Source organism: Mangifera indica, chromosome 3 (genome assembly GCF_011075055.1).
Source record: "Mangifera indica cultivar Alphonso chromosome 3, CATAS_Mindica_2.1, whole genome shotgun sequence".
In the NCBI taxonomy this organism is placed as follows: Eukaryota; Viridiplantae; Streptophyta; class Magnoliopsida; order Sapindales; family Anacardiaceae; genus Mangifera; species Mangifera indica.
In genome coordinates, this window is record NC_058139.1 from 5,963,788 (window position 1) to 6,020,985 (window position 57,198).

Sequence of the window (57,198 nt, forward strand, 5' to 3'; positions counted from 1 at the left end):
TATCCATATTAAACAATATATTATTCATGATTATGGGGTTAAACCTGCACAAATCATGGGATTCAGTATTCTAATTTTCTCCTTAGACATAGCACTCAGGTATCATTCGTTTAACACAAATTATTTATTTTCCTTCTGTATTATACTCCCATGGCTGTATATAAACACCTTTTCTACTAATGAAATGACAATAAAATTCACCTTCTTTCTTTTTTAATAATCCATGTTATAATATGAGTTTACTTGTTAGGGATGTAAATAATGTTATTTTTTTCCCCAGAAAACATGTGCATAAAGACTTGCTTAATTGTGTTGGTGTTCTGCAGGAACTGGCCTTTTGAAGCTTCATGATGCTGTACAAACTTGTGAATATCATGATGTTCAGGTGATGTGGGAAATGCTGAGGAGATCAGAAAGAGAGTTAATAAATCATAATCCGAAGCAAAGGCAAACGACGTTTTTGGAGAATTTTTGTTTGGTCCATAGTTGAGCTTTTCATCCTTCTCAGGGAATCATGCCTGATATGAGACTCAAGTTGATACTGTAAGAAGAATAATAATAACAATGTGTTGCCCCAGCTGACATGGGCCCATGTTATTATAATCCAACAGCCGACATGGCATTGCAGTAGCATGCATAGAGCTGTTGCAGCTGTCTCCAAATCATTATAAGATTAAATACTATTCAGCTTTCATTTTTCCCTGTGGGGAGAAAAACTACTGTCAAATAACATTGGCATGTTTGTACATAAATGATATTTTCTCACAACCCAGAAACAATGGCATTCTCTTGTGGCTTTTACATAAATTCATCTTATTCCATAACTTATTCTTACCACAGAAATGGATAACTGTTGTATTACTAAGCTGCATAAGATTCAAGCTTCCTTTGCTTGACATATAGGCTGTTAGCTAAATCCATGTTGAACATGGACAACAAGACAAAATATGCTTTGCACTCTCTCCACAGGTTACTGTAATCTATTCCCAATGATCCTACTACTGATGAACTATACCTCAAATATCATCAAGATGTGACCATAAAAATAAAAATTTTTGATGTATTGAACAAATTACAGATGAAATGTTGAGCTACCATCTGCTATATTCCAACAATGACCCAAAAAATAATATTTAAACTAACCTAGAGATGAAGATAGCTACAAAAATCTCGATACATCCAAATTTATGCGTACTTTCTTTTTGAAGACATTGAGGAAGTATACATGTGTCAAATAGACCTCAATGTCTTTGTCATATGTCCTCTTTGTCCCAAAAATATGTATACTTATATCTTTAAAATCCTTTTAATTCTTTCCAGCCGAATCACCTACAAAGAAACCAAAGAGGCACTCCACAGGACGTGGCCTATTCTCCTTTACCAAAGCAATGTAAGTGCTCATAAAGAAAGGAACTACAATGGACTTGACTGGCCTACTTAGTTTTTTCTCTCCAGATAGTTTTATACAATACACTTAAGAGAATAACTAGTGTGTAAGAAAAGCAACTAATACTTTGCCTAGTCTTTAGCATGATACATCACAACAGAGGAGAAGGGACCAGTTTGGAAACCTTTGAATAAGATTACCTATATTGATTTCTCTAATGAGAAGGCCCAAGCAGTTATCTTGACTTCACAAGGCACTTCAGCCCCAACAAGTAGGGCTGGATTCGAACTGAGCTAGCTCAAACCCAAAACGAGCCGGCCTTAGCATAGCTTGGTTGAGCTCGAGCTATTCGTCAAATTTTCTAATTAAAATTTTTAATACAAAACGACGTCGTTTTGATTAATATGTTTTAAAACGACATCGTTTTAATAACCAAAAATGAACCGAACCGAACCGAACTGAATTCGAACCGGTCTTAGCTGAGCTCGGTCGAGCTCGAACTCGAGCCAACCATATCCAGCCCTACCAGCAAGAGTCTATGATATATGAATACTAAGAGTAAGACTATGCGTACCCATTTTAGTCATATAAATAGACATATACTTATATATGTTATTTTGTGATTACGTATTACTTTATCCTTAATTCAAAATCATCTAATCACATGATGACATGTATACCTGTTCATATATCAAAAGTGGGTATGCTTAATTTTGTTGATACTAATGTAAGTGCTGGAGATTGCATTAAATATGAAATCTTTATGATAAATTTAGCAGTGACTGAAGAAGGCGATGGTAAGTTTTCCCTCTTGGAAGAAACAAGAAAGTCTTCCTTATTAGTAATCTAGTACAGATCATTTGAGGTCCTTTTACAGCCGAAACTAGTTTTCCTAAAATTGAAAATCAAGTAGATGTTCCATAGGGATACTGTCCCAGTGATTTTATTCAATGTTTACTAATCCTAAGGAAGGCAGATAACAAAAAGTAAAAGTTCCAAAGATCGTAGGAATGCAAACAGTGACTAAATGAATATTGCACGTTCAAAATATATATTTGTCAGATTCCAACAGAAAACACCAAAGATATAAAGTCAATTCTAAGATAAGTAGCACGTTGGTTGACTAAAGAGTTCCAATTAAAATCATCAAGACTAGTCAGTTGGTGATAACTTGTCGATATTGAGATCCGAACCAGTTCCAAGTGTTGAAAACACGTACACACGGGAATTTTTACATTAGCAATTTCACCTTCCTATTATGCTAGACAACTTATTCCCCCAAAACTGTTCCTAGATTTACTGATCATTAGCTATAAGTTACAGAAAAAGATGAAAATATGCAGGAACTGAAACAAAACTAAAATACTGATACAACACAGCAACCAAACGTGGGTCTTCTTTCTTTCCCGTCCCTTTTGATTGGTTGCTGTCGAGTGCAGAATTCTGAACTGAAAGAGTGCAAGCTGTAAGAGAGAATACCCTGCTCTGATTTTCATTCTTGTATGGAGAAGATTTTTATCCTGATGGCGGAAAATTCATTCACAAATCCATGTAAGAGCAACCACTGCATCATTGGTACTCAAGCAAAGATGTTTCCTTTTGGAGACACTTTGGAGCGGTAAATATTAAATTAATAACATCTACAAGACATCAAACTTTAGTTTGAAACTTTATTCATTGAGTGAATGTGTGCAAATTTTCTCAAGGATCAATGGCCAGTCTTCTCCAAGCTGCTGTGGTTTCAGCCACATGGCAACCTTGAAATCGAGTGAAGATGTTAGGAGATCGTGTCTATGTTCAATCATTTCTTCCAAAGGCCTACTGTTACTTTGCATGTGAAAGTGATAACCTGGGAAGACACCACTTCGCTTTGCATGATTATGGTAATTGCTGATATTTTTTGGCATCAAGTCATGCCCACATCTGGCTCCTACCAGTTCAATGGAAGACCTGATCAACCTCTTCAAGTATATATCCAGTCCAATGTTCAAAAAGTTAGCACAGTCAACTGATACACCTTCAAGGCCTTCTGCTGCAGCAATGTTTTGCATGCGCTTCTTCAGTGTCTCAGTGTCAAGCAGTCCACCACTGTCATAGGAGCTAAAGCATCTACCACTGCTTGCTAAATGTGATGCCTTGCGGGCTCTACCCACACTAAATGAGCATAGTGGTAATCCAAGCGGTGCTTGAATAGGACTTCTAGTGGATAACTCTATTCCATCTCCAACTAATACTTCACCTTGCCCATTGCTATCTACAGATGGTAAACCATCAGCAGATACTTTTTCTTTGGCAGGGTGACAAAGCCCAATCTTCCCCTCATTGTTCATTTTCTTGGAGACAACCTGATGATTCTGCCACGGCTTCTGTATTTCATGAGAACCCAAATCTCCATTTTCCAAAACCACATTATTACCTGTAATTGTTGATTGCTGAGAAAATTCTACCTTTCCATCAGAACCAACAGAGACTCCTGATTGTGCCCCCCAAGGAGAAACATCCCTGTTTTGTTGATACCCATCACTGGTAAATCCAAGACCATCACCATATTGAGTCGATCCAGAAGGTGGAACTTTTGCATTACAAGCATTTTTCAATATTGAACGTATTAATTGATTATGAATCTTAACATTCTCTCTCCCAATAACCCTCAAACAGAGCTGATTGAACTCAACTTTGCTTAGCTTCAAACTCAACAACTTATCCAAATAAAAAAAATACAGCTTTGACCTATCTGGCCCAAGTCTCTTTACTAACTGAGCTTTCACCTCAACAAGATTGAGCCGTGAATGCAGCTGAGGCCGATGCATTTCTCACCACAAAGAACCCACATATAATCCTCACAAAACTACTAAATTTCACTTCCCAAAACCCCGACTAAATCAGATATTTTGGAGTTTTTCCTTTCAGGTCAAAAAACCAATCCCGCTCACATTCAAATTGTACATACACTAACTCTAACAAAACCCATCAATGCTGAAACCAAGCCCAAAAAAGCCAATCTTTTAAACAAAATTTCAACTTCCAATTCAACAGTGCCAACCCATATCCATATTTACAAACTGAACCAAACCCGTGTTTAAAAAAATAACCTCAATCTAAATCTAGCAAAAACCCTCTCTTCTTATTCAAATATCAAATCTAAAAGTAGAACGAAAAGTTTACGTGGATCACAATACGCCAAAAACTAACTCTTAAAGTTCAGGTTTTTGCAATCAAACATGAAAGTTTGAAACAAAAAAGATTCTAGAGAGAGAAAAATCGACGGGCTGACCTGTTTGGAGCTCAAGAAAGAGCAAGAAAATTTTCCAACTTGTAGCTTCTTCTTCTTCTTCTTGCATTAAGTTAAAGCTCCTTTTTTTTTCCTAGTTCTTCTTTCTCTCTCTAGAATTACGCTTGATTTTTTATATCATTTTGACGCTTAATTTCAGTGTTAAACAGAAGAATTATGGTGGGTTTTAATTGAATCAGAAGATTTTGAAGAAACAATAGGAACCCTTTTTCTTCATCTTCCTGTGATTCTCTCTCTCTCTCTCTCTCTCTCCGCCCCTTTTTACTTTTTATTTTTCATTTTCTGATATCGAATTTTTATGGGCTAAACCAACCAAAGTTACGAAATAGACCACAGGCCGGGCTTGCCTAGGTCCCCCTATCATCTCCCCTATAAATTCCATTTGTAAACACTATATATATTCAAAATAATAATTTCATTTAAACTAAATTTGATATTTTTATTCACTTCCTGTTGAAAATTTCATCAAAAATATTTATGATATGTATCATTATTTAATAAAAATAAATATATACAATTTATTAATATATTATTAACTTTATTGTAGTATATTTTTTATTGATGAAATATAAGTTTAAATTAATGATAATGTGTTTTGACATATTTATTTTTTAAATTAATTATGATTTTAAATAAGGACAAATTAGTAAAATTAAATAATAATAATAAGGGATATTAACTGGGGTTTTGTAATTATTCCTAAAATGTAAGGGATGACAAGCATATATATGTTAAAAAACAAAAGGGGTTATTAAAATTTACCATTTAATATCATGTGGATTAATTAAATAAATTAAAATAAGTTAAATATGGTTAAAGCAACCAGCAATTTTATAATTTTGTTTAGTTTATATAGGCCAACCGCATTAGATATAACATGAATTTTCTGGGCCTTTCATTTGACCTTCATGTTAATACAAGAATTAGCACTATATGAAATTTGAATTTATCTACTTTAAAAAACTAAAAATAATAAATAGAAAAAAAAAAAAGTTGAAAGAAAGAAATCCAGCAAAACAACAATTAACACAATTTTAGCTGAAATACAGATTGGAATTTCTAATTACATACAGGATCAGAATCATAATTTTTTTTTTTTTTTTCTCATGTCTATGTGCATCACCAGAGGTAAAATTCCCACCATTTCACAAAGAACAAAAAAATAGACAGGAAATTTTCTAAACCAAAGGCAACAATTTCAATTCAAATCATTTGAAAAAATGAAACCTAAATGCTTATAAATCTTCTCATCTTCGTTTCCTTCTTCAGCCGGCAGAAGGCCAAAACATTTACAACATACTTAAAGACCTCTTTCTTGAATGCCTCTTTTTGCACCTTCCCTTGGAACTCTGCCTTGAAAAAAAACCTGGCAAGAATCCGCTGACTGCAACAAGATGCACAATGCCAAACAAGTACCTATAATAATTTCAAGATTTCCAAACAAAAGTTATTTCGACCTTTGATATTAAGATTCCGTGAATGCATTCAGTACAGTCAGAATTGTATGAAGACATGTACCAAGTTCAAACCTCAAGATACGAGGTGCAACCTCATTTTCATAACAGTCATTTGCTTGAAACAATACGCATTCTACGAGTACGAGCAGGTTAATCATAAAATTTAGTGAAAAGTAAAGTACCTGTGAGGTGGAATGCGCCATAAAGACTCCCATACTCTAATCACTTAGGAGTACTTTTTGTGGATCAAGTTGGCCGCTACAGTAACTAGAAGGAACGGTAGAGATCTCCTGTCGGCCTTTCCACTCTTCACCAGGTTTCAGCACAATTGGCTTTTCAACACACGCAGCCTCTACACACAGCATATGCTTATACTCTTCATCACCAAAATCAGTCATTGCCTTTGCTTTCTTATCCCATGGGTTCCAGACGACTGCAGAGAAGAAACACACTAAAAACCACTAGAAGCAAATGGTGATTTTCATGCCATACCAATAAGCATGCTAATATTAACTTGTGAACCCATGCCAGCTTAATACGTATGCAACAAGCTTCAGACACTAAATTAGAACAAAAAGAAAGAATAGGAAAAGAATTATCTTCAATTAAATATGATGGAGTTCAACTAATGCATGGATGTTTGTTGGTCAAACAATCTTTAATTATGATAATGCAGATTGGAGGCATTACAAAAACATTCGTCATAAACTTCTGCATATCCTGCATAATTTATTAGCTCACCAGTGGTGTACACATTTCCCATTTAATAAGACATCATGAAAGTTGTATTAATAAGAAGAGCTATACAAAAGAGAATAAGCGGTCCACTAAAGAAGGACAAGGGTGAGAAACAAGAAAAAGCAAGCACCATTTTAAGCCAAGAGGAAATAACGAAGCAAAATTCATCAGGGATGGAAAAGCTATCTCTTCATCTTCCACCAGTCCAAAGGTTGGGTAGAACATAACACTAGAATCAATATCATCCACAACCAGACAGGCCTTCACATATTAACTTTGTGTGATAAATGGTCTCTTGACCCTTCCCAGCCATGGTTAAGTTACAGTTGTAGGAATACTACTCAGACACAAACACAGGGAAATTATAATTATGGTACCATATTAACTAACATTGCACTTATTTTTCTAACTGTGAAATATTTTTTTCCCCTCATTGTGATCTAACTTGCAAGCATACATAAATACAAGGAGAACTGAGAAACTGATGAACCATATATCCAGTGCTAACTCACCAGCATCTGGAAGTCCATCCTTTCGCAATACAAATGTACGCTTTCTCTCATGGTCCAGAATAGCAATTTTTGTAGGTGTACTCAGATATATCTTGTCTACCTTTACCAAAAGAAAAGGTATAGTAATTAATGAAAACAAAAACAAAAATGAGATCTACAAAGAAAGCACAGAATCACTATCAACCAGTTAGAGCAGACACTAACTTCTGATTCAAAAGTTATTGCATCCCCTTGTTCAGTAAATCGCTCTTTACCCTTCAAGTTGTCCAGATAATCCAGTGTCTCTAATCCTTCTACCCGCACTTCACTAAAAAAAATAGCACCATGGAATGTAGGTTGGCAAAGTATACATCATTAGTTGACAACTATCTACAAAGTTAGGTCCTTGCAACCATTGATTATGAAAATCTAGACATGTATATTTTAATAAAACCCAAAAATTACAAACTGAAATTCTAATGAACATATTTTTTTTACTAATAATATTATGGTCAATTAATAATCTTAATTATGACATCATTTCTTTTCCTTGGTAATCTGTACCAGTCTCTACCTACCACAGGTTCACTACTGCCCACCACTAACACACGGTTCTCTCCAATCTCCATATTGCCTAAGCTATCAATTTCAAAATCATTTCTGTTCCGAAAGATACTATCTGATCTATGATTATATATGTCTCAAGAGATACAATATTTTCTGGAGAAAAACATCCATCATAAATTGTGAAGTAAGAATAGACATAATATCCAGAAAAAGACAACACAAGCTTTGTCAGGAAACCTAAGAATTTTAATATGATTTAAATTAAAGCAATTGAGTTGATACAAATTTGTGCATGAGATGTAGATATCAAAGATCATAAATTCAAGAGTGAAAATTATATGACAAAAAGAATTAATACAAAAAATGTTAATGAAGATGGCGCCTAGAACCAAGTTACAATTCATAAAAGAACTTCACCCTATCTCAACTAAAGAATCATTGTCGCTTATGTTCATTCATAAGTCATACTGTCACAATTGTACATGAAAATTTAATATTTTAGTTGCTATAACAAAAACAAATTTTAATGAACAAACAGGTATCACAGGGGCATAAAAAAGGTGCAGAAATCTCATATATAGGTTCTTACTATTCATTTTAACAGGTACTAAACATTATTCGGCATGAAAAAAAGAGCACATTGCCCTCAAGTAACATTAATGAAATTATTAGGGAAATTACCAAATCTGTATACAAAGGATCAATTGGTAAAAGTGACATACTACATGGACAGAGAATTCATAATAAACTTAATTTAAGAATTCTCTATATTTTAACATTATGTTGTCAAAAAATAACTGCCACCTTACTGCTTTTGACAACTTCTACCAATATTTTGATTTCCCACAAAACTTACCAAATCATATATCATGATGTAAAAAAGAAAAGATGGACAATTTTTTTTACCATAAAGAAGGGACAGTAATTCATAATGCTAATAAAAGATCAAGACCATTGAAAAAACTTATCATTGCCAATTTCTGAAAAGTAAAACATATTGCAGAATATAAATGACAATTTCAACAAGTCTGCAGGATATTAAAACCAATTGAAAAAAAAATCAAAAGATAGGTAAAAAAGGCCATTAGAAAACCTGATATCTGAAACAGCAAAGTAGGTGTGATATGCAAATGTAAACGCAAATGATTTTCCATTAGTATTTGTATTTCGAATGCGAGAAGTCAACATCAAATCTCCTCCAGGTCCAAGAGTTATCCTTAGGCGAAACTCATATCTGAAAATAGTGGTCACATATCACATACCAACACTTTAATAAAAAAGCAGAATGTAAAAGTATAAAGATATAAGTGTATCTATAACGCACACATACACACTATGAAAATGTTTTTCAAGCTCTCAATTCACTCCATACCACAGTAGGTACTAATTCTGTGAAAACACACATTTTCCACAAGCAGGAATAGACAAACTTAATTCTTGGCATCACATAAATCAATTTAGAAAATTAAAAGATATACAAGGAGCCTAAGATAACCTTGCTATACATTCAAACTGAATTAACATGTAACAGTCAAATTTTCTTTATGCACCTGTGAGGCCAAATTTTCACATCCTCTTCAGAGTGCTTAAGGATTAAATCAATAAAGGCCCTGTTCGCGGTACTTGTAGGAAATGGTGGAGGATCATGATCAATGCTCCACATCCTGTTCCTCACAAATCCATGTTGCTCAAGAGAGCCATGGTTTCCAAACTGCATACAGAAAATTATGCATCAAAAGGAACAGAAAAAAAAGTGATTGGAAAAATAAATAAACAATTCTGTGATGCAGATACTTGAGGAAAGCAGATTGGAATGCCTCCACGAATAGCCTTTGGAAGTTTAAAAGTAGCCTGATGAAGATGAAAAATATGTTACAAAAGATAAACAACCAAAAAAACAAATTAAAAACCCAACAAAAATGTAAAATTCAGCAGATAAGTTTGCTAGCAATTGTTGCCAGTAATCATATACAGAACACCATCCTAATACATTTGGCCCACACTAAATTACATTGGTAAATAACCATTACAATAGATGTTCTTTTTCTTCTTTTTCCATGAGTAAGAATTGTTAGATACATGATGAATAGAATTAAGTGGAAGATTTTAAATTTTTAAATATTAAGATATATGGTGACTTAGGTATAAACCTTCTTAATGGACCATTATTCACTTTGGTAAAGTTTCTTTCGTAAGAACACATATTTCAAACTTTCTTATCAAAGCCACATCATCATTTGTAGCATTTGCCCATATATTATGTTTATTGTTACTTTTCCAGTTGAATGGCAACCTACAATGCTGGACATGATAGGGCATACAAATTAGAAGCCAAGCAGAAATATGCAAGTTAAGGCATGTTGACAAGCTATCTAATATAAATGAATGGATGTTCATATTAATCAAATAAAGGTAAAAGAGATGTAGAAGGGGAAAAATATTCAAATCTAATACTGTATCCCTTTTAGTCAATCCTACATGTTCTGTGGGTTGGATATTTAATGAACTATGCTGGTTATCCTATAATAAATTAAAATGATTAATAACAGAAAAATATTGTAATGTCACTAAATCAAGAGCTTTCATGCTTGCATATGTACATATTTATATATTATGATCACATAGGCAAATCTGCAGTGAGCATAGTGGCGATTCCTAATGTCTTAATTTAGTTAACCATTTCAAACCTTGTGTATAAGTAACTGTGATATCTGTGTCCAGAAAGAATATGTCATCACTAACACATCAGCAGCATGAGCATATGTATGCGCACATGACATCACAATGTATCTTGTAAATAATTTCTACCACATATTTTATTAAGAACTGAGACTAACCTTTAGTCTAACATCATTACCTTAACATTAGTGTATACAGAACAGGAACAAACAAAAATATTCCTTGTACCCACAGCTAGGGCATTATAACAAAGTCAATTTTATAATTTTAATTTGGTTGTTAAAACAAAGCAGGTACTACGTATATAAGTACCTTGCTACTAACAAAAAGCAGTTCTTCCCCATATTCATTCTTCCAAGATGTTACTTGTCCTCCATAGAGATATACCTGTATTTGACCAAACCAATGAAGAAAGGAAAAAAGGATGAGGAATAATGATAATAATAATCCAACCATAATCATTTGAATCAGTTTTTAACTTTCTCATTATAGGTAAAAAACAAGATGTCCTCAACAATAAATAATAATAAACCAACAAATAACATTTCTAAAGAGAGCTAATCATGATAAACCAATCAATTTTAAAGAAATTTATCAATTAAACAAAAGATGGTCAACATGAGCAACTTTTTTCATGCCAATCAATGTTCAACCAATCAATATAGTTATACATATATAGAGGGAACCAACACAGAAAACTAACATATTAAAGGAACATTTGGTTTTTCATCTGAACCAAGAATGTACCCAAATATATGAACAAGAAAGATAGGATTTTTTTTCTTAGCATATGAATGTAAGAAGGCGATATAATAAATTAGACATTCAGATAAAAAAATATATCAAAACAACTATTATGCTATTAAAAAATCCCAATTACAATTAATAGTAATTTCATGATGAAATGCTTTTATATTATCCATAAACCACAAAGAACAACCAAAATATACAGTCTGCAGAAACAGTAACAAAAAGGCTCAAAGCTCATGGGCATTAGTAATTTTAATTACAACAAATAATCAATTTTACATACATCATAACTGAACCACTTAAAGCTCATACACTTTGGTAACCTACATTACTCTCAGACTTATTTCTCTACATTTCACATCCACTACTTTCGTATCATCCATAAGTGGCAAAAAAATGATAGAAACAAACAGCTACTCAAACATCATACACAATAGTAATATATATTACTCCAACAACCTTAGACTTTGTTTTCTCCACATTTAACATTTACTTCTTTCACATCATCCATAGACCACACACAACTATTGAAGCAAACAGCCAAATCTACATATACCTAAACAAAACTCCTAAGACACCATGCATTTTAGCATTTTAACTAACTCTGGCAAACCTTGGAAATTATTTCTCCACATTTCCACATCCACCACCTTCACATCATCCATAAACGACAAACAACAATGAAACAAACATCCAATTCTATAACTAACGATTCAAAACAGCATAAACCACATACACATTTCTAAATCAAATCCCATCAACCATTACAGTTCATTGCCTCTACATTTTCACAATCACTACCTTCACATAATCGATAAAAATATACAAGACTATCAAAACAAACACCGAATTCATCAACTCGCATACAATTCGCTCAGATCTGTGGAAACGAATAAATCAAGATCATTGAAACAACTAAAATGAGAAAAGAAGAAAGAAAAAAAAGGATCGGCAATACCTCAGCAGATGAACCACGGACCTCGCGTAAAATGACTCTCTCGAGGCCGTTGACGCCCTTACAATGCTCGACGAAAAGCTTGTCGTCGCCGGAGGAGGTCGAGTGATCCATGGATCGGTCTTTTTCTGTGTCTTTGGATCGAACCGAATCCACCGGAACCGTGTGGGAGAATTTATAGGAGATTGAGGCTGCAAGAAAGTTTAATATTTTTTAAAAGATTTTTGGGGTCTACTAATTATGGATTCGACTTTCAGATAATCTTTACCTCTTTTTACGCTTTCTTTTTTTTTTTTTCTTTTATTATTATTTCTCAGGATAATTTTGCATGTTACCTTCTCTTTTATTATGATTATATTAATAAAGAACCAAATATCTCAGGATAATTACCAAAATATGCCCTGAGGGAAAATATTAATAAATAAATATTGTTATTATTCCCTCGCAAGAAAGTACATTTCTCTGGATATTCACTAAAACTTAACCCCCTAAGGTCTGGCTAATTTCATTTATTATGATTATATTAAAAAAATTGCAAAATACCCATCATAAGTAGATCTGACAAAACGAACGAGTTACTTACACGACTTGTGGATAACCTATCTAAAAAGGTTATGAGTTTTAGATTTTTTAATTTATTTCCGTTTTGACCAAACATAAACGAGTAATAAATTTTTACAAATATATCAAATTAATTATCAAGGATTGCACCTAATTATAATAGAGTTTCAAAATTTCATCCACACATATTATTTTGTGTATAATACCTTCATAAGTTTGATTACAACAAATGAATCTTGAATGAACACTTGACAAATTTTATATGGATAAGTGAAATTTTGTCTATGTGTGTATATACTACATATGAACAATCGTTCATCAAATGTTGACTTTTTCTTATGTTGACTTATTTAAAGAGGAATGAGACAATGTATAAATAACATCTCTTACTTATTAATGTCTTTATACAAATCGTGAATGGTTGCCCTAACCTCACATAATTCACAAAGGTGTACATAAAGTCAGCATCGGCATTAGCATAGTTTCCATGGAACATTGATAAAACCTTACAGGTAGATTCTAAAATTCCCCATAATTTTAGTGGTAGCATGTAATCTCATTGTAAGGAGGAATAATATTCTTTCCCCTTGGTTTTACAAACATCATACATCACCTCCAATTTTCAAAATTTGGCATCAAACTTAACCGTGAAAGCTCATTTTTAACAATTCATAATTTTAAATTGGGGTTCTGTCTCTATAATGTTAAATATACGTGAGGTAAATTCGTAAGATTGCCCTTTATCTCTATGTTTTAACACTTAAGGGAGGGGGGGGAACTGTTCTTCCACAATAAGTTGGGGGTGTAAAAAAACTAACCTTATTATCATTGTTATTATTTCGTTGGGTCTACTAAAATCTAAACCTAGATACTCAGTTTGAAAATTGAGTGAAAATCACATTTCACATGATCAAAACGTTGCTTTAAAGAATTTTAAAGTGATGTTTTTGGTCTTGTACAATTTACAGAGTCTTAATACACGTACAAAAAGCTCGTACCAACAAAGGCAACAAATCTTGTATTAATTTTGCACGTGGGTTTACTCTAAACAAGTAGTTTTAAACATGCCGCATAAATTGAAAAAAAAAAAAAGTCCTGCACATGAAAATGCGGTCCTTCAAAAGGGGGCTGGTTAGATTTGTTTTTGTGGTAAGTATTTTAAAAATAATTTGTTATACTAGCTTACTATATATTATCCATAAAATTTAAAACATTATGTTCGGCATAAATAATTAAATATTAACCAATATAAATAAATTAATTCATCATTTAGAAATAAAATAAATAATAGGATTATCAAATCATATATTAATATAATAATTTGTTTATACTTGCTTATACCCACCACTTAAACATATGATATTATTCAAACTTTAATAATTTATTAATCTAATTATTCTTATTTTGTGTAGTGTAATGTCACACTTATTGAATCCTATCAAAATTTGTTTATTCATGGTAGTGATACAATCTTCTAATTCTATTTATGATGATAATATTGAAGTAATTAACCTAGTTATTGGATCTCTTTTGATATCATTTATTATACAAGTGTAATTTTAATTGAATAATATTATATGTATTCATTTTAAATATATACATATTTATGTATATCATTATGTGATTGAATATTATTTTATCTAAAATAATAAAACTATGTGTATACCATTTTGAATATATCATTAAATATATAAATAATATATTATTATATGATTAAATAAGTTTAAATTTAATATAAAATAGTATGTAATCATACGATAACATATTATTCAATCTCATCAAAAAAAATATATATATGGTCAAATCCTATTGGGGCACAAGGTAGGGACGGCAGGTGCCCATCCCTGGGGCACATTTTCCGCTTTTGACTTAAAAAGCCATAATCCAGATCATTACCAGGATTGAAATGGTTAAAAAAGGAGCAATTTGCCATAAAATAATCCTGCAAAGTGGCCTGCATTATTGATAAAATGGTCAGGTTTGGTGAGGCGTTTAAAATTTTGCCTTCAAGTTGGAATTGTGCTCTCATTTTCGGCGGGAAGAAATTGATATTCTACCAACCAACTCTTTGGCCAATATTGTACCAAGTTCGAAGCCCTTGTTTGAGCTCATAAATCTCTTCCTCTCCCACTCTCACACTCACCATACAGATATGGATCTACAGATTCATCATTCACTACAGAGCTTCTGCAGATTCTTGGTTTAGTGAATCACCTCCTTTGCCTTACATTAGGCTTCCTGGTGATTCAGGACACTTCAAACTGCTGCCTGAGTATGCTTTCTCTTCAACTCCTACCAGTAGTTCACCAATTAGCTCCTGTTCCATTGCTTCCACAGGATCCCCATTGTCTCTTCGGTTTTGAAATGAAAAGGCATAGAACTTAGTTGTAACTATACGTTTCATGAAATACAACCTGATGTTTTGTGTTTTGTTTGGATGAATGACGGCGTGTACTGGCATAAGGATGGTGTTTGACTGCAACAGTGCGTGATCTTCATGTCTGACACAAATTATTCAAGATGCATGCAACAAATTTGAAGGCTTGAAACAGCATTTAACAAGAACAAAAGACTCAAACAAATCCCAGTTGACAATTCAGATAAAAATCTCCGAAATCAATTCTTTAAGTTCACCATTACATCAATGCACATCAGATCATACCCTTTAACTTCTTGTGCACCCTAACATAGAATCAGATGAACTCAGTAAAATAGTAACGGAATCAATATTTCGAAATCATGCTTAGCCAATTGCATCCTAGAAATGGCTAACAATCTTCAAATGTCAATCACGTGATGCTAATTGAAAGCAAATCAAACAATATTAAATGCATTGAATCTGATGCATGTTTTAGATAATCTAACTACAGAGTGCTTATACAATAGGCATATTCTTCCAGAACCATGCAAAGCTGTATTGAAAAGTTTTCAATAATAACACAATAGCCAAAAAAAAAAATAATTTTAACACAATGAAAATTGGAAAAAATTAACACAATCTGGTATGTCCTAGGTGTTGTACAATAACTTCTGAGGATAAGGTTGTCATAAAAATATTACATACCCATTTGATTTGTTCATAGCTCCTTGAGCACCTTGAATGTTCACAAAGATTATGAATCCAAAACCCTGATCATACTTGTCTTCTGATAAACAGAAACATAAACACAGCTCATTGCAGCAAAAGGAGGGAAAAGGCTCAAGAAAGGTAGGATTCCAGGTGTCCCTGAGAGGTCAGTGGTTCTTTAGTTCTCATTCTACCCGCATCTCAAAGCAATTTCACATTTCTCTGCCCCTGATCACAGTCCCAAAGGGAAACATGTTCCATAAACTGTACCAGAAGTAGTACTGCAATTTCTGATGCCGCTGACTTAACCATAAATTGCTTGGCTGGTGCATTAGTTCTTGTTAGGCAACAGCCTTGCTGTGCAACAGCCACCCATCTTACCTAAGTTCTAAAAACCAGGGTCATCCTAATATTACATCTTTTCCCAAGTAGAGACCCGGAGTCCATCAAAACACGAGAAGATCACATGGATAAAAAGGGTAAGAAAATTGACTGAAGTAAACATCATTTGAATAAGTATTAATGTTACAACAATGTCTATGAGTCCACAAGCAAAAGCTTCTTAAGAATAGATCTAATGACATTGTTTCTAAGAAATAATCAATGCCTACAGAAATTACACAACAAGATTGTAAGAGACTGCAAAGAAAGCAATAACTCCCACACCAAGAAACAAATAAGCCACAGCTTCCTAAAGTGTTGTAGGATCATTAATCACTCCCAAGAAATCGTCCTTTATGGTGCCAATGCAGAACTGCAAAAGATGTAAAACGATAAGTTAAGAAGCACATACAGATTGATCAATTATCTAATAGTGGTTATAAAAAGATCATGCTAAAACAACTACAGTTTAAAATATTAAAAGTATATTTGTATATCAAGCCAGATACAACAGGATCCTAACTAAATGTTACTTCAATTTCAAGTCAAATTTTCAGCATCAACCATTATGAATAACTTCAAAACATACAAATCTGAAACCATTTTGGACACTTCTATGGATGGTAAGCAGGGCCATTGTATTAGCCAAAGATACTTGCATCATTCTTTGTTCACAAATGTAACAAAGGGGCAAAGTTTAGTGAAATAGTTGACCATAAGCATTGATAGTGCATGCTCTTCAAATTGGTCTGTATAAATTGATATCCCCAGTTTACACAGAATGACACAATTGCTCTATAGATAGTTAACTCAAATCCCAACGTTGCATGAGCATGAAAATACATGGAAGTGACTTTAGAGTATAAATTTCATCAATCCATTAAAATTTACCACAAGTAAACCCTAAAAGAAGACATGCCCATGACCAGCCCTTGCATAAAGCATCTGGTCCCACCCATATACAGAGCATTAGAGAAAATCATAAAGCTATGCCAAAGAAAATTGAGTATATTTAAAGACTGAAAAGACTAAATATATAATTTCTCTGGAGAATTGGTCCTATTACAACAAGCCAGAGCATATGCTAGGTTTAAGTTTATTTTTGACAGAATCTAAATTCAAGATAATACATCCATATGGAGCAATGACCAGGTATGAGAAATACTGGCCAATATTTTGACTAATAAAGTAAGTATAAATGCTCACAATTTCAGTAGCATCTACTCTAGTCCCAATTATCTTTAACCGCACTTCACTGTCCTTTTGAATTTTGACCTACAAGAAGTACAAGGCATCATTTTAACTTTACAATTGTGAGACTAGAAGATTAACGGTATCATTCCTATGAGAAGTTAAAACCGAAGCTTACTGATCCATCAGAGGTTGTATAATTCGGCATATCTCCAGACTGGAACTCCATATCATCAGGTATCAACTAAACGTAAAATGGCATCCATAGAAGATGAATATAAAATCAATGAAGTTTAAGCCTTTATTAAATACATCAAAACGGTAAAACAAAAAGTAGAAGCTCAAAGAAATTAACAAAATATAAAGTAAAGTCAAATATCCAATTTCAATGTTTCCTCAAAGCTGAAACCACGCACGACCAAAGAAAACTTACATGATTTGAAACAAAAATTTGAACAGGTCCAGCTTCGGCGAAAAATCCCATCTATCAAATTTCCAAATATAATGAGAAAATACAAAATCTCCGAAAACTATTGCATATAATATAACAGATCACTAAACAAGCAACGAAATAGTATCATTACAGATATGAACCGACCTTGTTGACCATAGTCACAACAGCTTCTAATATTTCCCCTTTGAAGGGTCTGAACACAACACACTGATACTTCACTGGAAACGTCACAAATCCAGTCCCATCTCGAATGAGCCCTTTCCCAATGCTGTCTACACCCGTTATAGCCACCACAAATCCATGTCGACCACTATAGAAATTCCGAATAAAATTAGTGTCTTCTCTTTTCCCTTGATTGGTTAGGTCAAAACTGGGGAATCAAGTAAAAGGATTAGTTATAGCAAAGAATTTTACATAATATTAAACTTACCTACACGTGCCCTCTACATCTTTCATGAGTTTGGAGACGAGGTGCTCGCGAACGTTGCGGCCAAAGTGACGCGGATGCAGTTGCATGTTTCGCTCTAATACTATGTGGAAGAACATCTTTCACTTTGTGATTTGATCTGATTTCTAGTTCAATTTGAATAAAAAGGTATCTCTCCCAACAAAATTCCAGAACGTGAATAAACGGAGAAAGATTCTAACTTCGAGGGTATCTTGGAAACCCACGAAAAAACGATAGTTGCAAAGTTCGTCCAGTAACAGAAATTACCAGTAAAAAAAGCCCTAAAGATAAAGATGAGGAGGCTAATTGTTGGAGTGAGCACCAACCCAGACAGATAGTAATATTTATCAGGTTTGCTCGCCTCGTTTGGCAGCAGAAGTGGACTCGATTGGACTCAATGATCAAACCCGCGTTTGGTTGGAGGCGCAGGCACTCCTCAAGTTTATTTATAAAGCAAGATTTAAAGAATTTAGGTACATCAAATAATGAAAAATGCATTTAAAATAATATAGAGATATTAAATAGTGATTTCTGGTTAAACTGGTAATTATAATAAAAAATAAAAATAAATAAATAAAATCATCCAAAATAAAACTTATTAATCATTGTAAACGTATGAAAATATCGTATTGTATATAAATCAATTTTGAACAAAGTAAAAAAAAAAATTTAACTTAAAAATCGATAAAATTAATAAAATATTAAAATTTTTAAAAGGATAGTCAAATAATTAAGTGATGGGTTAAACTTTTTTAATGTATGCATCAAACTTTGACATAAGGAAGGTAATCAATATAAATAGACGCTAGGGGTTTTATTCTAATTTTTGTTTTTTGGGGAAACCCTTAAAAATGTTAATCCGAGGGTGTAGTGAAAAATGTAAAGGCTAAAAGTACAAAATCTAGTGTGCTAAAAACAAAAAATTACATAAACCCCCTAATTTTTATTATATAAACAAAAAATCAACCCTCTCTAATCAAGGATTAACAAAAATCGTTTGAAAATCCAAACAAAAATTATTTGAAAATCTAAGTGATTTTTGTCTGGACGTGTCATCATCCAGTCAAAGAGTCACTAATAGACACTTCATTTGAACAACCAATTGTCTAGATTTGTCTAATTCAAACGATGTCGTGGCTTAAGGAGAGATGATTGAACTTTTTTCTACATATTAGGGTTGAAGTATCATTGCCGGTGATAGGAGTAGGAAGGAAAAAAACCTTAAGTTTGGGAAGGAGAGGAGGAAAATGCTACTTTTTAAAGTTTAAAAACTTTAGGTAAAAGTGAAGTTGTTAGTTGTTAAATTTTAGAACATGAAATGTAATGAATTTTATGTTTTTTTTGGGTTAAATGATAGTTTTATTATTAACTTTAACATAATTTTATTTATAGATAAATATTTGAATTTTAAAAAATTAAAGAGGGTTATTTTGAAATTTCACTATACCAAAAGTGAAAACAAGTCTGTTGGCATATAATAAATTGTTAATATATTTTGATAACATAACTAATATTTAGATACTATTGGTTAGAATAATTTTTTATTATTAAAAATAAAAAATAAATATAAAAATTGATAATAAATATAAATTATTATTATTATATTATTTAAATATAATAAAAATTATTAAAATATTATTATATTTATTAATTAAAAATAAATAATTTTTTATTATCTGACCAAAATAAATAAGATAATTCATATAATAAAATATGCTAACTTAACCTTCATTACTCCAATCTAAACACCCCTTTTAAAGACACAACGACTTTAATAAAACAGAGTAAAACTAAAGAGTAATACTATATGTATCTATTTTAGATACATAAATATATACATACTTATATGTGTCATTATACGATTGGGTATTGTTTTATTTTTAATTCAAAATCATCCAATCACTTGATGACACATATAAATATGTACACATTTATGTATTCAAAGTGGGTATACATAATTTTATTAAAAACTAAAACTAACCGATAAAAATAAACCTTATAAAATTTTGTACCCAAGTATATATATATTTCCTCATACCTAAAATATTGATAATTATTAAACTGATCATAAAAAAGATGATATAATTTTCCAACAAATTCAAAATATCTAAGCAAAGATTTTATTTGAAAAGAACTACAAAACTTCGTAAGCAAAAAGGTTATACCATTATCCCTATCGCACCACCAACATAAGGAGAGCCCAAAAAACCGTCACCATAAAACTGGTTACACCAGGTGCTGCTCCTGAGGCAGACCCCTCTTCATAATCGTCCGCAGCCGGAGGACTGTCGTCGTCGGTGGGAGAACTTGCTTCCGGTGCCGATGAGTCATCCGGGGAGGGAGCTGGAGCATCCGAAGGTGACGTTTCTTCAGAAGGCGCCTCCACAGGCGATTCTTCATTGGCAGGTGCTTCGGCCTCAGGTGGCGGCGGAGCCCTTGTTGGAGCACTCAATGGCGCAAACGAAGGCGCTGTTGAATTTGAAGAGCCTATTACACTGCTTACTTGCAATACTGATAGATCATACGGTTGAGAATATACTGACTTCATTAAATTAGAGTTAAGAACCGAGTCCGGAGCACCCGGACCAAATGCGACGTCTCCAGAGCGCAAAACGGTGACGTTTATGAACCCTTCATTGTCTCCCCCAGCTTCGCCGCTGGTCTGGTAAAGTGTGGTAAGTAAGGTGGATTTTTTTAATCCCACGAGCTTTCTAATGCCGTAATAATCGAGAATGACGTGGAGGCTCAATTTTGCCTTGGCCTCGTCCTCGGACAAGTTGGATAGGTAGGAGGCGGCGCCATTGTCGACGGCGAGGACGGTGATGGTCTTGCGCCTGTTTATTTGGCCGGCAACTTTGTATTTAGATAATAGGTCATTGAAGGTGGAGAATTCTGAGTGCTCTTGGAGGATTTCTGTGATGTTGAAAGCATGCAAGGAAGAAATGAAGAGAAAAAAGAGAAGGAGAGTTAGAGTTGATGTTGAGTAAGAAGAAGAAGAAGAAGAAGACATGTTTAAGTTCGAAGAATAGTGATGGAGGAAAGACGAAGAAGAAGTGAATTTAAATGGAAATGAGTGGATTCAAATGGATTCCGCCATATTTGCAGTGGGTTTTAGCTTAGTGTTTTACATGGTTAAAATTTAGAGAGAAGACGATTGTTTTCATTTGACTGTTGACTTGATCATTTATATTTTCTAATATCATATTTATAATATAATGTTATACATAATTCAATTTTATTCTTACCATAAATTCATTTTCTGACCATTAAAATGCATCATCTTTCATCTGTCCCTTTTTTAGGCTTTTCCCTTCTTTCAGAGTGCACATGTCAATGCTCACTTTATTTTTTTGTAACTTGGATTGAACCTCCACTTGGAGTTATTAGTTAACCACCTTCAAAATCTCTTTTTAACTCTCATTTTTCAATTTTTAAACTCCGATTATATATACTTCTCTCATTTATCATGAAATATATGGATTAGAGAAATTGATGGTATTGATCAATAATAGCAATGTGTAATACAATTCTTGTGATATAAACGCAAGAGTTTGGTGGAAAGAGTAAGATTAAATCAAAGTGAAACTCATTAACAATAAATTTGAGTGCGATCTAGTGAATTTAGACTGACTTAACAATAAATAAGAGCAACAGAGTTAAAAAATTGTTCACAAAATTGAATACGTGATGATTATAAAAAAGTCTAAGCATACAATATCATAAAGTTGAAAGGTTGATTGGTGACAGTGAAAGAAGATAGTTCCATTAATAACTTTTTATAATATTATTAATTAGGGATGGATAATTTTTTTTTTAATTTTGAAGGATTATAATTTAATTTTAGCAATGACAGACAAATTTTTTGTCTTTCACCAATTTTCTTAAAAATAAAATTAACAAAATTTTTAAACAAATTTAGTATATAGACAAAATATGGATTTGTTTAAATTTAAAAGATGAAAAATAATCATCTCATCAAAGTTGGAGTGGGAAGTATCATTAACCTAAATGAGTCTAAACTATATTTGATTGAGAAAGCTTTTTATGGACACATTCAATTTGCCTAGAAATATTTGTCAAATCGCTGTATTGCTCAATACATTGTTGCTAACCGCTAATTCCGGAACTTCCTCAATTCCTAAATATAAACCTAATCGGTAAACCAACTTTGTGTTCGCAGAGGAGGCTAAAAGAGAGGTATAACTTGCATGGCCAAATTCATGATTAACTTATTTTTATTTAACTTTTTACCACACTTCCTTCTTTAGATTAAAAAATTGACACGTCAGTTAATATTGACATTTGTTGGGTATGACTGAGCTAATTAATTGCTCGGTGGGTGTGAGCAATTCTCTTCTTGCAAACAAAACAAGGACCTATTAACAGAGGCTTTAGCCCATGTTCGTATTAATGGAATTAGAATCCTCCCTCCAACCATTAGTCAATTTATATAACAGCGAATATTTAAACATACAATTTCATACAGCCGAGTTTGTATAGAATTTAGAGTCAAATCTATCCTCTCGGATGTAAGCTTACATTTAATGAAGTCTTTCAGGGTTTATATATAAAATAATGTGAATTCAAAATAGTAGTAAGAAAAAATGAAATTATCACTCGAAATTCCATGAAAAAAAAAAACAAAATAAAGAAAAAAAAAAAAAAAGGAGAATTCTTGTGCAACTACATTCAAACTAAACATTGAAAAAAGTTTGAATAAATGAGAGAAAAGAACACTAGTTTGTTTCATAGGCAAGCAAAAAAATAAGCCTTTTTAACATTAAGTTAGTACATATAGAAATTTACATGCTCAACTACACAAATATAAAAATCATGTACAATATAGATGTCATCGGCACATCTGCATCTGGCTGGAAAATTTCTATTTAATCAAATCTACAACTTCATACAAACCTATAATACAAAGAAATAACAGTGTGCTACTAATGCATCTTCGTATACTGTTTGTTTTCTTTTCATTTTAGTTTTGTTTAACGTTTAATTGTTTGATGTACACATCCATTTGAGCATGGGTCGGAAATCATATTACACCTGAAAACGATAGGTTAGAATGTATTATAATTCATAACCCAAATGAGAAAAAGCAAAGTATGCTAAAGATTAACCTGAGCATTTGCTGTTTTATATTTTTGGAGTTCATCTTGGGCACATATGAGCCTAATGTAAACAACCAAACCAAATCAAACCAATATCGTACGTGTTAGCATTTGAAAAACATCAATCATTTGTGTGCATGGATGTTTCATACATGTAGGTAGAATAAATTTTTACCTCCATTGCAACTCAGTTATTTCATGAAGCAACTCCTTCTCCCTATCATGCGATGCTTCTAGCTATAATAAAACAAAATCAAATTTTACTCACATACAATATCAATAAAAACTTGTTGGGAATATTGACACCAAATCTCAATTTGAAAAAATTGCATAAGATCAAGGATTGGTATAGTTATAAATCTAAGAAGACAAGGATGTTTAGCCAATGAATCTCATAATCATAAACATAAATTTATAAATTGAATGTACGTTTATATAGCAAATGGATTTAGTTTATCCAATTCCATGCGCACTCATCTTATTGCAAATAAAACAAGCATCAAATGTAACCTAGTAGGTTTTGACTGGCTTGGAATTTCCATCTCTATCATTAACTATATCATTAATTTAAAAATCTAGCAATTATGTCAAGGTAACACAAGTATAGCATAGTTATACACAAGATCGAACACATTTTTCGTTTTAGGTCTGATCATATTAAAATGTCCTATACTTAAGTTTGAAGTCTTTAATACAACTAAATTTAGTAAAGTTTATACTATAAAATTTGTACTCAATTATATATTTCACCATATTTGATATTTTATTTCATACATGTGTACTTAAAACCCATTTCTAACTCCCTGTGAATATGAAATTTTGGTTCTAGAATAAGTTCTCTTTCAAGGACCCACAATAATTACAGTTTACACAAAAATAGATGGAAGAACCAAGAGAGAGAGAGAGAGTCAACAAAACCAACAGATATATGTACTAAGCAAGACGGAAGAAAAGTGAGTCAACAAAGCCTAAAGACTCACTACATACCAAAGATCTTTCTATAGAAGCCATATTTATTGACGTTCCGCTTCCATCAACTGCACGATTAGCTGGGTAACAGAAAAACAAGATAATATGATCTCAGTTGAACAAAAATGAGCAAATCTAAGTTGTATGAATTGCTTGTACCTGTTGAGTCTCCAACTGAGATTTGCTTCATTAGATTTAGAATACTCTCCTGTTGAGAATAACATAAAAAAGGGAATAATAAACTTCAGTAATAATAAGAATTCATAAAAGATGAAAGACATAAGGCTAACCCATACCCTTTGAAGAAGATTTGTCTGCAGCAGAGAATGCAACACCAGGAAAAGAGAATTGCCCGAAAGACTTGGTTGCATAACATCAGGTGGTGCAGATAAAGTAGTTAATGCAGGATGTTGGGTAAGAACCTACAAAACCCATAAATTGCTGTAAGACAATAAAATAAACGTATAGGTACATAATATTTGAGGCATATCATGAAAGGAATAGTACACATTTAATGGCACGTGGTTCTGAGATATAATCAACAAATTCACATACACACACATCAGTAAAATTAAACAACCACACTCCATTGGGCTATTAAAGTTGAGAAAGTGTAAGTATTACATCTATGGTACTGAATATTATATAAAGTGGAAAAAAACCAATCCTTAGTTTGCTTCTTGCACATACAACTAGTCTCAATTTGAAGTAAACTGAAAAAAAAAGGCAAAATATTACGTTGATGATAATATATTACCACACATATACAAGTTGATTGTCACTCTAATGGTGAGAATTTAAGAGGAAACAAATTGCTACACCATATTGGAAGTCTTATAAAAATATAAATATATTCACCAAATCTCTGGTTTGTACTTTTTTTAGTATATTATTGGGCTCAATAGACATGTTATATTTTATCGTTAGGATTATCTTTGTGTCTAATAGAGTTTTTGTGTGTGTATATATATATATATACATGCACACAAAAAAAAAAAAAACACAAATAATTGCATCTCTTTTCGTAAAAACTTCACCACCCTACTTAGGGGGTGATCTAACACCTTAATTCTAATAAACTTTTTTAGTTATCTTATATCATAAATATAGTGTTATAATTTCCTTGTCCACAAGACTTGAATTAAAGTCTAGAATGTATTGAACAATCTCTTAAAAATTCTATTCAGTGGACAAGAACTAAGTACTTCAGCACAATGTGCTCTCAGTAGGTACCTGCATGCTGTGACTCTTTTGCAGTGAAGGAGTAGGTGCCACCTGAAAGAGAAGTTGAACTCATGTCCAAACTAAATAAGAGAAGTAAAATGAGGATCAGAATCTTAAGTACCATTTCCAAGTAAACATTCTCAGATGTAACTTTAAAGCGACCCCTTTGCTGAATAATTGGTGGTTTAGCTTTCTCATCGAGTTCATCACTGTTTGCTGCCATAGTAATACTTAAAATAAATAGGAAAATAGATTTTGGATTCAATTATTGATATCATATTAATCATATATCAATCAATTGAGAAAATATCTTATAAATCTTATGCCATTACAGTAAGTTAAATCGAAGCAAGAAACAAGCACTTGCCTGATGATTTAGACCCTTTTGAAGGAATTTCATGAAGTAAACCCTCTCCTGTTGTAGATGTTGCCATGCCGTTGCAGTATGAACTGTTTTGAGGCTGATTTTGTAACTTTTCACTGAAAATTCCATTAACATAAGTTCTCACTTATATAATCATACACTAGGAAAGATAAAAGAGGGGCAAAAAGAGGTGACTCAGTAGTCCTCTGATTGCAGCATAAAGTACAAGATCAACTCTCCCCCAATATCAATTAGCTAGAAAACAATGTTCTCTCGATTTTCATAGACGAAGATAAAAGAAGAAGCATAAAGTATTAGAAACCAAAGCCCAAAAACATGCCTACAAAAAAAACATTATATGTTATAGCAACAAAAATATTGAATGAATGAATTATGATATATATTTATTTATTTAATTATTATATAGTACAAATGCACTGCAGAACTAGTATTATGCTTGGTTAGAGTAGAGGAAAATATAAAAGAGAGAAGAAAGGAGATGGTACATGGGAAACCTTTGTTCTTTAATTGAATAGAAAAAAAGGTGGGAAGGATAAGATGGTGATCATTTTCCACGACTTTAACTTGGAAGATACAAATAAATTTACTTAGAACAACGCATATAATCCAATCAATTAGCTTGGACTTTTGTTTTAAGAACCATAATCAGGTTTAAGGGAAACTTAAGTTATCTGTTGTTCCATCTATTAGATGTTTCAAATTTATTTTGTCGCTTGACAAGAATATGATATATATTCAAGAAAACATATAGTGCAACTTTATTATTGTGTTAAACAATTTGACTCCTATAATATATCATATGTCTAGCAATTTATCAATTTTCGGATTTGGTTTGAATACCTTTATCTGAATGATGAAATATAAACAAATAACAAGCTATTCAAAAGATACACTACTTGCACTCTAAAACTGCCACATTGAACTTTTTACCCTTTGGTTTACCTTCTATCAGGTGTGATTATATTAACTTAACATTACGGTTTCGTAATCCTGGTAATTGAGCATTTAAGTTTTTAATATTAAATTTGAAAAAATAGAGTTTAATAAATACTTTTGAAAGTTTAGATCTTTTTTTAAAGGTTAGATTAACGGTCTGTTTTTGTTTTCACAAAAAGATGAACTTATCTCACTCAATTTCACAGAACATATATCATGATTTAAAACTGATAAGTTTAGCATAGAAGCATGATTTTCATTTGGTCAGTTTAAAATCACTTGTTAAATCACAAAAATGAAAGAAGGAAACACCATGGAAATTGGCGATTATTTTAGTCCATTAAAAAACAATTGCTTAGTCATTGATAGTAGCTATTAGAAATCTAGCTGCTCCCAATTAATGTAGTATGGAAAGACAATCATTAGCCTCTCTAGGAGAATAATTTTGACCGGGAAAATTTTTAAATAAATGTGGGATAAAGTGGCAAACCTCTCTTTGCAAACTGAAGAGACAATACTTTCTGTGATATTGACTGATGAACTCCCGTTTCTTTGCACATGAGGAACATCAGTACCCTCCAAATTCTTTACATGGATCTCTAAAGAAGGCTTTTCGTGCAGACTTTTTTGATTGTAATCATCAAGACAAGATGAGCTATTCAACATAGCATATTGTTCAAAAGGTGGACTACCATTACTGGAATCATCTTCAAATTTATCAAATCTAAAAATGGAAATGAAGCATTAGTTTGATCAATTAAACTTAAAAAAGCCTTAGCCTTAGAAATGGACTTAAAATTACAATGATATAAGGACATAATCATTTAAGTTTCATCTAGCACAAGTGTGCTCTTTGTATATGCTAGTCTTTTGTAGGTGAATCAAAAATTAAGAAGGGGCAAAAATGTGGATTGCTAATTTATTATTAGTACAACTGTAAAATGTCTAAGTTAAAAGACGTACTTGGAAATGACATTTGTTGAGTCACCTAACTGATGAAGATTCTGTATCAAATCATTGTTAACCTGTGAAATTCCAAATCATTTGTAACCGTTAAGACCTTAAAAGGATAAGTTAACCAAATTAAGAAATAAAAACAGAAGAGGCCTATCTCAAACTACAAAGCACTACAACCAAAGTATTGATATACCATCTCTGCAACTTGGCTCTCTGATTGTATCTCTTGCTTGTTGTCCAAGCAAGACAAAATACTCGAGCTCCCTGCTTGACTATTATCAGATACTGTGTCCTCATCTTGGATCTAATAGAAAGACGAATTATCAAATAATTCCAAAAGGATAACCACACAGCTGAAAAAGTTTCCATAAAGGAATGAAATACAACACTGTTATATACCAGGGACGTCTGAGCCTTCATATCTTCAAGGTTGAAGTTCCAACCACTGATCCCCCGTTTGTATTCATTCTACATACCAAAAAGAGCAAACAAAGTGAAGAGAGAGAATGCTACTTGCAAGTATTGAATTATATTGATAAAACAAATAGTCGAACTAGGATAAAACTTCAATCAAAATATGCAGCAAGATGGTCATCCATACAGTGACGTAGATGTACTCATTCCTAATTAATACTAAGTGAAACTTCAAAGAGAATATCCTACATTGGCCAATAAGTAAAAAAGAGAGGAAATTGAGTTCAGTTATTAAGACATGGATCAAAGGTAAACAGTTTGATAAATAATGACTCAATAATTCTAAAAAAAGATGAAGAGCAAATAAAAAAAAGGCTTTTAGTGGGTCAAAGAAACTTCTATAATATACCCTAAGATAAGATTACCAAAAAAGGTCAAAAAATGAAAACAAAGCAGAACATTTGAAATTATTTGGTTTCTTCCTTTACCAAAAACAACCCAAGCAATGCCTAGTTGCTGGAGAATGAGAAAGAGCAAAAGAAATATATTTATATCCACTTAATAACTACTTGAATAACTATATTTACCAAGGACTGATTCATAGACCACCATCTCAACTGTTAAACCTTCATACCTGTCCTAGTGTATTTATAGTGGGTATTATCACACATGCTAGGTGCACTTTCATCAATCAAAGAACCACAGTACCACATTTTCAATCATCCTAACATTACAAGACCACATAACATAGCATTCAGATATCCAAAAACACTCTCATTATCCAAAGTAACCACAATGTATGAATTTTTTAGGTGTGTCCGCACCACTTTTTATCATTACACAAGAATTTTCCAAGTAACTTTACTACTAGTTTTAACTGAAATATTTGAGACTTGTGATTCCATGGGAAAAGGTTAACAAAAAGGAACATTTCCTTTTATGAGATAGAGCATACAGACATACCAAATATAGCTTGCATGTTTCATTCAAGGATGATTTATTTATAAAACATAATCAATTCCAATTGGTTGCAGAGGCCTTCTTCACAATATGACTCAGGCATGAATACAAGCCTAGTTGTTTTAAAAACAATTAGCTCATCAGTCACCTAATAGATGATAAAACAACAAGGAGGAGCCTAAAAAGAGTCTCTCTTCTTTATCAAATATCAGAGCTGAAAAGAACAAGATATTATTTTCTTAGAAATGATGTTCTAACATTAAAACACAGTGAAAGCAGTTGCACCCATAACACATTTCACTAAAAAGAGCGAAAAGAGATCTAAATTATGACTCATGGCAACATAAAAAAGGATATGAAAATTATAAGATACTACACCAAAATGTGCCTAAAATCTGTGAAAATCTTGTGAGGGCTATGAAAATTTGTTATAAAATTTTCATTATTCACAAGCTAGTTGATTGTTTAACTTTCTTTGGTTCTTCTAATGGCAAACCAAAAACATCATAAAGAAATAAATATGTTTATATTATAACTGAACTAGCATAAACATCCATACTTGTATTCTCATGCATTTTGAAAGTTGTTTCCGGCAATATTTATAGCCAAATACAATAATCATGTTGTACGTCAACAAATCATAGGACTATATACAGGAAGATAATTGTCTATATCATTTCTCTTATCAGATTTATGGTTTGAAAAAGTTTCGTAAGTGTACAAATTTGGCATGTTCAACTAAATGAATGCAATAAGATCTTTGGAAGACAACTAATTAAAAGTAATAATCTCAAATATTAACCAAATGAAATTGTAGCAGCAGATAAAAATAAGTAGAAATAAGATTTATACCCTCGAAATCAAACTATTTGAGATTATTACTTTCTTTTGTAAATTATTTTGCCTTGTTTATCTTTCTTTTGTTGGCCTTCTAGTGAAAAAATTATCAAGTTTATTGCTCTTCACTGAAATTCTAACCTGTGATATTTCCTCCTTTTGCCCATCTGGCATTTTCTTCTGAGCAAGCATATCTTCTTCCTTTCTCTGTGTTCAAATTGAACTGTATATTAGAACTACATAAAACAAACAACTTGAGGTACAAAGACTGTGCCCTAAAGGTTGACCTACTAACCTTCAATGCCTCAATACGATCACCAAGCGCAGGCAACCCCTCCAAAAGTGTTCGTGCTATATAATCATTTGACCTTGCTTGCTTGAAAAAGGAATGCTTTATCAACTTCTTTGCAGAAGGCCTTTTTGAAGGATCTTTCACCAAGCAACTAGCAATCATCTGCTTAAAAGACTAGGGAAACAAGAAAAAAATATAAAAAAATTGACATTATTAAAACCAGAGAGCTAATGTTACATTTCTGAGAGCATACCTTAGAGAACTTCCTATCTCTTTCATAATCAAGGCTAGGAGGTGCATTTTGCAAGGTCATAAGCAGTACCTGGCAAAAATTAGAATTGCTTGAGGTTATTATAGTCTTAGTGTTCCACAAAAGAAATTCTAAAAACATTCACATATTTATAATGTATCACCTTCATTGGAGGATATTTTGAGAAAGGAGCATGGCCATGGGCAAGCTCTAATGCAGTTATACCAAATGACCAGATATCAGCCCTGTAGGGAAGTGTCAGACATACATCAGCATCATTCCATCTATTCAGTATGAAATGGAGTGATTCTTTTGAGAAAACAATAGACTGACTTAAAATCATAACCATGTAACTGCTCCATAACCTCAGGTGCCATCCTGCAAAACAGAGAAGAACCATGAAACACATAATAATAACAAAAAAGCTCCAAGTGACCAAATCTCTTAAAAGAAAGTTACAATATTAAATTACCATCTATACCACCATTCAAGATGTATATGGATTATTTAAAGTAATTTCTATTTCGGTAAGGTATAAATTAGCTGCATCTAAAACTCTAAGAGATTAACTAGAACTTGTTGAATGTGTTCGAGAATTTAGTGGTAAAAGCTTACCAGCAAGGTGTTCCTACAAAAGTATTCCTCATGCGCTGTCTATCACCAGAATCAAAAAGGCAAGCAGAAACACCAAAATCGCCAAGTTTGACTCCACTGCGTGCATCAATGAGAATATTCCCAGCCTATTGGAAACACAAAATAAGATAACGATAATAAATATTTGTAATTCTTATCAAAATAAAATAATAAATAAATGAAAAGAAAAGAAAAACACATTGCTTACGTGCATATAGAATACCATAGTTATCTATATCTAATCCACCTTAAGGGAGTCAACAGCATAATAATCAATTGAGCTTTTAAATGAACTAGTCCTGTTAACAATGCTGCAATTTATTAGAAATTATATACTCTGTGTTTGTATATTAGTGTTTCCTACAGGTAATGAGTTTGTCTGTGGACTTACTTAACCAAGAAATATGATTCTATAATATTACCGATTCTCATGCACTTTCTTGTAAAAGTCTGTTTATGAAATATAGGACACTCAAAATAATTTGAGAATCCAGTCATACCCTGTGCATTGCAATATTACAATCAGTTTCTCAAAATAATTAATCAGTTTCTAAAATTCCACCATAATCTGTATAAATCAGAGGAAAACATGTCAATAAATTGCACTTTTCTTGTAGGAATGCAGATATAGAAAATTCTTTTGGTGTAGAATGTGCCAACACATACACAACACATATCATAAATGTACTTATGTTTTTGACAAGTAATATAGAACACAAAGTCACTGAAATAAGGAGAACTGATATAAGATTAGCAAAACTAGAGGCTGTTTAATATTGTTCTGCAAAGATGTTTTGGAAAAGCAACTCAAAAGACAAAAACAGGATACTTGCATTTTCGATACCATAATTTGAGAATATGTCGGTCTTGTTTTTAAAAAAAAAAAAAACAATATTCTCAAAATAAAAATGAAAACATCCTTGGTAGAGTATTTTAATAATAAAAAATAGTTTTTATAAATAACAAAAATACCCTTTTAATGTTCTTATTGATTACATTTAAAATTACCTTTTATAAGTGATATATATATATATATATATATATATATATATATATATATATATATATATATATGTATATCAAAAGAAATATTTTCCTTTACCTATTTCTCTTTCTTTTAAAAGAGAACATGAAATTCGTTAATTTGTAAAAATGTTTTCGAAAAATTACCAAATAATCATGTTCTCTCCATTTTGAAAATGAAAGTGAAAATAATTTTCAAAATGCATCTGAACAGCCCCACAGCTACAGCATACCTTGAGCTGCCTCATACAGCAAGTAAGGGTAAATAAGATGACGGCATAAGCTGATACAAATATCATAAAGTTATAATATAAAATAAGTACTCACTTTGACATCTCGGTGTATGTGTCCATGATGATGAAGATACTCTAAACCCTTTAATACCTCACGGAGTATTGTTGCTATAACCGCCTCCTCAAATCCATTAGGATATGCAGCCTTCAGTATGTGAAGGCAAGATCCCCCAGCCATGTACGGCATAACAACCCACAGATTATGATCACTAACAAAGGAGCAGTGTGATTTAAGCACATTAGGATGGTCAACCAAGACCATTGTCTGTGCTTCACGAGAAATGGTGCTCTGGAAATAACAATAGAAAAATCACAAATGAAAGCTTCACAAGTATTAATCACACCACACCGTAAACACAGCAAGAACAATTTTAAAATTTTCACATCAACAGAGATAAATCATGTCTAATAACATTGAAGTTATTTGATAGTGATCCAAGACACTAAATTATATCCACATACTCTAGAAATGAACAATATCCCATCGAAAATAATGTTAAGTAAAACAGTTTTTCCCCAAGCAATTTCAAACTCTTAAGGAAATGAAACTCCTATTCATCAAATAGGCACTTTACATGTAAATTTATCACCTAAAATCGCAACGTTCTAGATAAGAGGCTTGGCAAACCTGCTGACAAGCGAAAACATGAAATTGTAGATTTCAAGAAATCATGAAAAGGTTTAACATATCATCACTTTCCTAACTTTCATTCAAGGATATTTTTTTTTTATTCCCTTATTCAATATGATAGATTCATATTCTTCCACCCAATTTAAATTTCAATAAATCCAATCAATATCAGCGAGACAGCCAATCACAAACGCCTCTCTTTGGAAAAAAGTAGCTAAAATTATCAGTTCCTTTCGAATAACTACTTTAAAATATATCCACCTATTATTACCAATATTGTGAAAACAAATCTTCACAGCTCAATCCAGCTAAAAATGTAGGCTATCTAGCTACTAATTCACATGAATTTCATGCACTGAGGTTGAATAAATTCTACAGTGTTCTTCTCTCCTCTTTACATTTCAAATCCATATTAAACTCTTGCACAAGAAAAATCCTAAATTACAGAATTCTGTAAACTTCTTACGCCAAAATTTTGTCTTCAAGTATATAACTTTCATTAGACTGTATTATAATTTATAGACTGTTGATTTCGCCAAATAATAAAATTTACACGTCTACATACTGAAGAAAATTCATAACTATTTATTTCTGGAATTAAATTTATCTGGTATAACATAACGCAATGAAATTGAATCATCAAAACAAAAAATTCATTGAAAAAAAGTTGATGAGAAGACGGAATAAAAGTTACCAGATCGCTGTTGTTACGTTCGAAATCAAGAATCTTGATAGCAACAGCCTCATTGAAAGGTATACAAAGAGCACGATGAACCACAGCGCTGACGCCATTACCGACCTCTTCATAGAGCGTGTAATGCTCCGCTCCAATCGGATACTGCCTCCTCTCAATCATAACTTAATTGACCTCGGAGTTCTAAATTTCGAAGCTCAAAATGTCAGGATTAAAATGGCAAAGAAGAGAGAATGAAAATGAATGTGAGAGGAAAGAGAAGGTAGAAGTAGAAAAGAAAAGAAAGAAAATATGAATAAATGTATATGAATGATGGGGAGGAGGTTTGTTGTCTCCGCTTTCCCGTGAAAGAAGAAAGAGAGAGAAAAAAGAAACGCGAGCCTATCGGATCGCCGCTCATATGGGAAGACGTTCGTATGCAGGAATCCCGCCAGTTGTGTTTGTTTCCCTGCACACTATATTCATACTTTCCTTAGAAATTAGAACTTGTACATGCACAAGATATAAAACACTTTTTTATGTTCATCTCAGGAAAAACTTACCATAAGTTTGATTAGATATTTAAAAAACTTTTCGATATAGAGCTACAAATAAGTCAAAATATTTGCAAAAATAATTTTCCTAAAAATTAATATAAAATCACTACGATAATTTCTTGTAACTTTTTAATCTATAAATAGTTTATCATAAAAACTTAAATAATAATCGCATCTTAAAGTCACGGATTAATTCAAGATTCACTGTAACAAGACATTTTTTAAAATTTACTTACGGAAATTGCGACTGAAATAGACATAAAAAGTAGGCCAAAACACTCATTCCCACCCAAGGTATACTTAAATTACTTCCACCCTCTAACTTTAAAAAAAATTTAAATACTCACCCATAAACTAAAATATATTAAATTTTTCAGTTAAAGTTAATGATGAAATCATCATTTAATAATAAAATTTAAAGTTTATATCATTTTACCCTCTTAATTTGAAAAACTAATAATTTCTCTCAAAATTAAGTTTTGAAAAATGACATTCCCCCCTACCAAGGGTTTTCAATTTTGTTAACAAATTTGTGACCAACAATAGCCGATCTCTCTCCCTCTGGTGCTCAATATCGGACTGATAATGTCTAGATTTGATATAATCCAAGTGAAATTCAAATAAAGAATCGAAACTCTTCGTTTAAATCTTCGTCATTCAGATGAAGTTGTCTTCATCTAGATGACGATTACGGTTCAGACGAGGTCGATCTCCTCATTTGGACTATCATCCTTGTCATCTAAATGAAATCGATTTTGTTTAGACGATGATTCAAACAAAGAGTTTCAATTCTTCATCTGAATTTTATTAAATCCAGACATAATTTGTCTGACATTAAACACTAGAGGGAGAGACAATTCTAAGAGGGAGAGAGATCGGTCATCGTTGACTGAAAATTCATTGACAAAATTAGAAATCTTAGATAGGAAAAAAATATTAATTTTTAAACTTACTTTTAGAGAAAAAATTAGTTTTATAAATTAAAAAAGTAAATTTATATAAAATTTTATTTTTAAATATTATTATTATTAAATAATAATTTTACTATTAATTCTAACTAAAAAATTTAATAAATTTTAATTTATAAGTAAATATTTAGATTTTTTAAAATTAAATAGTGAGATTCAGAGTTTCAGTATACCTTGGGTGGGAAAAAGTTTTTTGGCCTAAAAAGTAACCATTTCTTCTACGTTTCCCGTGACATAATGAAGCTAAATTAGAAAAAAGACTTGTCGTAACTCGTAGCGTACGCATTGGGCTTGCGACTCTGTACTGGCGTGGCTATTTTACTTTGGCGAAATCACAATTTCCCACTAAAACTTTGACGGAAAAATATTTCTTGTTTTAGGTTTGAAAAATAATTTATCATTCTGTCTGTTAATTAGCGGCGTAGGCACCGTAATTGCAGGCTGTCATCCTTCTTTTATAAACATTTTTCGCCAAAACCACCACAGCAGCCTGGGCATCGTTATTGCTGACAATGTTTAAGCTCACGCGATGGGCGGCGTTATTGACATCGTTATTGCCATTAACATGTCATCTCATCTGTACTCGAAATAAAACATAGGCCAAAGGGCCATTTTTCACTCAAAGTATCTTTAATCCTAAATTCTTATTTTTTAATTTTAAAAATTTTATTTATCTATTTATATATAGTTAAAATTAATAAAACTCTAATATTTTAAAATTTTATCTTTTTTCTCTCCTTAAACCTTAAAAACTAATCATTTCTCTCATAGGATAAGTTTTAAAAAATGTCAATCGACTATTTTTCACCCAAGGTTTGATGTTTTCTCAAATATCCCCCCTTTAACTATGAAAACATCAAACACTCACTCATAAGTAGTTAAAATTAACGGTGATAAGGGTAAAATCGTCATTTTTCTATAATATTAAAAAATAAACTAAAATATAATCTATTTTGGCCCCCTAAACTTTGAAAACTAAAATTTTTCCCCAGCCTAAGTTTTAAAAAATGGCAGTTTCACCCTAAGGTTTTGTTTTGAAATCTCCGACGACATTGCCGATGACCTCTCCCTCCCGAAGCATCCTCTCCTTCCAGCGATCTCTTTCCTCTCATTTGGAGGCCCGATCGGCGATGGAGACGCCTTCATCTTCGTCCCAAGGCGTCTCCGACGTCGATCAGACCTAAAAATGGGAGGAAAGAGATCGCCGGAAGGAGAGGATTCCTCGGGAGAGAGAGGCTATCGGCAATAGAGCCGGAGATGCCGTCGGAGATTTCAAAACGAAACCCTAAGGTGAAACTGTCATTTTTTTAAACTTAGACTAGGGAAAAAATTTAGTTTTTAAAGTTTTGGGAGACAAAAAGAGATAAAATTTTCAGGCAAAAAGAGATAAAATTTTCAGGCGTTAGGGTTCTATTAAATTTAACCTGTCATGGGTGGGTGTTTGGTATTTCCATATTTAAAAGAGGGATATTTGAGAAAACATCAAACCTTGGGTGGGAAATAGTCGTTTGGCCTTTAAAAAATAACATTCCTCCTTAGGATATAGTTTTCAACCCGTGATGCCATCATTGGCAACGAAGATTTCTGAATATATCATCATGCTCCAGTGGTTTCTCTCCTCTTCTTTGAAACATCAGCCGGCGTAAATCTAATTTGGAAAGACATAGATCGAGAGATGAAATTTTTCGTCTTCCCAAACGAAGACGAAGATCTTATATTTGTATGGGAATATGATCGTCTTCCTAAAAGAAAACGTTTGGAAAGACAAAGTGTTTAATCTCCCAACGAAGTTTTTTGTCTTTCAGAATCAGATTTGTGTCGACTAACGTTCCAGAGGAGAGGAGAGAGACCGTTGAAATATGGGGATGCATCGAAGAATCTTTGTCGCAGACAATAACATTGGAGATTGAAAACTAAACCCTAAAGAGAGAATGTCATTTTGTAAAACTTGACCTAGAGGATAAACTTTTAGTTTTTAGGGTTTTGAATAGAAAAAGAGATTAAATTTTAATTTATTTTTAATATTATAGATTAAATAATGATTTTATTTTTAAAACTAACATACTTAATCTTTTATGAATAGATGTTTACGATTTTTATAGTTAAAAAGTAAAAACTTAATATTAGAGGATACTTTACATGGGAATAAGTCCTTTCACCTAAAGCATAATCACCACAAGAAATCAGCGAATAGATTTACATAGAACAGAATTGAAAAACACCAAACAATGGAGGCTGAGGGTGCCTTTAGGTAGAGAAGAAGCATAAGTTGACTCAGTCTGTTGCCCCAATTAGTTAGTAAGAGTTCTTCTCGTTCGTGGGTTATTGGCAAATAAAGTGATTTGGTTAATAGTACTAATCTTCTTTTGAATTTCTCCAAATGAAATCGCTTGTTGTCAACAGCATATCTACTTAGTTACAGTATGAGTTCATTGGAGTTTTTAAGATTATGCAATCAATCCACCACTAATAGTTGAACAGTAAGTTTGGGTTTTGCTCTCAATGACACACTAATCAGGCTCATACATATTTTGGCTTTGTTAATTCAAGAACCGGCGTAGGTTCATCTATTCTTGCTTAAAAACCCAGCAGAGTAAGGTGTTGCGAGTAAAAATGGCACGTATAATTTTAAAGATTATAAGGAACAATCAAGGATTCAGTAAAATAAGTGATTTCGGAGATGGAAGCGTGAGGGACCAGGCTGATCCATGAATTGGCTTCCTCTCTTACATCTCACTTTGGTTCTTCTGTGCTTTCTATAGTTTGTATTGGACTAGGTTAAAGAAGTGAAAAAGAGTGTCAGGAAACGAGAGACTAAGTCACAAAAGATGAATGAAAATTAATTTTAAAAAATAAATCATAAAAAAATATAATTTTTTAAAACTTAGATTTAAATTTTTTTTAAAAATTAAGGTAAAGCATAACAATTATTCTCTTAAATTTAACAAAAATGGTAATATTTATTAATATGATATTATTAAGAGATAGGTAATGCACATTTTTTCATAACTAGTGAAAGGCGCAAATTATATTTCATTGACTTGGAATTAAATAGGGATATTAATTAAAATCGATAAAAAATTTTTTGCGTAAACTTTTTTAGGTAAATGTACAATGATTTCATTTTTATAGATAAATTTACTTTTAATTTCAAAAAAACCCTCTCTCAATTTATTGCATCACTCTCAACGATTTAAGTTATACTCGACCGTCTAAAATTTTTTTAACAGATTTGATAATTTTTTATTCAAACTATCACTAATTCACGTTCTAAGGGTTAAAAACACACTTAAAAAATGATAAATTTTTGTTTAAATTTCAAATACAGATAGTAACAAAAAAATAGCATAGATGAGAGATTGATACTGTAAGCGTAGGGTGCGTGCAGGGTGTGTGCAAGACAGGATACGTGGGTATGTGTAGGGTGTGTGAGTGCATGTAGGGTACGTGGATGCATACAAGATGCGTGCAGGGTGCCTAAAAAATTTAAATATATAAATATATATATATATTTATATATAATAACATAATATTTAAAAAATATAATAAATATATATAATAATATAGTATCTAAAAATTATAATAAATATATAAAATATAATATATATTTAAAAATTATTATTATTATTATTTATAATTTAAAAATTATTTTTATATATTATAATATTTAATATAATATATAAACATAATAATAAAAATAAATTTTAAATACATATTATATTATTATATATATTTATTATATTTTTTAAATATTATATTATTATATAATATTTAATATATATATATTTTTATATATTTATATTTTTTACACACTCATGCATTTTATACGTACGCATCCATGCACTCTACACGTATCCATGTACCTTGTACTTATCCTACTCACCCTATGTATCTTGCACGTACCCACATACCCTGTACGTATCTATACACTGTGATACACATGCGTAAGTTGTTGAAAATCACGTAATAAGTCAGAGAGAGTATTTTTAAAATTAAAAGTAAATTTGTTTATAAAAATAAAATCACTATACGTTTACCTAAAAAGATTTACGTGAAAAAAATTTTATCGATTTTAATCAATATCCAATTAAATGAGACATGTAATTTAATTTAATTTGAAGAAATATAATAAAATGACTTAATTTTGTTTAGCCAACTATATTGCTTAATGTGAAAAGCATAAATCCGAAAATATCAAGGTGAGATGTGCCAGCGTCAGTCGGGTCTGCAATAATCACTTTACATTTCATAACATGAGCTAGCATTTAAGCATAATTTTCAAAAGATTTTTTGGAGTTTTGAATAATACTGCAAAGATTATATATTACTTTTCATATTTATGATTTATCTCAGTCATATAATAAGCAAATCAAAATCACCCATTCAGATTGACTGCGAACTTTGGGGAGTTAATATACCATTGTCCTTTAGTTCTGCCCTCAAATCTTAAAGCTTTTTCTAGGGCTCTCTGTCAGTCCCGCTCTTCTTCACTCAAATTAAATCGCTGTCTTTTCGATCCATTCTTCTTCCCATTTGGCCGAAATGAAGCTCACTGTAAAGACTCTCAAGGGCAGCCATTTTGAGATTAAGGTTCAGCCTTCCGATACGGTACGTCGTCGTTTCACTATTAGTTTCTATTAATTATGTGAACTAGGATTGAGAAATTTATTCGTTAGTAGTGTTTAATCATCATTTCGTGATGAAACGACTTGTCAATTTTGGTATGTTGAATCAAAGGTTATGGCTGTGAAGAAGAACATAGAAGATGTACAAGGCAAAGACAATTATCCTTGTGGGCAACAGTTGTTAATTCACAATGGTAAAGTGTTGAAAGACGAGACAACTTTAGCTGATAACAAAGTCTCTGAAGATGGCTTTCTTGTTGTTATGCTTAGCAAGGTAATTTATTTATTTTTATGTATATTAAAGGGTTATAATACTTCTGTATTGGTCAGAAATGAAATTTTTATTGAAGAGTATACATTGTTGGCTCTGGTTTTGAAATGGGATAGAGCATTATGAAAAAGTCCTAAATTTAGAGAATTCAACTAAGACTAGACGCCCTTAATCAATTCATCACAACCTTGCATTTGTGAAGGATAATGAAGCAGACACATAGAATTTAGATGAAACAAAAACCCAAAGAGAAAATCAAAACTTGGCATATGATTGTGATACGTACCTGATAGTTTTCTGGCAAATTCTCTGCTGCTGCTGCAACTCCCTCTATAACTTCCATTGGTTCTGCAGCCTTCTCCTCAACCAGTATGCTCACAATCACCACCAGTAATTCCACCTCCACAAGGAAAGGAGAAAATAAGCTTTGAATCAACCAAACACATAACTCCAGCAGAAATCCAGGAAACACAATTTGCATCAAAAAGAAAAGAAATGCAACAATGGAACAGTAATAAAAGGAAACAAAACATTAGGTAAAGATAATGGATCTCAGGAGCTATATTACTCATTGACAATCATTACAACCATTCATTACAATTTCAATTCTCCATGAAAACTACTAATAGTGGGCTGTTTTTGGAGGCTAGTACTCTCCCAGTGAAAAGCACAAGCTCTCAATACTAAAATTCTAGACAATTCTCTGTTCTTTGCAACACGCTCTAGTTCCCTTTGTATTCATTACAACCGTAACTGTTTTTTCCACTTCTCTCCGCTCTTAATCAGCCATGTGTCATCCTTTTGAGCTGGTAACGTGGACATACTAGGACCACTTTTTCCCATTGCTGGATCTGGATGTCCTTTGAGTCTCTCCCCCTTGGGCCTGCATGAATAAACATTTGTAATTAGGCCTCTATCAGATAGCATTAATTTTAAAATTGTACAAATCTTGTTGCATTTGCAGTATAAAACATGATGCTATCAAGAAGTTAAATCATTTGACTATTTAACTAATAACGTTATGAACTTGGCATTATTACAGGATTGTTTTGTATTAAGTTTTCTCTAACAAATTTTTTTCAAGCATTATTCAAAAGAACTACCCGAAATAAGTGGAAATGCCTATCATTTTAATGTTGTGTGGCTAAAAAAAATGCAAAGAAAGGAGAATAAAGCAGAAGCACTGATGTAAAGTGTAGAGAAAAGTCTGTAACATAGTGATATCATTTTTTCCACCTATTTTGGAGTAGTGTCTTACTTTTATTAGAAAACTAGTTCTACAATTAATATGCTGGAACTAAAAATAGCTTAATCAGTCAAATCTCATATAAATATGCCCAAGTGAAATAGTAAAAGAGGTTTTAGGTTAAAAGCTATTTATGAATCATTGACATATGTCTTTTCATAGTAATATATGAAGACAAATGACCTTGAAATTTGTTTCTGGTATTGCCAGCCTATATCGGTCCTATTTGGGAATATATCTTACTTATAAGGCCTGAATGTCCTGATGTAGCCTTGTATGTTTAATTCTTTCATATTGCATATATAATGCCATTATTTCTATGTGTTTACTATTTTTTACAGAGTAAAACGTTAGGCTCAGCTGGGGCTTCATCTGCTCAGGTATTATGCTGCACATTCCTACTGCTTATTGGGCATCATCTATTTTTTTTTTTTTTTTCTGGCCTATATGAATACTATTTCCATTTTATAATGACAGTCTGCTTCCACCACTCCATCAACAACTGCACCAAGCTCCAATTCTAGTCCTGCACTGGAAACCTCTGCACAGGCACCGTAAGTTTTATTCTTTTCAATTTGGCGTTTAGATTTTTGCTGGATTCATCTTACGTATGTTGTAATAATATTATTTCAGGATTCCAAAGATTGCCACATCTGCTTCTGATGCAACAACGACTAAGTATGGGTTCTATCTCTTCAGTAGCATTAAACTATATATGTTAATATATGGTTATACATATTGGAGTTCATGAATAAATGAATCAATGGTGAATGTTGAAAATGGACAATTTTTTTTTCATGGTTAATAGGAAATTAACTATAAAGACCTGTATTTCCTTCTGAAAGTCACCCATTGATCTTTTGAATTTTTCAGCTTCCCCTTCATTGTCACCTGCAAAGCTCAATACACACACAAGCAAGACTACACTGCTACACATTTAATAGAAATGAATCACTATGATATCTGTATTGATATCCAGCATCCATTACAGCTTAATGAAATTCATCAACACAATAAAACAGTACACTCCATGTTCAATTCTATGCTTGACATTCAAGAGGTCAACTGTCTCCTTCTAACCTATACTTTTCCCAATATCTTCTTGATTCTCTTCACTCTCGTTTCCAGCCTTTTCCCTTGATTCTCTCCATAACCGTCCATCCTCTCCTTGCTTGCCACGTCCCCGTTCCATTACTCTGTGGTCCTGGTTGCTTGCTTTTGCTGTGTGGTTGCCACTTGTAAACTCCAGCCTTCTGCAACTAGTGTCAATCCTCCCTTTACCTTGCATTTGATTTCCTCTCATGCAGGATGCATAAACATGCAACCTAACATTAACCCAAGCAGCTAGCACTGACTCAATTATAGCTTCAGAAATTGAGCTCAAGCATTAGATCTCAATCCTACTGTCATGTGATTGGTGTGTTCTCCTTTTAACATTTAAAATATTAGATCCTTTCTTTTCAATCTGTTGCTGGTGGTAGATAGGATGGTAGCAGGTGTTTCCCTATCGGAGATAATCACAAAAATGCACTTATTGTATTTGCTAATACTTTTATGTAATTCTAGTAAATTAAGTTAGAGATTTTTCTCCACATTATCTCTTTGCTTTTTTAATAGTCTTTTCCATTGTTCCCTCTGGCCTCAACTAAACAATGTATTCTGCACAAATTAAGCGCTGGTTTTTTTTCTTTCTGTTTTTCTTCTTCATTTTCTAGTAAAATCTGATCAAAAGTTTCTTTCTTTCTTCTCTACAAATCTCAAGCATGATAGTTGGATAAGACATGTCATCTGTGGGGTGGGGTTTAGTTACCGCTACCCTTCCATCTGTACCCCTAAAACATGCTCTGGGAACAAAGTGATGTAGGATGTATGAGATGTCTATCCGTATGGAATCTAAATGTTTGATGAATGTGCTTTTGTTGGGTGTACTGATATGTTATATCTAAACTCTATTCATCTAAGTTAGAATTTTATTTTCCTTTGGTTTCTAGACTGCAGTTCGCAAATATAAGGTCATGGTGATTTTATATAAATTAAATGGTTGTGGTTGTACTTTAGGATAAATTATTTGATTAATACATCACTTGATGTTCAGAGGGAGATGAAAATGTGGACATTCTGGGCATACCTGTGCTAGAACAATATGTTTAAATAGGAAGACATTTTTGTCTGAGGAAGCTGTTGCTGAGAATTTTACCATTTGATAAATCTGCAATCTTTTTTCTGGTATAAGTTGTTTTGTTATTTCAGTTTAGTGATAAATTGTAAAAGTAGACTGTAGAAGGAACAGCTATATAATTGCTTAGAGTATGTTAAAAGAGTTTAAGGAAATGTGCTAAATAGTATTTTCATTAATTATTTGATCCTTATTATTTTCCTTTCTGCAAGCATGTTTTAAATAGAAAATATTCAATCAGTCTCCATATGATTGTTTAGGATATTTTAATTATATATAACATTTATACATGTTTGCTGCAGTGCAAACACTGATACCTATGGTCAAGCTGCTTCAACATTAGTTGCTGGAAATGATCTTGAGCAGACAATTCAAGAAATAATGGAAATGGGTGGTGGAACCTGGGACAAAGAAACTGTTACTCGTGCACTTCAAGCAGCTTATAATAACCCAGAGCGAGCAGTGGATTACTTATACTCTGTATGTATAACCTCCATAAATTCTTATATGTAAAGTTTTTGTGGTTTTATATCTTTTTGTTAATTTATAGATTATAAATATTGATATTGATCTACCTTCAGGGTATTCCTGAAATGGCTGAAGTTGCTGTGCCAGTGGCTCGGTTTCCAGAAAGTCAGGCAACTGAAACTGGTGCAGCAGGAGCTCCACCGGTCTCTGGAGCACCTAATTCCTCTCCCTTAAATATGTTTCCACAGGTAAACTTTTAGATTCTAGATGACTTTTATTGGTTGCTTACTCTTATTTAGAGGTTTAAAACAGTTTGTGTTGCATGGGCATATGTGAAGCCCAAGTACAACACACACATTTGCTATAAAGTATGAAAAGACTATGCATTGAAGCAGCATGCTACGGTTCCTCATTAAGTGTGAAATGCATTGTGGTTGCACAGGCCCAAATGAATTTGTTGAGACTTTGCATTAGGCACAAGCCCAAATAACATTAAAAATTTTGAAAACAAAATGTGAAGGTATCTTGTCTCTTTTGTATTCATATTTTAAAAGATACTTGCAACTTCAAAAGATGTTGCGCATCTTTTCTTCATCACAATTTGTATTTATTTATACAATCCTTTCAATTTCAAATTTGGCTTCCTCGTATTGACATTTTAGTAATTTGTTAGTTTTTCTTTTTCAATCTAGTTATGTTTCAGTTTTTGTTGTTTAGTGGTACTTAATGTTAACCTCATAGGAACACAATGAAATAAAAAATGAAAAGAATGTATTATGGTGCACTAAATGCAATTGTCTCAATTTGAAATACATAATAAAGGAGGCTTGGTCTTGGAAATTTGTGTCATGCCATTTGTGCAAGCCTTGGATTTTGATTCATGCCTGGCCAGGCCTGATTTGATGGGTCCATTGTTTGTCTTCTCTATGTTCATCGTAATTCAAGTAAACTGGAATATCTTTCAGGAGGCAATTTCAGGTGCTGCTGCTGCTGGACTTGGATCTTTGGACTTTCTTAGAAACAATCAACAGGTATGGTTCCTCATGTGATGTAAACTGCTGTTTCCCCACTATTTATTTTATTTATTGGATTCTATCCAAACACTGCATCAAAACGATAGAATGTGCTGAATTCAGTTTCATTTCGATCATTATTTTTTGAGTTGATATGTGTGGGCTTACATATTTTTTAATATGATTTTATTGGTGATGTGTAGTAGGATTAGCAGTGTTGAAAGCACTGTAATTGGTCGTGACTAGCATAATAAAATGACCATGATATAATTTATTCAAATTCTTTTTTTTTTTTTTGGTATATTTGATAATCATTTGGGTGCATACATCTTTTAGATATTTATTCGTTGATACACTTGGAAAGTGTAGGTTGTGGTTGGATTTCACTTAATATTTAGTGCATATGTTGAAGAATTACTTGATTATGTCCTAATATGGTTAATTGCTTAGTGAGACTTTTTCCTGCCACTTACTAATTGATTTCTGTTTGTTATTTGCATTTCAGTTTCAAGCTTTGCGTTCAATGGTGCAATCAAATCCACAGATTTTACAGGTCTGTACTTTTTTCTTTCTCTTCTCTTTTTGCTTTTTATCATTTAATATTAAATCTTCTTCATTACTTGGGAATCGGAGTTAAGAAGACTGCTGCATCTGTTACAGCCTATGCTTCAAGAGCTTGGAAAGCAAAACCCACAGCTTTTACGATCAATTCAAGAACACCAAGTAGAGTTCCTTCAGTTGATAAATGAACCTATTGATGGCTCTGAAGGGTGAGTGCTTTATTGGATATATTTATGGAGTAATACTATACGTACCCAACTTTAGGTATACAAATGAGCACATATTTATTTGTGTCATTACGTGATTAAATGTTATTTTATCTTTAATTCAAAATCACCTAATCATGTAATGACATACATCAAGTGTCTATCTATTTGTATACTTAAAGTGAATACGTATAGTTTTATTGATATTTATATTAGGCATATTGATGGAGAATCTATAATAAAGTTCTAGTACTAATTTAGAAAATAATATAGTTTAGGAATTAAAGTAATTTATTCCTGGTTTAGTTATGTTCTATATTTCCATCTAGAATTAAGGCTATTTAAGACTTTATCATTTGTTTAAGGTTTCTTGTACCTTGGCTACCTTTGGAAGTGAAAAAAACCCTTGTATTTCATAAACTTCTGAGATTTTCTTCTATTGTTTCTCTGATTTCTTCAATTTCCATCCCTTGTCCCCTAGCTTTGCTTGTGTGATCCCCACTATCACAGATAGAAAATTAAGGGGAGATAAATTAGAAGAAAAAGTAATGGAGAAAATGAGAGTGGAGAGGCATAGCATAAAGAGATAATCAATATTCAATCTTAAAAACACTTTGAGACCCTACATAACCAAACATACAATAAAATCTTTAAAATCTCCAATATAATAAACTTCATTAGAATATTAAACCTACTTATATTGACTAATAAAATATTAAAATTTCTTAAACATATTTTTAAATAATTACTTACTAAAACTTTATTATAGGTTTCCCATCATATGTTCTAGGAAAATTGATAATAAGACTTTTTTTGTTCCTCTATGGCAGCTTTTATGATTCCAAATTTGTTATGTAATGAGTATTCTCTTGATTTAATGCACCCTTTATTTTAGATTCTTGGGGCATATGTTTGAAAGAAGCTATGATAGAAATTTTTCTGAAATGCGTTAGCTACCAAACAATTTTAAGAGTTAAACGCCTAGAAGTCCAATGTATTTTTTTGTGTTGTGAAATATAATAGGCACGAAGGATCTACCCATCCTGTGTACTTCGCTATTGTTGATACTGGAGTTATAAGACACTCATAATTATGCATACAAATTTTTCTATTCAATCCAACTTTGCTTTATTTTTAGTTAGTTTGCAACCTTATCCATATGAATTTTGTTAAGTTATTTTTAATTTCATTAATTTATTTTAATATAACATCAGCTTTTATGGTTAGTAAATTTAGTGTTATTTTTTAATCACTATGCACTTAACTGAGTGGATTTTTGATTTGAAAGTTAAGTCGAGCTTGAGCTCTCTGGGATTTAATTTATGTTTTTTTGTGGAAAAACTCTTTTACCTGCTGTGAGGTGCATTAAGCATTTTAATTGCTTTTATATGTGAAGTTAAAAATAGTGTGACATATTGAATCTTCATTGGCTTTTTTCAGGGATATATTTGATCAGCCTGATCAAGAAATGCCTCATGCAATCAATGTCACCCCTGCTGAGCAGGAGGCTATCGATCGAGTATGTTGAGCTTTCTTGTGATAGATAGACAATTTCTTATAGCATTGAACATTCCCTGTTTGTTTTCACATCTAAACTAACTAGTTATATCTTTCCTACTTGCAGCTGGAAGCAATGGGGTTTGATAGAGCTTTAGTTATTGAGGCATTTTTGGCATGTGATCGTAATGAAGAATTGGCGGCCAACTACTTACTAGAAAATGGTGGAGATTTTGAGGATTGAATTCATGGTTCTATCAGCATCTTTACTTGGGTAGGTTATGGAGTGATCAAATTATTGGCTGTGATGATGAAAATATTGAAATTAATTTATAGTTTGGGTTTTAGATGGATATTTGACAGCTTCTTACTTGGTTAATTTGCGGAAGTGATTAATTTATGAATCATGGAAAATCAATTTTGAGAATTGTTTAATTTACTGTTATTTACTCTATAATTGTTTTACTGTCAGAAAGTTCATTCATTTGCACATGTGACTTCAAAAGTCAGATAACAGGTCTTATTTATTGGGTTTTAGAAGCTGTGAACCAGAATGCCACCAAGTGGAAACTTGGAGAGGACCTCGTCAATAGAAAATATGAGGTTTGCTAAGAATTCAAATGTATTTTTCATAATTATGAAATAATTATGAGCTTTGTTACTTGTGCATCGGTGCTTGCTTGTTGTAAAGAGGATTAGATTTAAATTGAGCCAAGCTCAAACTCAAATTCAATTTGAGTTGAGAGAAGATAAAAACTCCCCTTATAATTGTTCGAACTTGATTGGATACTAAAGTTGAACAAAAATTAATTAAAATAATATCATTTTCATATATATTAATCAAAATAATATCATTTTAGTTAATTTGTATTAAATTCTTTTATGTTTGCAAGCATATTGCGTCAAGCACACTTCAAACTAAAGCTCTTAAATATCTCTTGAAGTTATGGAGGCTTTCTGCTTTGGAGAAGGTAGACACCATTAATATAAAATATTCTCAGATGAATTCAAACAACAAATATCAGAAACAAAGCAGATACGCCATTCAGGAATTTAGCATGTTTCACAAGCACACTGGTGTCCGGGACTCAGAAAGCTGCATCACACATATAGACTAGTACTTTTGATGATAATTGTTCGTGAAGGTTTTATTTGTAGGGCTTAGAACTCCCTGTCTGGGAACAGAATTGGGGCAACAAGAGACCATATGTATAGAGCTGCGGTTGCCCACCCTGTTGCTACCCTAACCCAGACAGACGGCCAACCAACATCCACCAGCTTCCCACTTTCCCCTACTGAGGTAGACCACCCAGTCAGAAGCATTGCCGAATACATGCTTGCAAGAGAGAATATTATGTGGAAGAAGGCATATGAATATGAAACCGGCTTAGCCTTTTCCTTTTCTTCTGGCTCCTCATTTTTGCTGTCCATTGGAAGCAAAGGCTTTCCTGTACCATCAACGGAAAACCCAAATGTTATATGATTCAGATAAAAAAATATTTGCTCATTTGTTTTCAAAAGTTAAGAAAATGCCTATGTTGCTCATCTGAAAGTAATGAACACCATTCAGATAAGATAAAAAATCATGCACAGGTATTTGGAACACATTTCACATTGCATATGCACGTTACATTGAAAAATAGAATAAATAACCAGCAATAAGTATTTACACAATCTCTTCAACACTAACCTGCACGAGGCGAACTTGGTGGAGAAAGCAGAGTTGTAGAAGATCCAGCACGCACTGCAGAATATACTACTGATAGAACAGTGGTAAGCAGACCAAGGGTAAGGGTGCTGGTGGATATAGCTTTAGAATGCCTGTGGAGACCATTGCATTCATAGTCCCTTGGTTCACTTGAAAGTCCACTGTAGCAAAGGTACATGCAATACAAAGATATAACCGAAGCTGGCAAAATACTGCCACCTACCTGTTGCATCAAAATGTTAACATTAATTGAAGTCAAGGGCTTTTATTTTTAAGAAAGAAATACCCGCTGCACTATGTAGCTGCACAAGGAACAAAAGAACAAAATGATGCAAGTAATTAATATTTAGTCATGGTAAAAAGACTATAGATATAAGAAATTTGTTAGTTGCCTCATTATTGAGAACTCTGACGAAACAAAGGTTATATACACTTGAATACCAAAACCTTCTCTGTTTCTCTCAACAAAATGTCTTAGCAAACTATTCCACCGCAACAGCACATTAAAAAAGCATGATTGACATGGGTTTAGATGTAAAACAGATAATTCCTTATCACTCTTCCTATATCTGAAATATACTCAAATCGTTTGAGCTTGGAAACTCAAAAGCAAAGCAATATATATATATATATTGAAATTTAGGTTTGACAAGAATGATGACATCCTCTACCAACCTATCATCCTGTCACCACTTCTGTCTTGGTATGATACTTTGCTAGCATTGACATACAAGATTTATACAAGTTCAGACCAAGTACATGAGATAAATAATGAAGGGAATAATAAATGCAAGCCACACTTACAGAAGGGTGCAGGGCAACCACAGCAAATAGGAACACAAAAATCAAGGTCATGACTATAACGAAAGTGTTGAGCCCACAGTCATGACCGGATGGTGTGAACCAATGGAAAAGAAGTCCCGAGAAGCCAAAGGTCAGCACGTAACAAACAAGGGAAACGACTAGTAGAGCAACATACCTATATAAAAAGAGAAATGCAATAACCCGGGAAAAGAAGAAAAAGGAAAAATCAAAAAACCGGTGAAAGAATGTAAAAGAAAGCACAGATTGTTAAAAATTACTAAAAACCAATACCAGACTATTAGAGGAAATGCTACACTAACCAGAACTGCTCATCATATCCAACCCATGTGTCATTCCATTTGTGCACAAAATCCAATAAAAGAACAACTTGAACAAGAAGAAATAATCCTGAACCGAACTTTGATATAGACTCTGTCAACAAAAGATTTTATTAATGGCTTAAATGTAAAAAATAATCTAACAGACAAATATATATATAACTCCATGTCAATTTATTGAAACCAAATCCACTGGATATTACCAAAAGAAACTCTGATTCAGAACAGAGCTTACCATAGAAGCTGACAATCTCATTCGGGAGGAAAAACATAAAAACCACCAGAAGGCACCAGCAGATGATTTTCATCATCCATCCACCATGATGCAAACCATCACGAGGATCTCTTTGAGTTTTCACACCAATCATCGCAATTGACAAAATAGTGAAAAAGAGAAAATTTCCCAAGCTAACTCGAAGCACAGCATCTGTTTCAAACCACTCCCTGTCAGGCGTCTGATGAAAATGATTAATCCCTGCACCAATAACACCAAAAAAAAAAAAAAGAGATTAGTTTCATCATTAAATTAAACAACTCCAAACTTGATGATATCCAAAACTCATTTAACTTATTGAACTGAGTTAAATCAGAAGTAAGTAAGCATCAAAAGCCGAGAAGTGGAACATCCAAAGATGCTTGAAACACATCCTGTCAGCATGACCAAGTACACCAAAAAATCAAAACACAGAGTCGCATGAGAAGACAAACTTCTTCACCCATCAATTGACATCAAACAATTCATTTTCATGTGCTGCATAGAAAATTGGCTTATATGTTTAGAAGCATACAAAATTACAAATTACTAGAGCTGAGAATTATTGTTAGGCACTTACCTAGCTTAAGTTTTATTGTTTCATGATGCTTCAATATGGTGTCAAGATTTGTGAGACTAAGACCTCTCATGTTCCAATCCTGAAAATCCCCAAATCTCTTAACCAAAATTAAATCATTAAGCTCAATGGCCCAAGTTATACCCACATGACACGTCTATGACTAAGCCCGATCTTACACATGAGAGGATAAATTAATAGTATAAATATTAGGGTAAGTTTGATCTACCTTACCAGACAACCTAATCATAGACGGACCTGTTTTTGGAAAAAAATCAAAGGCCATACATGCTAGGAAGGTTTACAACAGGTTTATAACAATTGCCAAAATATTTAGGGTGGGGTCTCATGAATTCCAGAACTTGAATTTTAACCAAAACTAATATCATTAGGCTCATTTATATGCTTTATGTTTTGGGACTGATGTCCCTTCAAAACAAAGACTAACAAAAAACTGGCATATCAAATACGTGGGTAAATTCATAATTGATAAAATTCACCCAGTTAACTTAAACACATTAAAAAAGATAGAAAAAATACAGGGCAATCAATGCCCAAAAAAAAAAAATTGAAAAGGTTGCTTACAAGGAATCTTCTCCATTAGGGGAGCAGCAACTTCACGAAGAATCCATGAAACAATTAAAGAGAGAGCAAAGAGCCCACAATACGCAATCCTAGCTGACTTCCTGCTGATACCAGACACCACAGTGCGACATGCATCACAAGCGCATGCTGCACAGCATGAAGCAAGGCAGGAGGCTGCCCACATCTTGTTCTTCTATCACAATTGAACCGAACCCCTTCAGAAAATCTGATAAATATATATATATATATATATATATATATATATATATATATATATATATATATAAGTTCTTGTTCAATATCATCCTTATTATGAACTGAGCAGTATCAATTCCAACAAATTCTCCACAGATAATCAAAACCCATAGCGTAATATAATTTACAATTCTATCAATAAAACCAAATTGAACCAAACCCTTAACATAATCTTCCAAATATATCAAAGAAACAACCAAAAAAATAAGATTTTATTTATTATCATCCTCATTATGAACAGGGTATTAAAAATCTGAACAAATTATGTATAAATGATGAAAACCCAGACATCAATATCAAGAATTCTAACAATCAAGCAAGAAATTAGAATCAACTAAACAACTTACCAAATCAAACCCCAAAAAACAAATAAATGAAGAGTATACCGTAAATGATTGTAAAGAAAATCGAAAATCAATCAAAGAATTGATAGATTAAAAGTCAGAGAGAAATAAGACTTGGACTTTTACCTAAGAAATATGATTGAATTGACGAAACTAAAAAGAAAGAAGAATAAAGACGACGATCACTAATGTTAAGCGAAGAATATAGTATATTAGTTGAGTCCGGGTCAGGTCTTTATTATCCTCTACGGTTTGGTTTAGCCAAACAAAAACAAACCTATTCCCGAACTTTTAAAAATCTAAACCTCAACTACTTATTTAATATTATTTAAAAAATTAAAATTTTATTTTTTTTCTTATATTATTTTTAAATATTAATTATTTTTTTTCTAATTTAATTTTAAAAACTTATTTTTCTTTATTACCTAGTGTTTTGTTATTTTATCAACAGAAATCGTAATGATGATTATTTTTAATAATTTATTTTTATATACCATCAATTTTAGTATTGACAAATTTTAACTTTTTAATAACATTTTTAACATATAAACCTTCTTTTTTCTGGTTAAAATCAAATAAGAAAACTTTTTTATTCAATTTGATGACATTATTAATCGTTTTCTCAATAATTGATGATGTAGTGATTTAAATTAGTTTGTATTAATCTTTAAACCAATTTTAAGATTGAATGAATTTTAGCAAAAAGAAAGTGATTAAACTTATCGTTTGGTGAAATTCAAATATGGTAAGCTCTATGAAACCTCTTTTATATTGGGCCAAATTTGAAAACTCTCATTTTCTAAATAACACTCCCAAAAATTTCGATTAAAATTGCATAAGCCCTCTGAAATTGATTAATTTTTAATTACCCTCAAATTTAACGAACACCCCCTCTCCGGTTGCTTTAAAATTTTTCCTTTTTTTTCCAAAATTAAATACAGATGAATCGATACAGTCTTAAAATTTTCCCAAAAAAGGAAAATATACTAAAATAGTTTGTTTAAGGATGGTTTCTACAGACTGGAGTGAGACAAGTAAGAGACTGTTCGATGGGCGACAGCGCAAGCCGCAAAGAGATCAGTATAAAAGCACGAAACTTTCACGACATTTAGAACTAGTCTTTAACGCGCAATATCCACTCACTCCACGTAATTTTTTTAATTTTTTTTTTCATTTATTTAAACCCCTCTTAGATTTGGCCAGATGTATCGCAATTAACAACGGTTCAGACGCGGACACATCAAGTGTATACATATAATATATAACGAACCCTCCTTTTTATTTCTACCAAGCAATAAGCCATAACTTCCTTCAGCTTCATCTTTTTCCTCTAACTGTAAGTGTTTTTTTTTTCCTTTTTTCTTTCATTGTTTTTTGGATGTTTTGTTGAGATCTGACGATTCGTGTTTTTTCTAGTTCTAAATGACGAGTGGATTCGAGGAGATCTTAGTTTGAATATGATTAATAATTTGCCAACCCCAGTTGTTGAAATTTCAATTTTGAAAGGATTACATGGATAGAGTTAAAATTAAAGAACGTTGACATGAATGGAGATTTAATATTTTGTTTGTTGAATTATATTGGTGATGAGCTAATTGAGCATTTGATGTATGTGTTTACAAGATATGGGTAGAAGATCTGAGTTTATGCAGCTGAACCGGTAACTTGTGTTGTATAATTTTGCATATGGTTCTTGTCATTCTAGATTTATGGGTTAAGTTTGGTGGTAGGTTTCTTGTCGTTGTGAATAATATCGCGGGATCAAATTGATCCTGTGCCAAGATCAAGATTGGGGATTAGGGGATTGGGATCATTTGGGAGGATTAGATGAAAAGGTAAAAGAGAAACGTGGGTAACAATTACTTTAGATGTTAAAGTTTCAAGGGAGGTTTTGGGATGTAATATCAGATAGCGGGGTTCGGGAGTTCGGACTTTGGAGTTTGGGGTGCTTATCCAGGTTAATTTGTATGGCTAAGAATTGTGATTCTGTTGAAGACTTGATTTTCCTTTTTCTGTTTTTTGTATGTTTTGCTTTCTTCACAGCCTCTGTGTTTTCGTATCTGTATTTCTGTGAGAATTTTCCATTTAACACATCACGCAATACAACAATTATGTGAACGGATGAATGGACCCTTTTGGGTTTTAGTTCAACTGCTGTTCAGCACCGATTTTGCTGTGCCTTTATTGAAACTTATCTTCTATGAACAATCTGTTGGTTTGACAGTTGATAATTCTAGTTAGCATGATTTTGGGAAATGTGTCAGATAAAGTGTTTCCTTCTTGTTCAGATCATGAATACTCTGCCTTTAATTTGTTAAGAACAATGTGTTTAATACAAATTCTTCTTTTAAAAAATACCCTGCCTTTAATTTGTTAAGAATTCAGAATTAAAGTTCAGGTTTCTTGTAGTTTGTCTCTTTTTTTTTTTGTTCATATTGTTTTTATTGTGTTTATATTTGGATAATTGTTTATCCTTTCTTTCTTCACCCATAGCCCCTGGTGTGGTCTCAGAATTTTGCTTTAAGTCTGATGCAGAAGCTGTTCATTCTCTCTTAGGACCTTAACTTCAGCGACCAACGGAATTTCAATTACTTGATATCTTTGACTTTTGTTGTGGATAGGTAGCAGGTAGCCTGTTTATATGCTCTAGATGATTGTGAGTGGTTTTTGTGTGTGTTGGTTGGGAGCAGCAGATTTTGAAAAAATTGCTGGGATGTATGAGAATCTAAAGTCAATAACTTCAACTTCGTATTGTGTTGTATTAACGTGATGATAGTGATTGACCATTAACTTTACATTATTATTATTGTTGTTGTTGTTTTCAATAGTAAAAAACATAGTCTTTTGTAATGTCCGTTTCTCTCAGTTGATGTGCATTTTTATTTTTTGAATTTTATGGCATTCATTCTCTTCTATTTTGAAAGTTTACCTTTTGATAGGCTTACTTGTTTGCTAATTTTTTTATTCATTAGAAACCTTGACTGTTCTTCTACACTGAATATGATTTTGATTATTATTAAAGTAGAATTCTATTTTATCTCTGTTAGTTGTGCTATTCCTTTCAAATGTGTGAATGATTTTCTAATCACTGTAAATTTATAAACATTTTCTTATCTACTTCAAATTATCATAGTTTGTTTTCTTTCCATTATTCCCCCCATTCCCGTTCCTAATCATCTACAACAATCTCCTTAATTGAGTCAAACTTAAATATGAAGCAATTTTCAGGTTGGCTGAGGAAGTTTGGCATACAAATAGGAATGGTTCTTGAAACTATTTTATCGCCTCATCGGAGGTCAGCATCATTCAAGAAGCAGTTTCCTCGAGATGAATTGGGTAGCTGGTCTACACTCCTCCAGCGGCATCGTTTCCTTTTGACAGCATTGGTTCTCTTGGTTTTTCTCTGTACTGTTTATCTCTATTTCGCTGTCACTCTAGGTGCCACAGGATCATGCACCAGATTAACTGGGGCAGAGAGAGCTCAGTGTCAATTAGAGCATGTGAAGTCCTCTCTTTCCAAGGGCAAACTTAAGCTTACCTAACATATACATCACAACCCAACATATATTGTTTTGTATGCTAATTTCCAGTTCTAAGAGGGTTGGGAATTTAAGAATGTTACGTAGTTACAGTAAATTATTGCTTCAACTTGATGCTGTACTTGTATATTGATTGATTGTATGAGAATTGGCTTTGGAAGGTATGTTACTTATATTAATTATTATTTTTCATCAATTTGGTTATTATTATTTTTTATGAAAGGACAATAAAATTTTGTTAGAAGAATTATAACTTATTTAATAAATATTCAGTCTTGCATATCCTTTAAACAATTAATATTAATACCTGTCATAATCTATATTTATGATTATTGGATTAAGAAAAAATATAATTCAGTTGTTCATAATCATAATTCAATTGTTAGTTTTAGATTGAAAATGAAAAAAAAAAATTTAATACGACAGATTAATGATTAATATTTGTATTAAAAGTTAACGATAATTTTACTATTATACTTAAAAAAGTAATAATTTATTATACAAGGTTTTATCAATAAAAATGGGTAATGGGTGAGTAAATAGACTTTTCAAATTTGAAGGTTGAAATTGGTAATTTCGTCAAAGTTGGGGTGGGAAATTGTCATTCAGGTTATAATTCACTTGGTGTCTTATGACAGAATAAACTGGTTCATGGTTAATACAATTTTTTTTTTTTTGTAATATTAAAATTGTCACGAATATTTTGACGCACCAAAGAACAAGGATGTAAGGACAAACAAAATTGAAGATCCCAAAAAGGGGTTGAAATTTGGCCAAAGACATTAATTTCACTTCAGACTTGAGTGTGAATTGATTAAATTTAAATTCTTATTTGTGAAATAATTTAATGTATGCATATTCATAAAAACAATAATATATTATGTAATTATTGACCATAATAAAACTAATTACATGATGGTGCAAACAACATTCGCATTTGAAAACTCTTGTAACAAAATATGGTCAAGAAAACTCTTGTAATAAAATATAGTCAAAATGGATTATTTTTCACTCAAATTTTAGTTTAATTTCAAAAATATTATAATTTTTTGTTTTAGGGCATATGATATGTATGATTTCATATTGTATGGGTGATTTTCAAGCAAATAACGCTTAATAAAAAATTATTAACAAACAAGAAAGAAAGAAAGAGATGATAAAATAATGTTTGTATATTCAAAAGTGTTTGGCGCTT

The 57,198-nt window shown here is 32.3% G+C and overlaps 8 protein-coding genes across 20 annotated transcripts; 2 read left to right on the forward strand and 6 right to left on the reverse strand.

The window, feature by feature from the left end:
* Positions 1 to 3,057: 3,057 nt before the first annotated feature.
* LOC123210927 lies at positions 3,058 to 4,197 on the reverse strand. Its single transcript, XM_044629426.1, has one exon. It carries the CDS (start codon positions 4,195 to 4,197, stop codon positions 3,058 to 3,060), a length of 1,140 nt encoding a protein of 379 aa, XP_044485361.1.
* A 1,475-nt stretch (positions 4,198 to 5,672) lies between these two features.
* LOC123212043 (putative glucose-6-phosphate 1-epimerase) lies at positions 5,673 to 12,567 on the reverse strand. 2 transcript variants are annotated; one of them, XM_044631069.1, is made up of 9 exons: positions 12,320 to 12,567; positions 10,924 to 10,998; positions 9,727 to 9,783; positions 9,483 to 9,643; positions 9,026 to 9,166; positions 7,591 to 7,693; positions 7,387 to 7,486; positions 6,319 to 6,569; positions 5,673 to 6,063 (listed from the first exon to the last, which is right to left on the reverse strand). In XM_044631069.1, exons 1-8 carry the CDS (start codon positions 12,428 to 12,430, stop codon positions 6,355 to 6,357), a joined length of 963 nt encoding a protein of 320 aa, XP_044487004.1. In that variant the 5' UTR covers positions 12,431 to 12,567; the 3' UTR covers positions 5,673 to 6,063; positions 6,319 to 6,354. The 2 variants fall into 2 exon arrangements, with proteins under 2 accessions (XP_044487004.1, XP_044487003.1); XM_044631068.1 differs by having other exon boundaries at positions 5,673 to 6,095; positions 12,320 to 12,566.
* A 3,865-nt stretch (positions 12,568 to 16,432) lies between these two features.
* On the reverse strand, positions 16,433 to 18,868 carry LOC123210414 (DNA-directed RNA polymerase II subunit RPB7-like). Its single transcript, XM_044628756.1, has 6 exons — positions 18,401 to 18,868; positions 18,115 to 18,280; positions 17,950 to 18,000; positions 17,695 to 17,760; positions 17,532 to 17,600; positions 16,433 to 16,698 (listed from the first exon to the last, which is right to left on the reverse strand). The coding sequence occupies exons 1-6, from the start codon at positions 18,514 to 18,516 to the stop codon at positions 16,636 to 16,638; spliced, it is 531 nt and encodes a 176-aa protein (XP_044484691.1). The 5' UTR covers positions 18,517 to 18,868; the 3' UTR covers positions 16,433 to 16,635.
* Positions 18,869 to 20,591: 1,723 nt separating this feature from the next.
* Positions 20,592 to 21,428, reverse strand: LOC123210929 (fasciclin-like arabinogalactan protein 14). Its single transcript, XM_044629428.1, has one exon. The coding sequence runs from the start codon at positions 21,426 to 21,428 to the stop codon at positions 20,592 to 20,594; it is 837 nt and encodes a 278-aa protein (XP_044485363.1).
* Positions 21,429 to 23,113: 1,685 nt separating this feature from the next.
* Positions 23,114 to 41,112, reverse strand: LOC123210366 (serine/threonine-protein kinase BLUS1-like). 4 transcript variants are annotated; one of them, XM_044628677.1, is made up of 22 exons: positions 41,002 to 41,112; positions 40,720 to 40,833; positions 32,743 to 32,997; positions 31,375 to 31,499; positions 31,093 to 31,137; positions 30,923 to 31,004; positions 30,763 to 30,831; positions 30,513 to 30,683; positions 30,359 to 30,424; positions 28,406 to 28,474; positions 28,200 to 28,310; positions 28,013 to 28,074; positions 27,540 to 27,773; positions 26,096 to 26,208; positions 25,850 to 25,944; positions 25,738 to 25,779; positions 24,801 to 24,926; positions 24,664 to 24,712; positions 24,523 to 24,584; positions 23,711 to 23,772; positions 23,545 to 23,596; positions 23,114 to 23,470 (listed from the first exon to the last, which is right to left on the reverse strand). In XM_044628677.1, exons 2-22 carry the CDS (start codon positions 40,774 to 40,776, stop codon positions 23,465 to 23,467), a joined length of 1,953 nt encoding a protein of 650 aa, XP_044484612.1. In that variant the 5' UTR covers positions 40,777 to 40,833; positions 41,002 to 41,112; the 3' UTR covers positions 23,114 to 23,464. The 4 variants fall into 4 exon arrangements, with proteins under 4 accessions (XP_044484612.1, XP_044484611.1, XP_044484608.1 ...); XM_044628676.1 differs by lacking the exon at positions 41,002 to 41,112 and adding an exon at positions 34,034 to 34,488; XM_044628673.1 differs by having other exon boundaries at positions 40,720 to 41,081.
* LOC123210368 (ubiquitin receptor RAD23b-like) lies at positions 39,762 to 48,446 on the forward strand. Of its 5 annotated transcripts, none has more exons than XM_044628688.1 (13): positions 39,762 to 40,145; positions 40,275 to 40,436; positions 42,021 to 42,059; positions 42,157 to 42,233; positions 42,313 to 42,357; positions 44,158 to 44,335; positions 44,437 to 44,571; positions 45,289 to 45,354; positions 45,842 to 45,889; positions 45,997 to 46,106; positions 47,544 to 47,622; positions 47,728 to 47,874; positions 48,073 to 48,446. In XM_044628688.1, exons 1-12 carry the CDS (start codon positions 40,080 to 40,082, stop codon positions 47,842 to 47,844), a joined length of 1,122 nt encoding a protein of 373 aa, XP_044484623.1. In that variant the 5' UTR covers positions 39,762 to 40,079; the 3' UTR covers positions 47,845 to 47,874; positions 48,073 to 48,446. The 5 variants fall into 5 exon arrangements, with proteins under 5 accessions (XP_044484623.1, XP_044484622.1, XP_044484619.1 ...); XM_044628687.1 differs by having other exon boundaries at positions 48,111 to 48,446; XM_044628684.1 differs by having other exon boundaries at positions 39,763 to 40,145; positions 48,107 to 48,446.
* Positions 48,447 to 48,561: 115 nt separating this feature from the next.
* Positions 48,562 to 52,746, reverse strand: LOC123210367 (probable serine incorporator). 4 transcript variants are annotated; one of them, XM_044628678.1, is made up of 7 exons: positions 52,591 to 52,746; positions 51,866 to 52,091; positions 50,686 to 50,925; positions 50,433 to 50,544; positions 50,113 to 50,287; positions 49,291 to 49,531; positions 48,562 to 49,048 (listed from the first exon to the last, which is right to left on the reverse strand). In XM_044628678.1, exons 2-7 carry the CDS (start codon positions 52,047 to 52,049, stop codon positions 48,762 to 48,764), a joined length of 1,239 nt encoding a protein of 412 aa, XP_044484613.1. In that variant the 5' UTR covers positions 52,050 to 52,091; positions 52,591 to 52,746; the 3' UTR covers positions 48,562 to 48,761. The 4 variants fall into 4 exon arrangements, with proteins under 4 accessions (XP_044484613.1, XP_044484614.1, XP_044484615.1 ...); XM_044628679.1 differs by having other exon boundaries at positions 51,866 to 52,058; positions 52,591 to 52,731; XM_044628680.1 differs by lacking the exon at positions 52,591 to 52,746 and adding an exon at positions 52,468 to 52,587.
* Positions 52,747 to 53,367: 621 nt separating this feature from the next.
* Positions 53,368 to 56,199, forward strand: LOC123212350. 2 transcript variants are annotated; one of them, XM_044631454.1, is made up of 3 exons: positions 53,706 to 53,800; positions 53,881 to 55,092; positions 55,693 to 56,199. In XM_044631454.1, the coding sequence occupies exon 3, from the start codon at positions 55,725 to 55,727 to the stop codon at positions 56,004 to 56,006; it is 282 nt and encodes a 93-aa protein (XP_044487389.1). In that variant the 5' UTR covers positions 53,706 to 53,800; positions 53,881 to 55,092; positions 55,693 to 55,724; the 3' UTR covers positions 56,007 to 56,199. The 2 variants fall into 2 exon arrangements, 1 of the variants encoding a protein (XP_044487389.1); XR_006501537.1 differs by lacking the exon at positions 53,881 to 55,092 and having other exon boundaries at positions 53,368 to 53,800.
* The last annotated feature ends 999 nt before the right edge of the window (positions 56,200 to 57,198 follow it).

What these genes read in the sequence shown, in the direction of transcription:
- LOC123210367 (XM_044628678.1), bottom strand. Translation starts at nt 52,049, where the DNA reads ATGTGGGCAGCCTCCTGCCTTGCTTCATGCTGTGCAGCATGCGCTTGT. An exon ending in CCTAATGGAGAAGATTCCTT is followed by an intron (nt 50,926 to 51,865) that starts GTAAGCAACCTT and finishes TTATTGGTGCAG; the next exon opens with GGATTAATCATTTTCATCAG. An exon ending in GGATATGATGAGCAGTTCTG is followed by an intron (nt 50,288 to 50,432) that starts GTTAGTGTAGCA and finishes CTTTTTATATAG; the next exon opens with GTATGTTGCTCTACTAGTCG.
- LOC123210368 (XM_044628688.1), top strand. Translation starts at nt 40,080, where the DNA reads ATGAAGCTCACTGTAAAGACTCTCAAGGGCAGCCATTTTGAGATTAAG. An exon ending in GAAACCTCTGCACAGGCACC is followed by an intron (nt 42,234 to 42,312) that starts GTAAGTTTTATT and finishes ATATTATTTCAG; the next exon opens with GATTCCAAAGATTGCCACAT. An exon ending in CCTATTGATGGCTCTGAAGG is followed by an intron (nt 46,107 to 47,543) that starts GTGAGTGCTTTA and finishes GGCTTTTTTCAG; the next exon opens with GGATATATTTGATCAGCCTG.
- LOC123210929 (XM_044629428.1), bottom strand. Translation starts at nt 21,428, where the DNA reads ATGTCTTCTTCTTCTTCTTCTTCTTACTCAACATCAACTCTAACTCTC.
- LOC123210927 (XM_044629426.1), bottom strand. Translation starts at nt 4,197, where the DNA reads ATGCATCGGCCTCAGCTGCATTCACGGCTCAATCTTGTTGAGGTGAAA.
- LOC123210366 (XM_044628673.1), bottom strand. Translation starts at nt 40,914, where the DNA reads ATGCAAATTGTGTTTCCTGGATTTCTGCTGGAGTTATGTGTTTGGTTG. An exon ending in TTACATGGTTATGATTTTAA is followed by an intron (nt 31,005 to 31,092) that starts GTCAGTCTATTG and finishes ACTTCCCTACAG; the next exon opens with GGCTGATATCTGGTCATTTG. An exon ending in ATCGTATTGAGGCATTGAAG is followed by an intron (nt 30,425 to 30,512) that starts GTTAGTAGGTCA and finishes ATTTGAACACAG; the next exon opens with AGAAAGGAAGAAGATATGCT.
- LOC123212350 (XM_044631454.1), top strand. Translation starts at nt 55,725, where the DNA reads ATGGTTCTTGAAACTATTTTATCGCCTCATCGGAGGTCAGCATCATTC.
- LOC123210414 (XM_044628756.1), bottom strand. Translation starts at nt 18,516, where the DNA reads ATGTTCTTCCACATAGTATTAGAGCGAAACATGCAACTGCATCCGCGT. An exon ending in GATGTAGAGGGCACGTGTAG is followed by an intron (nt 18,281 to 18,400) that starts GTAAGTTTAATA and finishes GAATTTCTATAG; the next exon opens with TGGTCGACATGGATTTGTGG. An exon ending in TTGTGACTATGGTCAACAAG is followed by an intron (nt 18,001 to 18,114) that starts GTCGGTTCATAT and finishes GAAATTTGATAG; the next exon opens with ATGGGATTTTTCGCCGAAGC.
- LOC123212043 (XM_044631069.1), bottom strand. Translation starts at nt 12,430, where the DNA reads ATGGATCACTCGACCTCCTCCGGCGACGACAAGCTTTTCGTCGAGCAT. An exon ending in TCCGTGGTTCATCTGCTGAG is followed by an intron (nt 10,999 to 12,319) that starts GTATTGCCGATC and finishes GGTCAAATACAG; the next exon opens with GTATATCTCTATGGAGGACA. An exon ending in TGCTTTTTGTTAGTAGCAAG is followed by an intron (nt 9,784 to 10,923) that starts GTACTTATATAC and finishes CATCTTCATCAG; the next exon opens with GCTACTTTTAAACTTCCAAA.